Below are 72,089 nucleotides of genomic sequence, written 5' to 3' on the forward strand. Positions count from 1 at the left end.
CTAACAAACACATGAAAAGATGCTCAACATCACTCATTATCAGAGAAATGCAAATCAAAACCACAATGAGGTACCATTACACGCCAGTCAGGATGGCTGCTATCCAAAAGTCTACAAGCAATAAATGCTGGAGAGGGTGTGGAGAAAAGGGAACCCTCTTACACTGTTGGTGGGAATGCAAACTAGTACAGCCACTATGGAGAACAGTGTGGAGATTCCTTAAAAAACTGGAAATAGACCTGCCATATGACCCAGCAATCCCACTTCTGGGCATACACACTGAGGAAACCAGATCTGAAAGAGACACGTGCACCCCAATGTTCATCGCAGCACTGTTTATAATAGCCAGGACATGGAAGCAACCTAGATGCCCATCAGCAGATGAATGGATAAGGAAGCTGTGGTACATATACACCATGGAATATTACTCAGCCATTAAAAAGAATTCATTTGAATCAGTCCTAATGAGATGGATGAAACTGGAGCCCATTATACAGAGTGAAGTAAGCCAGAAAGATAAAGAACATTACAGCATACTAACACATATATATGGAATTTAGAAAGATGGTAACGATAACCCTATATGCAAAACAGAAAAAGAGACACAGAAATACAGAACAGACTTTTGAACTCTGTGGGAGAAGGTGAGGGTGGGATGTTTCAAAAGAACAGCATCTATACTATCTATGGTGAAACAGATCACCAGCCCAGGTGGGATGCATGAGACAAGTGCTCGGGCCTGGTGCACTGGGAAGACTCAGAGGAATCGGGTGGAGAGGGAGGTGGGAGGAGGGATCGGAATGGGGAATACGTGTAAATCTATGGCTGATTCATATCAATGTATCACAAAACCCACTGCAATGTTGTGAAGTAATTAGCCTCCAACTAATAAAAAAATAAAAAAAAAAGCAAAAAAAATAAAAATAAAAAATAAAGGCTTTGAAGAGGAGATGCAATTTAAGTCAAACATTCACAGTATGTATGCACTCAGTGGGCAGGAAAGGTGTAATTCAGATGAAGATTCAGTGTGATAGAAGGAGGTGGGAACTAAACAGAAAGTGTAGGAATCACTCATTAAGTTGCCCTGGTGACTCAGATGGTAAAGAATCTGCCTGCAGTGCGGGAGATTTGGGTTTGATCCCTGGGTTGAGAAGATCCCCTGAAGAAGGACATGGCTACCTACTCCATTATTCTTTCCTGGAGAATCCCCATGGACAGAGGAGCCTGGCGGGCTACAGTCCATGGGGTTGCAAGAGTTGGACACGACTAAGCAACTACACAGCACAGCCCAAGCAATTGTAGCATCTGGTGTGTGGGGGGAACAGAAGGAGTAAGGGAGGCTAGTGGTGGATGGGTCCTAGAGACAGAGAGAGGGAGAAAACCTCCAGAACTCTGTAACTGTGATGTGGGAATCCCCTTGCTATCTCGTTGCAATCTTCATCAGAGCTGCAGCTTTCCAAATGAGTCACTTTTTTACAACTGATACTGTCATCTTTAATCATGTAAAGATAGAGAGAGTAGCAGGGGTGGATCTGGTCATTGTGACATTATCTTCCTAACTGATGTCTTTGTAAAGATAAGTTTTCATAGCAAAGTTAAGTTTTATAATTGGGAAGCTATGACACTCTTCTGAAATTGCTGGCTAGTCATTGTATTGAGAACAGGAATCCCATTTTTCAACGCACAGTATGGACAACACATGAAAGAGAGTACAAAGGTTAAGGGGAGAGATATCTTGAGAAGCCCCCCTCATAGTCATATAAAAATGACAAGTGCATGAAGGTGGGAAAGAAAATTCTTTTTGTAGAAAAGGTTATTCCAAAAGTGGATTTTTCCCTGGGCAAGCTATGCCAATTGCGCCTCACATGGTGCATAGGGAAGGTGCTCTCCTTTTCATCATTCTTTTGTCACTGAAATCTGCCTTCTTGATTGCCCCTTCCTCTAAGTCTGGATTCAGGTAAGGGATGAATTCGAACTCCACCATGTTCTGTTGAGAGAAGAAAGATTAAGTGAAAAGTGTGTGCACTGAGAGGATATGGGAGAAATTTTTATTAGGGACCATAGAATTATAAGCATAATTATACCTCATAGAGTCCCAGCGTGTTGTATTTAAACTGCATTTGACTAGTTCTTCGTATTATTTATATTTGTTATTACAAATTGATCCTGAATAATATCAATTTCTTAATAAAGAATTGCAGAACTGGATCTATTTCAGTACCTAGCTGTGTGGCCTTTGACAAATTCTTGTGTCTTTCTGAGTACAAGTCTCTCCAAGCGCAAAATAACAATGCTTGAGACATGGTCATTGGGGGGTGGAAGAACATTGGATCTGAGGCCGGAGAAACTTGGGCTTCCCGAGGCAGCTCTAACTCAGTTATCTCTAATTTGCTACTCATTTATTCTGTGATCTTGGACAAATGGCCCTTCTAAACAATAGTTTCCTTACCTGTAAACAATGAGAATGATATTGGAATACCAAAATGTTCATTTGGGCTTTTCCATAAAAACCCAAATGAACTTTTTGGCCAACCTGATACATAGACATCTTACGATGCTACTAAAGAGATTAAAAAGTAAAGGAGAATTAAAAACTAGTCAAGAAAGACTTCATCTACCACTGGATCTTTTACAAACTGACCTGCTGCAGTTCATAGGGTCACAGAGACCCAGTTTGTAAAAGATCCAGAAGAATTTAAGAAAGGTAAGATTATGAGTTTTAAAAGATGTTTAATCAATTGTTTTTAATATATATTGAGAGCTTTAATCATAATCCTAACTCCTACCCAAAATCTCCCTCTTGTAAATCTGTCTTAAGAAAAGTAATACTTGGGATTATTTTTTGATAGCAAAAATTAGAAAGATTTTATAGTGAATATTTAACTAATGATTAATAAAATAGGCTGCCACTTTGTGGATTATTATGGGGTTTATTAATATGGGTTTATGATTCTATAGCTCCTGGTGGAGTCTCTTCCAACTTTTCTTTAAAAACACAATGACAACTTATACAACGTATTTAAAAATCACAGCATCAGTATGTGATACAATTTTTCTTCTAGGAAAAAGACATGAAAGTTTATGGTACCTGGAGGAAAAAAGAAATCACAACACTGAACATTCCTACTGATTCACAACCTAGAATCTTTGATAATTTTCTGATCACTGGAATTGGATTGATAAAAATCAATCAGTGGCATACCAACGCATCATCCAATCAAGACTAAGAAATCCTGGACTAATATGGGGCAAGGTGGGATAATATTTCATTCCTTTCCCACTCTCTGCCCTCTGGTTCTGTGACTCAGGATCTTTCTTCTGTTATTCAGTCACTAACTCATGTCCGACTCTGTGACCCTATGAACTGCAGCAGGTCAGGCTTCCCTGACCTTCACTATCTCCCGGAGTTTGCTCAGATTCATGTCCATTGAGTAGGTGTTGCCATCCAACCATCTCATCCTCATTAGAAAACCAGGTAGCCATGTTGAAATCAGATAGGTTCTGTGCTTTGAGGAGGCCATAGTTGTCTTCTTCCTTGTTGGCTCTGGACTGAAGATTTGTCTTTTCCCCAAAATTGAAGTTAAAACCATAATATGATGGAATTTGGAAGTTGGCCTTTGGGCAGTATTTTAGGGTGGAGCTATTACAATGGGATTAGTGCCCTCATAATTGGAAGGTGGGTGGCTGAGATGGTAAAGAATCTGCCTGCAGTACAGGAGACCCATGTTCCATCCCTGGGTGGGAAAGATCCCCTGGAGGAGGAAATGGCAACCTACTCCAATATTCTTGCCTGGAGAATTCCATGGACAGAGGAACCTGGTGGGCTACAGTCACAGAGTCAGACATGACTGAGTGACTTTCATTTCAGTTTCAGTGCCCTTATGAGAAGATACATGAGAGAGTTTCCTCTGTCTTCTCTCTACCATGTGAGGATCTACAGAGGAGATGGCCATGTACAAGTCAGAGCCCTCACCAGACATTGCTGGCACCTTGATCTTGGACTTCTCAGCCTCCAGAATGATTAGCAATGAATGTTGGTTGTTTAAGCTACCCAGTATGCAGTATTTCTTGTAGCAACCCAAGATGTCCTCTGCTCCATCCTTCAGTGTCATTTTGCAAGGTGTCCTTTCCAGAAAGCAGGGTCAGATCTGGTAGGACAGGGATGATGGTGGTGGTCATCTGGTTACTGTTGTGCTTTTGCATTCTGGGAGCAGGATTCCCTCCAGCAAAGTACTCTAGAGGAGATGGCAACAGATGCCCAACAACTGGGATGCCAGCTCGAGCTGTGCAGCTCAGAGTTTCAGAGAACCATGCCGTAAAGGTGGGACATGTTGTCGACCAGGAGAGCTAGCCTAGATGAATTCCCGCTCAGCGCTTGCCAGTAGCTCTGCGAATTAACAGCAGTCCAGTTCTGCTTGAAAGTGAAGATGATAGATATCTATATCTATCTTGCCCACAGTGAACAGTGGGCAGGCTAAAAGTAATTAAAACCCTCTTTCCCTAGAAAAAGTCTTAAGCCCTTGATTCCAAAAAGCCCACTAAACTCCAAGTAAACAAATATAAAAATAAACTCCAAGGGAGTGAACATTTAAAAAAAAATCATATAAATAAAAATCGGACAAGTATTGACGATAAAAACAATTACCCACTGACTAGTCACAAACTTGTTTGACTACCTAAAACAGAAAATCCAAATATTTGAGGATGGCCGAAATAAGATAAGATAAGGTTTAAGATAAGGTTTATTCTTCTCACATATAAAAAGTTCAGTGACAGGCAGTTCAGAGCTGGAGAGGCAGCTCAAGGACCCTCTTTCCTTCTGGCTTTCCCCATTGCATGTGACCCTCAAGATGCTGCCAGGACTCCAGCATTGCGTGGAGGCAGGAAGATGAGGGCAAAGGGACACTTGCCTACTGATTCTTCTCCATTTGGTGGCCTTTCTGAGAAGCCCCCCTGGTGACTTCTGCCTGTGATTAATTCATTGGTCAGAACCGTGTTACACAGGCAAGGTAGGTTGGGAAATGTAGTGTTAGCTGTGACTATTTCTACACCCGACTAAATCAAGACTCAGTAAGAAAGGAGAATGGATCCGCATACATTGGGTCAACAAATAGCAGTATCTACCATGTCTACAAAAAATAAAAATAAAAAATAAATAAAGTCTATTCCAAGAATCAGAGCTGTAGACAGTTCCCAGTAAACCTCACCTGTGCAGCTCTAGGAAATCAGAGAGTAGTTCTTGTAGACAACTAGATCTTATAGAGAATTCCCAAATCAAAGTTAAAACTATACTAGCCACAGAATATAGGAAGTGGGTTGACTGTAAAAGTTATTTACTTAACTTCTATTCTATAATTAGGAATCTAGTTATCATTCCATGGATACTGTCTGAAATTCTAAAAATTATAAAATAAAATAAGAATCATAACATTAATTGCTTGGGTGGCAGTGGCCAAGGGATTAACTGATTAAATAATGGAATTGTTACCTGTTCTTCGCCTTTCTTCAAGTAATGGAGTGGAGTTGAGGTCTACTTCCTCTCTCTTCCTCTTTTTTTACCCAGTCCCTCTGTCTCCAGCCTTGAGTTTATAAAAACTCAGAGCCTCTCAAATATTTCCTTTGTTGGGCCACAAACCCCTGTAGGCAGGGGTTAGGGGCAAGGGAACCAAGCTGGGGGCTGGCCCCTCCCCTGGTGGGTGGGGGAGGGGACAGGGCTTCCTCTTGTTAGAGTTAACTCCGTGTGTGCCAGCATGTTGCGCTGCAATTCTGTGCTTGGTATAGAATAGGTGTTCAATAGGTATGCAGTTGAATGCAGGTTTTCACTGATTTGTGATAGCTTTACTGTTTTCTGACAGATCCTTTGTCTTAGATTTTATAATAGTCCACAAATGAGCTAAGCCACTGCAGATAATACAAAGTTCCATACAAAACAAAATCACTGAAAGAGCAAAATAAATACTATGCACAAGAAAAAATAATAACAAGCAAAGGAAGTAGTTCATTGAAGTGATCACCATGGATGAGATTCACTGGTGGAAATTTTCTGTATTTTCTAAAATGTTTAACCAATACGCACTAATTTCATAATAAAAAACAGCTTCTTAAAAGTATTTTCAGATGTGTTTGCACTTTTGGGTGGATTTAGGATTTTGTTTACGTGATGTCATAAAGCTCAACTGATTTGGTAGTTTCTTAGACAACCAACAGATTTAATAGCAAAACACAAAACAAACAAAAAACCCACTCAGACTTGGAATTTGTCCCTAGTATGACTGAGGTCTTTACTTTATAATTGTTCTATTCTCATATTAAAATGACAGACAATCTGTGCATGACATTATCTCATGCATAAGAACAGGATAAGAGACACACTTAAAAGAATAGTAAACAGTGGTGACCAAACATCACCTGTGTGTCCCTCCATGCTCCTTGTGTTTCTAACTTATGTTGCTGGTACAGAATTTATCCTTACTGTTGTTTGAAGAGCCTCTCTGCCTGTGAGTTAGCCTGCGAATTACCTGAGACTAGGAACCATACCTTGCTTGGAGTAAGTTAAGTGCTCAACTGATGTTCTCCCACGATGCCCTGGGCTTCCCCTTCTGAAGCACTCATCAGAATTGTAAGGGGTAGGCATGTGCTGTGTGTGCTGTGTTTAGTCGCTCAGTCCTGTCTGACTCTTTGCACCTCCAGGCTCCTTTGTCCATGGGGATTTCCAGGCAAGAATGCTGGGGCGGGTTGCCATGCCCTCCTCCAGGGGATCTTCCCAACCAAGGAATCGAATTGGGGTCTCCTGCACTGTGGGCGGATCTTTACCAGCTGAGCCAACAAGGAGTAGGTATAGTCCTCATTGCTGGGACTTTCTGTGGAAGGATCTCCACTAGAGTAATCAACCTGGTCTCTTATACCATCTGGCTTTTTGTTCTTAGCCAACTGGGCTTACCCAGGGAAGGGGCTCTTTCCTTTGGTGGAGAAGCCCAGACAAATGGCAGGGCCATCCTGGGTTAGCTCCTGGTCAGATAGGAGGTGAAGGTGGTCCCAGATTGTTGGCAGGGGGTTTTCCCAGGTATTGCAGTTGGTAAAGAATCCGCCTGCTCGATATAGGAGACCAAGAGACATGAGTTCAATCCATGGGTCCAGAAGATCCCCTGAAGAAGGATTTCCTTCTGGAATGGCAACCCATTCCAGTATGCTTGCTGGGAGAATCCCATGGACACAGGAATCTGGTGGGCTACACCATGGCGTCGTAAAGAGTCAGACACAGCTGAGCATGCATGCTATTGGCAGAGGATCTGAATGATTTTTGGCTCTGTCTTCCTGCAGGGATTCTCAGTTAGATGATTAAACTACTGTACTCTCCTGTGAAGGAGGCCTGCAGTTTCATGAAAATTCAATTCAGGGGCATATTAGAAGGCTTAGGTGATTAAGCAAGCCACATGCTCCAAACAGCTTTACCTGTCTTAAAGCAGTGCATGGACTTCACCTGTCTGACTCCTTGTCTCTCTCAGGTGCTTTAAAACTTGGATCTGGGAGAAGTGGTATAATAATGTGACATCCTAAAATACTAAAGTCATTTTCAATCTAATATCTATGTTGCCTACTAGACTGACAGGTTCATGGAAAGCATGGTTCCTATATTTATTTGTTTCACCATTGTCCTCCCAGTGCCCATCACAATGCCTGGTATACAGTAGGCAATGAATAAATATTTTAGAGTACATAAGTGAATTTGTCTTTTAATTATTCTTCTTAGTACAGCCCTTGTTTTACTCTGCCCGGGATGCTGTGACAAAATCACCATAGACTGGGTGGCTTATGTAACAGACATTTATCATCACAGTTCTGGAAGCCAGTAAGTCCAGGATCAAGGTGCTGGCAGATTTGGTGTCTGGTGAAGGCCCTCTGGGTGGTTTGCAGACAGACACTGTCTTGCTGTATGCTCATGTGGCAGAGAGGGACAGACAGACAGAGACAGAGAGAGCAAACTCTCGTCCTTTCCCCTAGTGCCTTTATAAAAAGGCACTAATCCCATCCTGGGGGCTCTACTCTCATGACCTCTGACCGTCTTTAAATCTAATTAGCTCCCAAAGGCCCCACCTTCAAATCCCATCCCATCGGGAATTAGGGTTTCAGCATGTGGATTTTGAGGAGACACAATCATCAAGTCCATAGAAGTCTCTGACATAGGACTAGTGCTTGTTAGCAAATACTGAGTTGGATCAGAGCTATGATTTGTTTCTGAGTGAGTCCAAACAGCCGCTGAAGACCAACCTGCCTGTGTGCTATCGCTTCCCTCATGTCTGACTGTGCGACCCTATGGACTGTAACTCTCCAGGCTCCACTGTCCATGGGATTCTCCAGGCAAGAATGCTGGAGTGGATTGCCATTTCCTATTCCAGGGGATCTTCCCGACCCAGGGATTGAACCTGCGTATGTTATGTCTCCTGCATTGGCAGGTGAGTTCTTTACCACTCGCGCCACCGGGGAAGCCCTTGAAGCCCACCGGAACTGGTTTGTTTGTTTTTTTGCTTTTGGTAGGGGATCTTAGTTCCCTGATCCTGTGCCAATAGCTCAGTTGTTAAAGAATCCACCTGCAATGCAGGGAACCCCAGTTCGATTCCTGGGTTGGGAAGATCCCCTGGAGAAGGAATGGACTACGCAAACTCCAGTATTCTTGGGCTTCCCTCATGGCTCAGCTGGTAAAGACTCCTCCTGCAATGTGGGAGACCTGGGTTTGATCTCTGGGTTGGGAAGGTCCTCTGGAGAAGGGAAAGGCTACCCACTCCAGGATTCTGGTCTGGAGAATTCCATGGACTGTATAGTCCGTGGGGTTGCAGAGAGTCAGACACAACTGAGTGACTTTCACTTGATTCCCTGACCATGCATGGAACCTGTGCCACCTGCAGTAGAAGCTCGGAGTCATAACCCTGGACTGTCAACAAAGTCCCCCTACCTGAACTTTTCTATGTTGCTTCTCAGCCTGGTGCCTGGGGTGGGGGTGGGGGAATCAGAGAGAGATGGGAACCCACTGATTTCCTGTTTGCATGCCTCACCTCAAGAACTGTGGAAGAGAATTTATATTTTATTGAAAAGTACAAAATTTGAAGTGAAAGAGGAAATGAGGGCACCTAACAGCAATAGTAATAAGATTGAGAATCTGCTCCACATTCCACGTAGACAAAGAGCATCCATTTCATTTCCTTGCATGAGAGATTCTGTCCAGGCACTGGCCCACCTCCCACATCCATGGGCTTTTTTGGGGCCATGCCTCCTGCGGGGTGACTCCACCTAGATTCTCAATTAAGAACGGAACATTTTCTTCACTTTCACCACACAGAGGAATGATACTGTGTGTGGAACATCTGCAAATCTCAAGTGTGGGCCTCATGCAGTACCAGTTTCCCACACATAAATCTTTCTGTGAACTGAGGTCCACTGATACTTGCCTTTATAGGTGAGTGTGAGGCCAAGCACACATTGTCCTTTGGAACAGAAGACCAAGACCCCACTTTCCAAAGGGAAAAAAGTTTATAGTTTTAGGAGATTTGAACAATAGCTTATGATCCTGTTGTGTGTCTGCCTTTTCCTCATGCCCTGCTCCACTTTAGGTGCCTGGGAGCTCACTCAGGCAGCTGTAATCTGAGACTCTCAGAGTTGGAAGGTGTGGCCTCTTCACCCATCCAGAGCTAGTATTTCTGCTCAGCTTGTTCAGTACAGCCTGTTTTTCCCTTCTCTGTGGGCAAGGAGGTGGCAATGTCTTTGAGATCTATCTTTACTTCATCTTCAGACAGCTTGTATTAGTTAGTCATGTTCAATTCTTGGCAACCCCATGGACTATATAGCCTGCCAGGCTCCTCTGTCCATGGAATTTCTCCAGGCAAGAATACTTCAGTGTTTGGCCATGCCCTCCTCCAGGGGATCTCCCCAACTCAGGGATCAAACCCAGGTCTTCTGCATTGCAGGCAGATTCTTTACCATCTGAGATACCAGGAAAGCCCTGCTTAAATCAAATGAATTTGCTGCTTAATGCCCTAGATACCCAACTAGGGAATGGCTAAAAAACTAAGCAAATGAAAAACTGGTACTTCCATGTGATAGAATGTAATGCAGCTATTAAAGATCCCATTTTAGGAAAAAATACTGAATCCCCTGGGAAGAGGTTTATGTTATATTACTAAGTAAAAAGAGCAGGTTATAGGGCAATAGGTATAGCATAGTTCAGATAGATAGACAGATGATAAATAGGTAATAGAGTGAGTGAGCAAGTGGACTTGAAGAATGGTGAGTCCTTTGAAACACTTAACTCCACCCTAAGGAACTGTGTTTCTATAATCTTCCATTTTGCCTTTGTAGTGTTAGCCACTCAGTCATGTCTGACTCTTTGCAACCCCATGGACTATAGCCCACCAGGCTCCTCTGTCCATGGAATTCTCCAGGCAAGAATACCGGAGTGGGTAGCCAATCCTGTCTCCAAGGGATCTTTCTGACCCAAGAATCGAGGGTCTCCAGGATGGTAGACAGATTCTTTACCGTCTAAGCCACCAGGGAAACCCATATTTGGCCTTACACTATCTAGAAAGACTAGTAGAGACTTCTAGAAGGAAAACAATCTTACAATTACTCAAACACAAAAATGCAGAGAATTCAGGGGATGGTGCCACACCATTGTTCCCTTCCAGCCTATCTACCGAGTCAGCAGTGATTACCAGGAGCCAGCCCTTCCTCCACTGGTCTCCCTTCCCCATTGTTTCCTCTCTCTCTCCGTGGTTTTTCCATCCTCGGACATTTCTGCAGCATCTCAACTCCACCCTGGCACAAACAGATCCTTATAGTCCTCCACAGGAGCAGGTATAGGACTTCTAGACGTTTCAGAATGGGGCATTACCAAGATGAACTCTTCTGGCTGATATTCAGTCCATCACATATAATTTAAGGTATGATCTACATTTAAAAAAAAAAAACCCTATCAAGATTATGGAGAACAGAAAAACTTGTTATCATCGACTTTTCCATATAATTAGGCAGATGTAATGATAAAATGTATTCACCTTGAAGAGAAAATTTCCAGTTTTTACGGAAAGCAGATGCATTACCAAATCATAATCATGGTTACACTTGAAGGTGGCATTTTCTATATCTTAAAGTACTCTCCCCTCTCTTAGTGGCCTCCTCACCCATCTCTGTGTCCTTTACCTCCTGAAAAAAAGCTCAGCGCACCCTCTATTTGCATCACTTCTTAGAGAACATTTGACACATGAATGCTTCTTCTGTGCAAGCAGAAGCTATGGGGTTTCTGCTTCAGGTCAGAGTTACTGAAGCCGAAAAGAACAAAAAGACAAGAAACTAGAGGAAATCAAAGGGGCAGTGAGGTGAGCTCTCTAGGTTAGATCAGAGGAGGTCTTTTGGGGAGTAGGGAGTATGCAATGGGTAGCTCATATGACCGTGGAGGGCTGAAGTCTTGACTTGGTTCTGGAGCCCACTGGAAAGGCAACCACAAAGTTGGGACAGTAGGGGTTCCCCTCCTGCCCCTCTGCCATCATCCTGTCCCAGATTCTGTTCCTGGCTCATCTCCCTCTCTTTTTCTTAGGTGGGGTGCTCAGCTGTTCTGGGCAACAGAATGGGAAGTCGCTTAGATGCCCTGGAGCCTTGCTTTTGTGGTTCTGATACAGAGCATTAGACCTAATTTAATTTGAAAATAATACAGAAAGATGAAAGGGAATCCCACTTGAGCTCCTCATTTTAAAAAGAGTTTAAAAAAAAAAAAAGATGATGTGAGCCCAAGACCTGAACCTCAAAGGAGGCCCTCTGGTCAATGGAGGCAGACAGGCCCAGATGTTTTTCCCATCTGCGTCTTGTCCCTCTGGCATGAAGGCTGGATGAGGGAGGGAGGTACACAGCAGAGGATCAGGCCAACTTGCCGATGCTGCCTTCTTATTTAGCTCATGGAAATTTCATAGCATCTAGCATCTAAGGTCTGGCTTTCCCCATGGATTTGAGGGGAAACCTCCTATAGCCCTCTTGAACTAGTTTCATGGAAGGAACTTCGATACTGTGAAAAATTTCACCCAAGATTAATTGAACTTGACATCCTGAATGTCTTTCGCATGATGTAGTAAGGTGGTATTTTTGAAAATGTCAGTATCTGATACTCGGTGTGTGGTTTTTAGATGTCTAAAGTATTCCCACTTCTCAAATTTCCTTTAAAAAGCTGGAATGCAATACATTTCTGGGTTTTCTTTATTTCGGATGAAACTCCACCTTGCTACAACAGAGCTAAATATACTCCAGATCAACTATTCATTACACACACACAAATACAGAGTGAGCGGCTGACCTCAGCTGAGCACAAACCATTCTCTACTTTCTGGGAAATTAGAATCACGGACCAGCTTTACATTAAATGGAAAGTGTACGCTACCATCTTGTGGACAAAATATAAATAACACCGAAATCTGCTGAAGACTACGTAACTGTTCTCAGTATTACAGTGAACAGCTGTCTTGTCCTGGGTTCCCCCGTGCCCTCATGATGACCAACCAGTGTGGAACTTTGTTCTTGAGTGATCTCTGTCAACAAAACCAGGTGTAATGCAACATGAAGAAATGGGAGTTTGCTGAGAAAATTGTGGAACGCAAATGCCGGAGACATGGGTTCTTGACTCTGGCTTCTTCTCGTTTCCATTTTTCCAACTGTAAAATGACTCTTGTCACCTCACACAGGACACCCAGGTTTCTGGGTGTGTCCTATGGAGCTGAATGTTTTAAACCAAGATAAATTAGTTTATTAATCAGTTGTTTTCTAGTGAATGTAAAACTTGGTTATTTTTCTCCTGAATGGTTTTTATGCATACACTAACTCATTTAATTAATCTTAAAGGAAATCAAGCCTGAATATTCTTTGGAAGGACTAATGCTGAAGCTGAAGCTCCAATACTTTGGCCACCTGATGCCAAGAGCCGACTCATTGGAAAAGATGCTGATGCTGGGAAAGATTGAGGGCAAGAGGAGAAGGGGTGACAGAGGATGAGATGGTTGGATGGCATCACCGACTCGATGGACAGGAGTCTGAGCAAACTCTGGGAGATGGTAAAGGACGGGGAAGCCAGGCGTGTTGCAGTTCATGGGATTGCAGAGTCGGACAGGACTTAGTGATTGAACAACAACAACTCCTCACAGCCACACATCTCCACTTCCCATGCACTAAAGGAATGACATTCTAGAATGTGGAAACGTGAATGGTGTCATCACAGCTGAGTAAAGAAGAAGAGGAAGACACAGAATCCCAGTGTCTTAAGGCGGACAAGAACCTCCAAGCTCATCACACTGTATCACTTTTCTAATACTTGCATTACTTTTCAATATTCAGCCACTTTATGAACATAGTCTTCCAGGATATAAGAAAGTATTGGCAATGGTAACCACATAAAAGACAGAAACAAATTCTGGTACAAATTTACATGGATAGAGGGGTGTTCAAGAAGGAGGGGGCATAGGTATAGGTACATATCACTGGTTCATGTTGATGTTTGGCAGAAACCAACACAATACTATAAAGCAATTATCTTTCAATCAAAAATAAATAAAGTTAACTAAAAATTTTACATGGATACATTTTTGGTTAATACACAGAGAGAGATGACTGAAATTAAGCTAGGCACTAGAAAATCTCTGGGCTGCCCAGTTGGCACAGTGGTAAAGAATCTACTTGCCACTGCAGGAGATGCAAGAGACGCATCTTTGATCCCTGGGTCAGGAAGATCTCCTGGGGTAGGAAATGGCACCCCACTCTAGTGTTCTTGCCTGGAAAATTCCATTGACAGAGGAGCCTGCTGGGCTATAATCGATGGGGTGGGGCAGAACAGAGTCAAACATGACTGAGCGCACACACACACACACACACACACACACAGGTGTGTATCTATAGTATGCAAATGGCGCTCATGCCTACCAGAGCTTAAAAGATCTAAAATCAGAACTTTCCAGTGTTAAAAGTTCTTTCATCTAGGGAAGGTCTTTCATTAGGAAAGCAAGACATCTACCATAAGCTGAAGGTGTTTTATCCCATTAATTCTTCCTTTAAGCATCATATCTAAGTTAGGGATATATGTGTGTATGTGTTCTATGTGTTTTTCTTACTCATAGGAAAATCACGGCTTTCAGATTGATCCTAGTGGTAAAGTACTGCTTAGGAAGGCATCATAATACTCATTTTTGTTGTGATCACATACTGTAATTGGTCTTTCATTGTTTTCCTAATTGTATAAAAGAAATAATGCGTGCCTTCTCTGTCTCCCTTAGAGAGTTTGCTAAGAATACAATATCGCTATCCCTGATTAATTTAGCTAATCTCAGTATTTATATTTCTGTTACAACTTTGCAATAGAAAGTAGAGCCTATTTCTAAAGAAATATGTTCACCCTAACGTTATTTACTGTCAGTGTTGAAGCACTGAGCTTCCACAAATAGAAAAGTTCTGAAACCACAAGAAGATGATGATAACAGCGGCAAAGACAGACGAGGCCTAGGCAGGAACCTGTTCCCAGCACTGGCTCTAGGAAGGTCAGGTGAGGATTAAAAATTTTACTCACCCTACTTAAGTTCCAAGCCTTCTCGATCAATTCCACTTGTCTGTGCATTTTTATTTATTTTTTTTGACCTCTCTCCTTGGGGAGTCTAGTTTGTTTGTTTTCACCTTGTCACCAAAAGTATAAATGTAGTCTCTGAGGGGAGGTTGTCACTTTAAAAGGTCTGAGGAAGCTTTAAAAAGAAAGGTGAAATAGAACATGCCTTGACTAGCTATGAAACCACCAGTGCTGAATAAAGTACCCTAACATCAACAAGAAAAGTTCCCAATATGATAAGAAGGAACCTTCTATATTGCATTGTTTTCCACAGTTTAGACGTGGTATTTTCAATTTCTGTATATTTTTATACGAATGACGAATTTTTGAATGTTAATGCTAGCATTTTATCACAAAAATTTCATGGTTCTTTTTGTGCTTCAGAAACTGCTACATTCCTAAATGTATTCTTACATAATATTTATTACATATATTCCTACATATTTGGTATAGCTTCAAAGTTATTCTTGTCTCCAATAGAACATGTCTCCAAATTAATAGTGGGACTCAGTAAGAAAGCAAGGCTCAGTGTCCAGAATGTTACTGGATAGTCAGCTCTTTATGTGCCTTGCTCTGTATTTGAAAACTTTGTGTAACAGACATAAAAGATCATCTGAGAGTTGAAGGTGTAATATAAGTTCCAAAAGAGCTCAAGGATAGGACGAAGGATGTTATTTATTGAGTGTCTGCAATGTAACAGGTAGTCTGCCAAGGGTTTTCCATTTATAGAAGTCTGACCATCTCCATTCCAAGCTTGGTATGTACAAGTGGCTCACGCAAGTCAGAGTTAAAAGTGCTAGATTAACACTCAAAGCCCACACCCTCTTTAGGCCGTGCCTGTGGTTCCTATATAAAGATTGAAGTGTGGCCTGGGTGAGTTTGGATAGAAGAGTAAATCTCATAAAGCAAAGCATCCACCTAGAAAATTTCCAATGAATATTTTGGCTAAATAAGATTGGATCTTGAGAGAGAAGTTGATATGGATTTTGTGGCTCCATGCAAAGATGCCAGACCTAATGCTATGAGAAGGTGTGAGACAGAGCAGGTCACAAATCCTGAATCCAGGAGAATGCCCACCAGTAAGTGGGAAGGGTGAAGAAAAGAGCCTTGGATTCACAACCAATCCAGCAGACAAGGTGAGGGGTGGTCTCATGACCCCTCCCCATTACAAGTCAGGAACATGAAATCCAGTGAGATAAGTGATTTGTTCAAGGTCACACATCAAATCAGCATCCAACCCAAGGTCATAAACCAGAGTCCCTATCACCCAGCCCATTGTTTTTTGCTCTGTAGTTCTAAAAGTACAGGCTTTCTGTCTTTCCTAAGCCCATTATTTCTCCCCAGAGGGTGTGAACAAATAAACAAATTCCAATGAGAGCACCCAACCCAGTCTGGGCTTCCATCTCTGTTGGTCTGACAGCCTTCTGGTCCCTAAATGAAATGATCCCATGTTCAGCCTTGGTGCACGTGGAGGGAGGGAGGCAAAGCAGACAGTGTGGGAGAAGCAGGAGTCAGTTATTAGTTTTCTCATTTAATTAACTGCATTCAGCAGAGCGAATGCTGTAGGCAAATTACTACAGGCCAGTAACACATCCCTTAAGGAATACTTGGGGCCCATTTTTTTCAGCCCATTAGTGACCAGAACAGCCTCATAACTCAGGTCTGCCAAAGCCAAAAGAAAAATGTGTATAATTGGAAAAAGGTTGAAAACAATCCTGGATAATAAATTACACTTACTCAGTTCCTTTGTCCTTCCAACTCTACAGCTAGCATCACATTTCATAAGGGAGCCACGGAGAAGAGGCAAATGCCGAGAGGGAGGCTGTACTTATTAGACACCAGAGTGAGGCCTCCGAGATTAGTGGAATCAGTTGTTTACTTAGAGTCTGCTAAGCCGAAGGGTGCGTCAGGCCAAGGAGGCTTTGGGCTGCCTGCTCCCCTCAAGATCCAGAGCACACACGGCCCCACGGCTTGACCATTATCTATAGGAAAGTTGGCAGGAAGAGCTTAACCAAATCTCTTCCAATTAGGTGTTCTGATAATCTAAATTCCCTTGTGCAAATGCCAGCTACCTACCTCATCTCCTTGGACCGCCTGGAGTTATAATCTTCCCTGACATTTCATGGATCTTCCTCTCCAGGAGATTGCTGTTCAGTAAAAGGAAGATGAAATGGAGGTCTCCTGCTTACCAAGTTCATTTTCTGTAATATGCAGATACGTAAACACGCGTGCGCGCATACACGCTGGTGTCTCGTGTGGATCAAAACCAGCTGGAGTGCATTTGTCAGGGAGTGCCAAGCTTCAGTCGGTCTCAGAATTTGAGATGGATCCTCCCTGTTTTCTGGGATGCCTCTTCTGGATGTTTGCTTATGCTGCTGCCAGTGATGCGTGAATTTGATCATTTCGATCCTTGTCCCTAAAGACATCGGAGGACTCATAATTTGAAGCCCCCCAAACTCCTGGGAGAGGCAGAGGAACCAAGGCAGCTTGATCTCCCTCCCTGCTGAGAAGCTCCCATCACTGTCCCCTGCGTGGACTACCACTTACCTACCCCATTTGGCATGTAGAGTAGCTTTGCCTGCCAATGTCCTCGCAGGAACACATCCAACAAGAGCTGCCATGCCCAGCAGCATGGGTTGTACAGTGAGGGATGCTGGGAAAGGATTTGCTCACAAGAAACATCCTCTAGAAGTGGCCTCTTTTCAACATTGTTAAGATACCACATTCACCTCACATTTACTATAATCTATTGTGATTTGAAGGCAGGAGGAGAAGGAGACGACAGAAGATGAGGTGGTTGGACGGCATCACCGACTCGATGGACATGAGTTTGAGCAAGCTCCAGGGGTTAGTGATGGACAGGGAAGCCCGGGATGCTGCCATCCATGGGGTCGCAAAGAGTCAGACACAACTGAGTGACTAAAGTGATTGTGAAAGCAAGGGCTTTCCAGGTGGCGCTAGTGGTAAAGAACCTGTCTGCCAATGCAAGAGACATAAGAGATGCGGGTTCGATCCCTAGGTGGGGAAGATCCCCTGGAGGAGGACTTGGCAACGCACTTCAGTATTCTTGCCTGGAGAATCCCATGGACAGAGGAGCTGGCAAACTACAGTCCGTGGGGTCACAAAGGGCCGGACACGACTGAACTAACTTAGCACAGCATGCACATTGTGAAAGCAAAGGTCAGTCTGTTGGTTATTCTCCTTTTGAAAGATTCAGTAGTCAGACCATGGAGCAATACAAAGACAATGTCTTTTTATGCAAGGTCAGCCCCAATCTTAGAACCAGGATTTATTTCTGATTGTCAGAAAGTTGTTCTAATGTGACCTGAATGATCTCTGGCTCTTCCAGAATCCCTCCCACCAAAATCCTCCCAACCTCACCCTAGCAATTTTCAAAGCCCTGCTAAGAAAGTAATTTCCTAGAAAGTGAGAATCTTACCTGTTCTGTTCATCACTGTGTTGGCACATCACTTGCCCTAGACATACACTGCAGCAAGTTTGAAGGGAAGAAATGAGTAGAGAGAAAATTTTGAGCCACAGTCAGTGTTCAGAGGAGAGCCTGTTCCTTTGACCATCAAGTCGCTGGGGACTAAGCAGAGAGCAGGTCATGGGTGGGTAAGGTATGGCGTATTGGATCTCTGATTGGTGAGAATAGCACACCCTGCCTTAGTGCATGCATGTGTACACACACACACACACACACACACACACAGGCTTTGGTTTAACCAATGGCTGCATCTTACTGCAAGTGTGGATATTGTGTTTAGGTCTCTATTGGGGTGGCCAGCTCATCCCAAGAATTTCTTGTAGGTTCTGCATCCGGGAATCTCTTCCATTCCCAGCACATCATAATGATTGGTCACTCTATAGCCTTCAGATCTTCCTAAAGGGACAAATGGTAGATGCCTAAAACCTAGTTTCTGAGTATCTGCCTCTCTTTTTCTTATCTGCAAAACAAAGATAGCGACTTCATATGGTAGTTGCAGGATTAAATTAGAAGCTATAAACATTAAGATTATCAAGACAGAGAAAATTTATATTCTAGCTCAGTAGCCCTGAATGGGGCTTCCCCAGGTGGCTCAGTGGTAAAGAATCTGCCTGCCAGTGCAGGAGATGAAGGTTCAGTTCCTGGGTCAGGAGGATCCCCTGGAGAAGGAAACGGCAACCCACTCCAGTATTCTTGCCTGGTAAATTTCATGGACAGAGGAGCCTGGTGGGCTACAGTCCATGGGGGCCACAAAGAGTCAGACACAACTTAGCGACTAAACAACAAGCCCTGGATGAGTGTTTGTGAACACACTTTGTGAACTGAGACGTAATTGTGCATACGAAATGCTGCTGGAATTAGGAGCATGTCTTTTTCTTGAATACCTCTCTGCCCAGTTTTGCTGAGTCTGTACAGCTCTGGATGAATCAGCGTCTCTTCCGTGAAGCCCCTCAACTCACTCCAGCCACAGTGGTTTCCCTTGCTTTCTAAGAATCTTAAGTCATTTGAAGAAAATTGTTCAGCATCACCATTCTTAAGAGTATGTGCTCTGGAGTCAGTGAAGTGGATTTTGGCTCCACCTCTTAATATTAAGGTGACCTTGGGCAAGTTAGCTAACCTTGTGGGGCTCTATTGTTCTCCTTTACTAAATGGGAGGAATTTGAATAGTATCTGTCTCATTTGTAGTTGGGTGTTTCAAATGAGATACTGTTAAATGTGTGCCTTGCATAGGCTAAATGATTAGATATGTTAGTTGCCCTGCCTTGAAATATATTTAATATTTACATGCTTAGAATCCTGATTCTTGTAGGATCTCCAGTTTGGAGAAGGATCCTTTTGTAGTTAGTCCTAAAGGAAATCAACCCTGAATATTCATTGGAAGGATTGATGTTGAATGCTATAGCTCCAATACTTTGGCCACTTGATGCAAAGAGCCAACTCATTGGAAAAGACCTTGTTGCTGGGAAAGATTGAAGGCAAAAGGAGAAGCAGGTGGCAGAGAGTGAGATGGTTAGATAGCATCACCGACTCAATGGACATGAATTTGAGCCAACTCCAAGAGATAGGGAGCATGGCATGTTGCAGTCCATGGGGTGGCAACATGACTGAGGGACTGAACTATAACAACCCTTTGTAGTTATAATCTTTCATCTCCCCTAAACTTTTTATGTGCTTAACTTCTCCTGTGTTTTTTATGTATTTTTTATGTGTTACCTTCTCCTGAATTGTAAGTTCCTTGAGGTTAATAATAATAATGTTATCTGTACCACTTCCACCAAAACCAGCAGTAGTTATAGCATTTCGAGTGCATTTTATTGTACCAGGCACTGTGCAAAGCAACTTGCCATCAATACGGGAGCCCTAACTGTGAAGCAGATACTTTGCTGAGGTCACTTCATTAATCCCCATAACATCTCAGTGTGGTAGGGATTATTAGCTCCTCTTTGCAGATGATTTTAGATAAGGTGGATATTAAGTAACTTCCCTATCAGCTGGGACTCACTGAAAACTGTCTGGTTCCAAAGCTCATGCCTTTCTATATTGCTTAGGCCCTAGGATCACCCAAATTATCTGATGCACTCCCCCCCACCACCCCCCCCCACACACACACACAGAACAAAGCGATGCTTCTCAAACTATTCTGTGGATACAAATTACTTGGGGGTCTTAATAAACATCAGAAGTTTCTGGTTCTGGAAATCTGGGGCGGGCCTGAGGTTCTGCTTTCCTAACAGGTTCCCAGTGATGCTGCTGCTGCTATCCAAGGACAGCAAGGCCACATAGCTTGGTAGATTAATAGGTGAAGTCTCTAGGATCTACATTTTCTGAAATTCTTGGGGCTGGAGATGGGCATGGTGAGGAGGATGGCAGGAGAAGAATATGGAGTGAAGCTGCATAAGTGACCGGTCATATTTAGGTATTATTCCTAACTAGAGTGATCACACCTTGCTGTTTGGCCCCTTAGTCATGTCTGACTCTTTGCGGCCCCATGGACTGCAGCAGGTCAGGCTTCCCTGTCCTTCATCATCTCCCAGAATTTGTTCAAACTCATGTCCATGGAGCTGATGATGCCACCCAATCATCTCATCCTCTGTCACTCCCTTCTCCTCCCGATTGTACCTTGGGGCCACTTTTATCTGTTTCTCTTAAATTCTATGATATTTGCTGTTCCTCAGACTCCCCTGATGATCAGAATCAACTGGGGCACTGATGAACTCTGCAGCTACCCCTGGTGCTTTACCAGGGTGGTCTCCAGAAAATTTTAATTTTAGCATGTTCTTTAGGTGACTCAGTATGAGAGAATTTTGGAAAATGGTGTAAGTGCTAAAGAAATTGCAAAAGCAGGCAACAAATGGGCCATGGTGTAGTGAAAGAAGACTTGATAGGGAGATAGGTAGGAGATGAAGTTTGAAAGGCCAAACCAAAAGGAATTCTTGCACATTGGTTTAAGTTGGTGTAACCATTTTAGACAATTGTTTAATGATATTTTCCCATGTTGAAATACATCTATCCTGTAAGCCAGCAATTTCACTCCTAGATATAGACCAAATAGAAATTCGTGCACAAGGGTAACTAAAGTCTGAACAAAAATTTCATAGCAGCATTATTTGTAATGGTCCCAAACTTGAAATAAATCATATCTTCATCAATAGTAAAATGGAAAGATTGTATTGTAGTCATATGGTGGAATGTTACACGGCAATGAAATGAATCGACCACTGCAATAAGTAGACACAAAATATGGATAATATGGTTTCTGTTATATGAAGTTCAAAAACAGGCATTTTTTAATCTATGGCATTAGAAATTTTAATCTATGGCAGTTTTATCTATGGCATTTTTTAATCTATGGCATTAGAAATCGAGATGTGACTATATTTGGGGAGTTGGAGGGCCCCATGTCTGGAAAGGGGCTCAGTAGGGGAGCTTAAGTACTGATAGTATACTGTCTCTTAGCCTGGGTAGTGGCTATATGGATAAGTTCATTGTGTGAGTATTTATTCAGAGGAACACTTAACAAGTGTGTACTCTTTTCTATACAAATATATGAATACTGTGTTTCAAGAAAACACACACAGCGGGATGGGGAATACGTGTAAATTTATGGCTGATTCATATCAATGTATGACAAAACCCACTGAAATGTTGTGAAGTAATTAGCCTCCAACTAATAAAAAAAAAAAAAAAGAAACTATCAAAAAAAAAAAAAAAAAGAAAACACACACAGTCATACCCACAGGGTTTGAAAAAGAAGAGGGGAGACCACAGCCCAGGTATGCTCTAGGAGAGGTTTGCAGGGGCTATATTTCTCAAGGCTCATCTCTGGGATAGGACATTGAACTTGCCCTCAAGGATTTCATTCTCCCCAATCTTATCATATACCAAACCAGATATTTCTGAAGAAACTAGCCAAGGGCCACATCCGTCTTTCTCTTGGAGAGACACTTACACATCACTTACCCTATGGACTAGTTTTGTTCCTCATTGGAAGAAACAGCCAAGATTCATTGCTGCTGGAAGTTTGCCATAACCATTCGGCATTACAGAGAATTATCAACAAAGTGTGATGAATCCTGTGAATAGTTTAGTCAAGTCGGTAATCACATGTTTCCACTTTCCATCTCTCCACCCCCTCCCGAGGCAGACAGACATGCCCATTGTTCTGACTTCTGTATCCAACCTTGCAAAATCTACCTTCCACAGCTCCCAAGGCATGAGATTTGCTTTTTCTGATTACCCAGCTGGCCCTTAGTCCTGGCTTTATCTTCAAGCCAGAGGCCTGGGTGGTCTTTGAGAAACCTGACGAGAAGGTCATTAACAAGGAATCATGTTCCCAAGTTGACCTTTCATGAAACCTCAAACTAAAATCCCCCTGGAGCCTGGTCTTCTCCTGACTGAAGGTAGTACCATGGGAACTTGGGCAAGAAGTTGGAAGGGTTCTGAAATGATGCAAAGGCAGAGCAATCCAAAGCAAGTGATATTTTAATAAGTCAGTCATTAGACACCGAATGGGAGGGGGGCGGTTAACTATGCAAATAACTAGAGTGAAAGATAATGAATTATAATAAGGGGCCACTTGGTCATAGGTCATTTACCTGACTTTCAGGAGATCTGCCCTGGGACCTGTTTTTCAAGTAGGAGCTGCAAACTGACAGCCGGAGCTAACAGTGGCCCTCAGATCAGTTTGGTTTGGCTTGAACAGATAAGTTTGGCTGAGCTTTAAACTCAGGAACCTCACACTAAAATCCATGCTTATGGCTTCTCTTTAAAAATGGAAAATTCTGGCAACATTTCCACATGTTAACAATTGCTGGAGCCACCATTTCCCATTGCTCTGCCCCAGCCTGCTGTACTCATTTATCCTGCTTGTCTGTAGGAATCAGGCTGGCTACCTTGCTGTGACAGTCTCTGTCTTCAGAAACAAGTCCAGTGTCCAATGAAAGGGGGTTTGTACCTGCCCATGTGCTCTGTTGACAGGATGGGCTTAGGCTACCATATTTTCTCTGACGTCCTCTCTCCCTCCAGCCCACCCACGTCTCAGCCACAGCTGACTTCACCCTGGATGGTACCTGAATCAAAGTTGGCCCGTCTTGAAGCTTGCCAGGGACTTCTGGTCTGGCAAGGAAAAGCAGGCAAGGATAATGGCATCCTTCACTCAGAATGTTGGAATTAGAAAATTGAGCAACCCTTGCCAGCTAGCAGGGGAGAAAACTGAGAGATTACGAAATGCACTCAGCATCATAGCAAGACGAAGCCTGGGTGAGCCGAACTGCCTGATGGAGAAAACCCACTGATGGAGGAGACTAAACTCTGCACCAAGAGAGGCGACGATGAGGCACGAGGCGGCCCTGAGAGGCTGAGAGCACCGACTTGCCTCTTGATGTCACGCACAGTTCTGGTTCTGGTGGCCTGCTGTACTCGCCTTCTCCTCTGTGGGTGTTGATGAGCTAGGAGACAGGCACCCCACTTGTCCTATATCCACCGTGCTTAGGGAAATAGTACCCTGAGCTTCCTCCAGAGAACCACACCACCATGGGAGGAGAACCCGTGTGAGAATGAAGCCGGGCACAGGAGAGAGAAGACCCCCCACCCTAAATGTTTCAGATCTTTCTTATTTCTCCAGAAATGGCTGGAGAAGTGAGGAATGGCTCCCAGAGAGGCTCTCTAAGCCTTCATCAGCATATGTGCCTATATTTAAGGCACAGGGAAGTAATGAAATAATGATAAAAATGTATTTCATAAGTATTTATTGCATATTGTTTTCATAAACATGTATTGAGTACATCATGTACTGAGTACTCTTGGAAGCCACTGAGTAGGAAACAGACATGGCTGAATCCCTGCACTCAAGGAACTTATGATCCACTGGAGAAGACAGAAAGTGTACATGAATTTTTATAACAAAACAGTGAAATAAACACTATAGTCAATACTTGCCCATCCTGTCATCCTTGGGGAAAAGAGGTGAGGAGGTGACTCTCTCACACTGGGGTTGGGGGCGGTTTGGTAATCTGGCTTCCTAGCAAATGAGGAGGAGAGATGACAGATGGAGATGAGTTTACACAGAGGCGCTGACAGTCAGGCAGCATTGATGGGCATGGAAGGAGGAGACTGGAAAGGAAAGCCCGAGAAACAGAAGCATTGCAGGACAGAGCGATCTCCTTCCCAGGGCCTTGAGGCATCACTGAATGACAACCTGTAGCCGCCTTCATAGTGGAACTAAGACTGAATATCATCAAGGGGCAGAGAAGGAAGAGGTCACTGTGGATTCAGATGGTCAGGGAATTCCTCCCAAGGAGACTGGCCTTCAAAGTAGGGCTTTGAAGTATACATAGGGTTTAGAAGAGGGTGAGTTTTAAGGGAAGCAAGGGGCAGTCCGCGTGGAAGGAATCTGGAACCAAAGGCACCGGAAGCTGAAGCAGCCATCCTCTGTCCTCTCGGGACTAGTCATGTGTGTCTCAGGGCAGGAAAGGGGGCGCAGACCAGCTTCACTGGACTTGATAATTCACAGTGGAGAGCGGTGGAAAAACACTGTTGATAAGGCCGTCTGGAGCCAGCCTGTGGAAGGCCTTGGATTTTAGGACAAAGGGTTTGGACTTGATCCTGGAGGCAGTGGGAGCCAGAGAAGACTGGGGAAAGGGGTTGACTTGATGAAAGAGTTCCTCATTCGCTAAAGAAAAGCACCAACACAGCTCATTTTTCTCCTTAGAAAACAATCACAGAATTTAGCTTTAAATGCACCCCCAACTCCATGAAAAGCATATACCAGCCCCTACAGGACTCCCGGGGGGAGTTCATGAGTTCAGACTCAAAGCACAAGACGTGTTTTACTTGGCATTTAAGCCTGTCTATGGGTGATGCATGTCCTCAAATGAGGACAGACTGATATGATTAAACATTTTATATCAGTTACTCTGATTCTCCCAGTGTGCCTTCCCCCTCTGACTCCTCCAATTGTGGATATCCAGAGAAAAATAGCTGTAAGACAGATTGTATAGTTCCTTAGTAGCATCTGTGGTGTAGATGCTCAGGATAAGGGCTTTGGTGACAGTAACTGCTGCTTTCTTGGACTTTCTAAGTCTCACTGGGTCCTTACCAGTGCCTAGGAGCACCTAGTTTGGCACATGGCAGAGACTCAACTTGAACCAACAAGTAACAGTGTTTAAGATACATATGGTTTTTAATGGAAGCTTTTGATGTTTTTCTTTTCTCCTTTCTTTCCCTCATCCTTCCCGCTCAGTGTCTCCCAACTATTTCTTCATTTCCCTCTTCTTTTTTTAAAAAATATTTTCTGTTCAGCTCACTCTTTTTTTCTTCCCCCCTTTCTCCCTTTTCTTTATACTTTCTATCTCCTTGTAACTTTCTTTTTCCTTACAGGAACTGGGAAAGACAAGGGTGTGTGGGCGGCCATGGCTTCCCTCCAAGGAAAGTGTGAGGCTTTGGGCAAAATAGATCTCTCATTTCTTCCAAACATAGGTCTAATCTGAACTGTCTCCAGGCTGTAGTCTCCAATCCAACTTCAGTGGTTTCAGTTGGACTCCACGAGAAGGGACCCTAGGGATGCTGTGTCGTTAGTCTTGTCTTAGAGAAATTCAGCTTTCTATGCGCCTACTTGTCTCGAAGATTGGGGCACCCACATTCCCTTTCCTCAAGTTGCCAGAGCCCAAGAGAGACTTCTGAGTAAAATGCCTGGCTGAAGAGAAGCAGGACTTCATTAAGAGTTTGATTTATCCCCAAATGATCTATTGTTATGCATCAAATATGTTTTCCCTACAAACCAGTTGGCAGGGAGCATGCAGATAAATTACTACAAGATGTAACCAGACAAGCTGTTCAAAAGGGAAATGGCTCTGTGTGTGTGGGACACAGGAGAGCACATCCATAAACATGTGTTGGGAAATCAATTCCATCTAAGTCTGCGGGAAGAAATAAGCTACTGCCCCCAAACTACCAGTTTGCTGTGATAGCTGACTGTTCTTTTGGGGTCATCTTCCATTGTCTCGGTGGCAAGAATCAAGAAGCAAAGTCAGGACCTACTCTGAAGTCTCTTCAGAGGAAAGGGGCTACTGGGTTATCCATAGGCAATTGTGAATTCTTTCCTTTGGTACATATCAAGTTTGCTCATCTTGTTTTGCTGGAGGGAATGGGTTAGAGTATATTTTATCTGCATATAACAATATTTAGTTGTAATGATGGATTTCAAGGGAATAATAGTAAAATATAACATAATGTAACATAACATAAGGGCTTCCCTGGTAGCTCAGTGGTAAAGAATCTGCCTGCCAATGGAGAAGATACAGGTTTGATCCTTGGCCTGGGAAGATATCCCCTAGGAGGAAAATGGAAGCCCACTCTAGTATTCTTGTCTGGAGAACCCCATGGAGTGTGGTGGGCTGCAGTCTATGAGGTCTCAAGGAGTTGGACACGACAGCAACAACAACATAACAGAATATAATGTAATATAACATAGTATAATATAATATAGCACAGTGCTGTATAGTTTGATGTGGAAGAAGGACCCTTGGGCATGACATCAGAGAAACGTGGGGGATATGAATCACATGTCACTTGCCAGCTCTGTGACTCTTAGAAAGTTCCTTAACTTCTCTGAGATTTCACCATTTTTTAAAGGGGGGTGGGCACACATGACTTGCCTTACAAGATTGTTTTGTTTTAACACATGCAACATGCCCTGCACCGTGGCCAGTGAAACTTAAATGATTTAGACTGAAAACAATTAAAACTTTAGTTCTTTACTCACACGGGCTACACTTCAAGTACTCAATAGTTCCATGGAGCTTGTGGCTACTGTGTTGGGCAGCACAGATATAGAACATTTCCATTATTGTGGAAAGTTTTACTGGACAGTACTGTCTGAGAATAGGCCAGAGGCAAAAATAGGTACATTATATATAATTGTTGCTTCCTGCTTAATAGTTCAAAGCATATTTGCACATCGGACCTGATTAAAGAGCTGTCTATCCAGCAAAGTTGCCCTTTCTCTTAGATATCACTGTCTGTCTATATAGTATTCTAACCTGACTCAAGTCGGCAAAGCATGGTGATTGCTGGAAAATCAGAGTGTACACAGAGAGAGGATTTCTGGGTCTTTAGTTGAAAGATACCAAATGCATACTTTGGCCACCTGATGTGAAGAACTGACTCATTGGAAAAGACCCTGATTCTGGGAAAGATTGAAGGCAGAAGGAGAAGGGGATGACAGAGGATGAAATGGTTGAATGGCATCACCAACTCGATGGACATGAGTTTGAGCAGGCTGTGGGAGTTGGTAATGGACAGGAAGCCTGGCGTGCTGCAGTCCATGGGGTCGCAAAGAGTCAGACACAATTGAGCAACTGAACTGAACTGACTAGTCCATAACTCCAACCACAAAACACATCTCAGTAGAGATAACAGATAGGAGTAGAAGTAAAGTGGAATCAACAAAAATAACAACAAAAACAAATCTCTAGGAATATCCACCAAATACTCAACGTAGTCTTAATGCTAATATGCATATGACCCTCTTAATGTTTCATTTAACTGCCTTAGAAACGTCCCAATGTAGATGAAAGCTACCCCAAGATGCATAGCTGAAGCTTAAGAAATGTTCTCAAGGTCAAAGCAGAGGGATCACAAATTCACTTTTCATTTGGTTGAGGGCAATTTTAACTTTCCACAGTACAACCAACACATCGTTCCTGCCCCTGATGGGGTTGCAGCATGAGAAGAAGGTCCCCATATTTCTTAGCAGAGACAAAGTAAAGTAGGCCCAGGGTAAGGTCACCCTTCACATTCAGGACTGAAAAGAACAAAAGCAATAACTATGTTTGTTGGGTGCTTACTGTACACACTGTTATCTATTCATATTATACAGTTTACCTGATAATCTCCACCATAACCTTATGAAGTAAGAACATTAATATCCCCATTTTACAGGTGAAGAAATGAGGCACTGAATTGTTAACAACTCACCCAAGGTCAACCAGCTGCTAAATGGTGAAACCAGAATTGGACTGGGTGGTTTAGCAAAAGTTCACTTTTTTAACCACAGTTCCCTGAGGCCTGTAAAGATAAGTGATCTCTCTGTAGTTTCCTCATTTAAGTTTCAAAAAAATGTTGGATTCTCTTACAATGCTTAGAGTTTTCCTTCTGAAAATTTTCTGGTCACTGTAAAAAACAGCCCTAAGTATTAGAGTTATCATATTAAAGACAAAGATGAAAACACTTTGTTTTCTAGGTATATCAGCTACAGCTTTATGTAAATAAGCATTTCATAAGTAATGAAGATAACAAATGCAAATGAGACAGTGAGACCATTTTATCTTTAAAGATGAGGAAATACTGTTTCCCAGTGTTTGAGTAAGAAATATATGAAGTGAAAAATGGGCACTTAGGCTGAAAGATCAGCAGACCAAGACCTCCAGGTCAACTGCCCACTTTCATCAACAGATTTATTAGAACGCAACCCCACCCAATCTTTTATGGATTGTCTAGGAGTAGAGACAGTGAGAATATGGCCCACAAAGTCGAAGATATTTACCATCTGGCTCTTTCCAGAAAAAGCTTGCCAACCCCTGATTTAGATGGCAGTGAAAAAATAGCATTATGTCTGATGTTGAGTCTTATCTTATAACCATCATTTTCAGTGGACTGAAAACATATGACTTCAGTGGTATAGTATTAATAAAATTTTATATTGTTGAATTTTACATAAGTGAAAACTGCAGATAAGGAGTTTACAGGTCAAATGGTAACTCTTTATGATAAAACACTGTTGCACTCCTGAATTTGAAAGCCAAAGGCAGTCATTAAATAAGGCAAAAGGAGGGGCTGTTCGGCAATCCTCCACCTTCAGTCCATTCCTGTCTGACAACTCTGATCACAAGAGATCATCATGATTCTTGTTGTTTCTTCACCTCCGCTGCCGGAGTTTCTTGAGGGCAGAAGGTGTGTCTTCTGCGGCCTGGTGCTTAGCACGGTTGTTAGTATTAGTAGGTACATAGTCGTAGCTGAATGCAGAGCCATGCGGCAAAGGGTTGAACGATCCAAGCATAGGAGATTCAGGGGAGCAGCCACAGACAGAGGAGTTTGGGCAGAGTGTTCTCAAAGACAGGATGAAGCAGCAGTGAGCTCACAAAAATCACAGTCTCTACCTTACAAAGTGAAAATACAACCAGGGCACACCAGGTAATCATGGCCACCTTTTTATGATCATATAGGATGTGACGAGAAAGAAGGAAAGCGAAGTTGCTCAGTCGTGTCCGACTCTGCGACCCCATGGGCTGTAGCCTACCAGGCTCCTCCACCCTTGGAATTTTCCAGGCAAGAGTACTGGAGTGGGTTGCCATTTCCTTCTCCAGGGGATCTTCCTGACCCAGGGATCGAACCTGGGTCTCCAGCATTGCAGGCAGATGCTTTACCATCTGAGCCAACAGGGAAGCCCAGGATGTGCCAGAGACACATTCTTCTCAGCTCCTTGCAAGCATTTATTATGTTCATTGTCACAACAACTCAAGGAAATAGGTTCTTCTCTTTGTTTCATAAGTGAAGAAACTGAAGCAGAGAGGTTTATTACCTGGGCCTGGAATACACAGCTAGAAAATGGTAGACAGTTTTAAACCCAAGAAGTCTGAATCCAGAGATGAAAACTTACGATTATGTTCTATTGGTCTGTCTGCGGATGCACCTCTGGCCTCTTCCTCCTCAGTGCTTTTCAAGACATTCCATAAGGAGCTGTTTCCTGAAAATGTGCATTTCCACTTTTGTCATGAAAAGCAATAGCTCAAACCTAGTTTGTTGTAGAGCTGTTAATTTTACAGCAAACTTACCGGCCCCCGTAAAACAAAGCTCGGCATTTGAACAGGGCTGGTCACACCATACTCCATTGTCTTTAAGGAGTGTGCTTTTCTGTTGTGCTTTTCTGTGTAATTAAGAAACATTATTTCAAATTGGGAAATCCTGGAATGGTTTTAGATGTAGGTCCTTGCTGCTCAGGCTCCCTTCTGAAATTCAGTGTCATCAACATCTGGAAGCTTTTTAGAAATCCTCTCAGGCCCCAGTCCAGACCTACTGAATCAAAACCTGCATTTTAACACAATGACTAGGTGATTCCTATGCACTAAAGTCTGAGTAGCACGTACTCTTCCACTTCATTGTGATTATCATTGACTTCATGAGAGAGAATGCGGTGGCCCCTTGGTATCTGTTGGACAATTGGTTTTAGAACCCCCCCGTCCCACCTCAACCCCACCCCACAGACACCAAAATCTTTGGATACTCAAGTTCCTTATATAAAATGGCATAGTATTTGCATTTGAGCTATGAGTGTCTGCCATGGACTTTTCCTTCTTTCCTTTCTTTCCTCATTTGGCTGCATCAGGCCTTAGCCGCCGCACACAGGAGATTCCTTGCGTCATGCAGAATATTCTGTTGCAGCACGTGGACTCTCTAGTTGTGGCTCACAGGCTCTCTAGTTGTGTCACATGGGCTCTAAAGTGCAGGAGCTTCAGTAGTTGTGGCATGCGGGCTTACTTGTTCCGTGGCATGTGGGATCTTAGTTCCCCAACTAGGGATCAAACCAATGTCCCCTGCATTGCAAGCTGAATTCTTAACCACTGGATTACCTGGGAAATCCTGTGGACATCCTCCCATAGACTTCAGATAATCTCTTTCTTAAAATAACTAATGCAATTTAAATGCTATGTAAATACTTGCCATTGTGGGGAAATTCAAGTTTTGGTTTTGGGAACTCACTGGAATTTTTCCCCCTGAATATTTTCAATTCGAGATTGGTTGAATCTAAGGCTTTGGAACCCGCGTATATAGAGGGCTAACTGTATTCTGTATCTCTGGAGGTAATGGGTCAATTTGATAAGAGCTTGACATGCTAGGGGCAAAGGCCCCATCCTGGCTTTGAAATGACTTAGAGGCTCACAGTTCTGACTGAACATAGGGGAACTTTTAAAACCCCAGAGCCACTCAGGGTCCTTTGTGGTTCTATGCAAATTTTAGAATTGCATTTTCTATTTCTGTGAAAAATGCCATTGGAGTTTTGATAGGAATTGCAATGATTCTATGGGTAATATGGGTAATTTGAGTAATACAGACATTTTAATAATATTAGCTTATCTGATCCACGAACACAGGATATCATTCCATTTATTTTTATCTTCTCCAGTTACTTTCATCAGTGTCTTATAGTTTTGGTGTTTGAATCTTTCACTTCTTGGTTAAATGTATTTTTGTTTTATTGTTTTCAATACTATTATAAATTGGATTGTTTTCTTTGTCAGATAGCTCATTTTTGGTGTATAGAAACACAGTTGATTTTTACATTTTGATTTGAGCCCTGAAACTTCATTATTTATTTATTTATTTATTTTTTAGTTTTAACAATTTTGATGGGGTCTTTAAAATTTTCTGTAAACAAGATCAGCTCATCTGTGGACAGACACAATGTTACTTCTTTCCTAATTGAATGCCTTTAATTCCTTTTTTCTTTCCTATTTGCTCTGGCTAGAATTTCCACTACTATGTTGAATAAGAGTGGTGCATGTGGGCATCCTTGTCTTGTTCTCGATCTTAGATCGAAAGCTTTTAACTTTTCATCATTAAGCATGTTGTTAGTTGTGGGTTTGTCATATATGGCCTTGTTATGTCAAAGTATGTTTCCTCCATACCCACTGTATTGAGTTTTGATCATGAAAGGATGCTGAATTTTGTCAAATACTTTTCTGCATATTTTCAAGTGATCATATAATTTTTATCTTGCATTCTATTAAAGTGGTGTGTCACATTTATTTATTTGCATGTGGTACCATCGTTACCTCCCAAAGATAAGTCCCGCAAAGCCACTTTGAAAATGTACAGAACTGGAGGCATCACACTCTCTGATTTCAAACTATATTATGATGCTATAATAATCTAAACAGTGTAGTACTGGCGTACAAACACATAGACCAGTGAAATAGAATTGAGTGACCAGAAAAATTTTTGACAAGAAAACCAAGAATACTCAATGGGGAAAATATGGTTTCTTCAATAAATGATGTTTGGAAAACTGAATATTCACATGCAGAAGAATGAAGTTAGATCCCTATCTTACACCACTTAAAAAATGAACTCTAATGGATTAAGGATTTAAACATACAACCTGATATCATGAAACTTCTAGAAGAAAACTTAGGGGGAAAGCTCTTTGGCATTGGTTTTGGCAGTGGTTTTTGAAAAAAATATGACAATAAAATCACAAGCAACAAGGGAAAAATATAAACAAGCGAAGCTATATCAAACTAAAAGGCTTATGCACAGCGAAAGAAACAATCAACAAAATCAAAAGGTAATCCATGGAATGTGAGAAAATATTTGAAAACTCCTATGAGGACCTAAATAGACATTTTCTTCCAGAGAAGACATATAAATGGCCCATAAGTACATGAACAAATGCTCAACATCATTAATCATCAGGGAAATACAAACCGAAAGCACAACAAGCTATCACCTCACACTTGTTAGAATTGCTATTTCTACTGGGCAAGAAAGAACAAATGCTGGCAAGGATGTGCAGAAAGGGGAACCCCAGTACTCTGCGGTGAGGCTGCAAACTGGTATAGCCACAATGGAAGACAGTAAGGAGATTCCTCAGAAGAACAACCATATGATCCAGCAATTTCACTTCTGGGTATTAATCCAAAGAAAATGAAATCACTACCTCATAGAGATATCTACACCCCAAGTTCATTGGAGCATTATTCACAATGTCCAAACATGGAAATAACCTAAATGACCGTTGATGGATGAATGGTTGAAGAAAATATCACGTGTGTATATATGCATATTTTTCCTTCACAGTGGAATATTATTCAGCCATAAAAAGCCATCCTGACATCTGTGACAACATGGGTGAATGTTAACTTCATTATACTAAGTCAAATATGTCAGAGAAAGACAAATACTGTAGTGTTGCTTACGTGTGGAATCTGAAAAAGCCAACCCAGAAACAGCAGATTGGTGGTTGCCAGGAGCTGAGGAGTGGGAGCAATGAGGAGATGCTGGTCCAAGGATACCAATGTCCAATGTCCAGTCATAAGAGCAGTAAGTTCTGGGGATCTAACATGCAGCACGGTAACCGTAGTTAACAATATTGTGTGTTAGTTGCTCAGTCATGTCTCTTTGTGACACCATGGATTGTAGCCCACCAGGCTCCTCTGTCTATGGGATTCTCCAAGCAAGCATACTGGAGTGGGTTGCCATTTTCTTCTCCAAACAATATTGTGTAACAGCAATAACAAAATGGTGATTATATGAGGTGAAGGATGTGTTAAGGAACCTTAGTGCCATGAACATTTCACAGTGTATACATATGTCAAATCATTGCACCTTATACAACATTATATGTCAATTATATCTCAGTAAATCTGGAAAACAAACAAAAACCCAACCCAGAGCTCAGACTGCTTACCATACCAATTAGTTCAGAACCTCTGGGGGTGGGACCTAGGCATCAGTGTTTTTTAAGATCCCTGGGTGATTCCACTGTGCAATAGAGGTTACTCCCTCTCTGGAAATGGGGTGTTCTCTGTGGGAGAAGAGTGAATGTGCTTCTATTTGCCTTTCTAACCAAGCTTTAGTTGGCTTCCTCTGAGCCCTCTACTCAACTAGACTGGGCCCTGGGCTTTGGTCTCTATCCTCATAGAGTCCAGTGTTAGCAGGAATCCTCTGAAGTCGATTTAGCTGTACTCCCTCACCCTTGATATTTGATCACCCTCAGTGTCTGATCACTTCTGCTCATCCCCTACCCACCATTTCCCAGTGATACCTGATCCCCCTGGCCTGCCCTCATCAAGAATCCTGTTTGGTTAGTTTAGCAAGAATTATCCTACCCTCTTCATGATTTTCCATCCTCCACCCACCGTCTTGCTCCTTGGCTATAAATCTCCACTCCCATGGCATTCAGAGTTGAGCCTGAGCTTTCTCCCCTTCTGCCAATAGATCCCCTTGAAGAAAGTCTTCCTTACCATCTTTAACAAGTACCAGAATAATCTTTTCTTTAACACTACTACTCACCCTTAATGTCTCAGTTTAAGCCTTACATGTTTTTTCCAGGAAGTCTGAATTAGGTGTCCCTTCTACATGTTTAAACACTCCCTCTGCTCCTTCTATCAGTTGCTATTGTAATTTCCTGCATACTTTTCTCTGTGTCCCGTTTGACTCAAAATGTCATGATGGCAGCACTGCGTCCACCTTGTTCCACAGGAACAGCAGCGGCAGCCGTGAGCACTCACTGCATCACACACGGACTGTGTGTCACTCCCTGCACATACTATCTTAGTGAATACCCATCTCAGCCCGGTGATCATCTCCATTTTACAGGCAACAATCTGAGAATGCGAAAATTAATTAACTTGCCTCAGGTCACACTGCTAGGAAGTCCTTAGCTAAATTAAGTTCCTGGCACATGGTAGGGTATTCAATAAAGGCTTGTTGAGTGAAAAAATTAAACACATGAGTTGCTTTCCTCTCTAGTTTGTCGGCAACCTCTCTGGTGGGATGACCACCACAGTGAGATTCCCTTCCCTTACTCTCATCCTTACTAGGGTTCAGCTTTGACCTCTTCCAAGTTTTCTGCCCTAAAGTAGATGGGCTGAGAGTTCTGACCTTCTTATGACTGAACAGCAATAACTTCTGACCTAAGGGGTAGTATCCCAGCTCTTTTTGACAGAGCGTACTAAGAGAAAAATTAAAATAGGAGAGATTGTATGGGTACCATTTCCCGAAGTTGTACTTTCAGCTTGAGGACCCAGTGTGGGAGGAATAGGACATGGAATTGTTGCAAAGGACCCTTAAATCCTTAGACATGTCATGGGCATTTTCTGAGAATGGAAATAAGCATGATTTTCCATTTCTAGACATACTATTGGATTTATTGTTGTTGCAACCAATAAAGTGTGAGCTCATCTAAGATTATTATTGAATCCATATTAGCTTCCCATCATCTTATTTAGTAAGTACAAACTGAAGCAATAAAATATTTTGTCGGGTCCAGTGGGATATTTTTCATTAAAAATATGGAATGCTTTACCAGTTTATGTGTCATCCTTGCACAGATACCATGGTAATCTTTTCTGTATCATTCCAATTTTAGTAGGTGGGCTGCCGAAGTGACTACCGATGGGATTTTTGCAGTTAGTAGCAATAGAAATTCTAAGTATTTATTGCCTGAGCAGTGTATTGTGGATGCAGAATATCTCATTTAATTCTCCATCAACTCTGCAATGGCTACTGTTATTCTCGTTTTGTGTATAAAGAGCGCAGGATATCCTAGAACATTGATAATATTTCCTGCTTTAATACTATGATGAAGACAGAACACCTGGGGACTGCCCGGCCACTGCCAGAGTGGCCGCCACAGGAAGGGTCCATGGAGGTTCAGATGCTTGGGTGGTTGGAGGGAGGGTGCTAATACTCATATGCAGACATGGAGGAGGGGCCTCAGATAGACTGACCATGTCTAAAGTTTAGGAGCCCTTGATGATCTAAAAAAGAAGTGGTATATACCCAAAGACTTTGTGTGTGCTGTGCTTAGTCGCTTAGTTGTGTCCGACTCTTTTTGACCTCATGGGCTGTAGCTCGCCAGGCTCCTCTGTCCATGGGGATTCTCCAGGCTAGAATACTGGGGTGGGTTCCCATGCCCTCCTCCGGGGGATCTTCCCAACCCAGGGGTCGAACCCAGGTCTCCCACATTGCAGGTGGATTCTTTACCATCTGAGCCATCAGGGAAGTCCAAGAATACTGGAGTGGCTAGCCTATCCTTTCTTCAGGGGAACGTCCTGACCCAGCAATTGAACCAGGGTCTCCTACATTGCAGGTGGTTTCTTTATCAGCTGAGCCACCTGGGACGCGGGGGCTAAAGTGGTTACCTTGGGAAATGGCAGTGTTCTGGAGTGGGATAGGGAGGATGTGTAAGGATCTGGGACCTCCAATGCTGAGAAGAGTGGTGCATGGGTACTCAGGCATTCATTGATTCCCTCCCATGTTCCAGACACAATGCAAGTGGCTGCAATACAGTTCTAAGCAAAAGAGACGTGGTTTCTCTCTTAATTGGAATTGTTTAGAGAAAAGTATTCAAATATTAGCATAATATATAATTTAAAGCTGTGATAGGCACGATGAATGAAAGGTACAAGGTGCTATATAAGTGTACAGTAGGGGAATGTAGTCTCATTAGGAGGATCAGGAAAGGCTTTCTTGAAGGAGAAACTGGAGAGAAGGAAGGAGAGGAAACATCCCTGGCAGAGGAAACAGCTTGTGCAAAGGCCCTGAGGGGAAAGGAAAGGGATGCATCTGAGAAAATGAAAGAAAGCCAACATGTCTACAGCCCAGGGTGCTGAGGAAAATACCTCTGGGACTCTGGGAAAGCTGGAGAACGGGAGAAGGAGCAAGCCATTTGAAACTCGCCTCCAAGCTAAGACCAGCTGGACTAAGGCTATTGAACTATAAGTCTGAGTTTCCTCAACTGGCCCCATGCTAGAGATCTAGGTAGTCCCAAGGCAGCCTTCATCATGTTGCCTGGCAGTTTCTCAGATGACAAGTGCCCTGGTTAGGGGAGGACAGTTAGGTTTTGGCCATAGATCTGTAATATCTTCTTCAATTTGGAAATTCTGGAACTCTGCTGACCCTGTGGGATTGTGTGTCCAGTGGCTCTTATACTGGTTAAATCTTTAGTAGCACTGATTTAGAGCAGTAGCCTTCAACCTTAGGTGCACATTAGACTCACCTAGTAGTCATGTATGGGTGTGAGAGTTATGCCATAAGGAAGGCTGAGCATTGGGGAATTGATGCTTTCAAACTGTGGTGTTGGAGAAGACTCTTGAGAGTCCCTTGGACAGCGAGGAGATCCAACCAGTCCATCCTAAAGGAGATCAGTCCTGGGTGTTCATTGGAAGGGCTGATGCTGAAGCTGAAACTCCAATACTCTGGCCACCTGATGCAAAGAGCTGATTCATTGGAAAAGACCCTGATGCTGGGAAAGACTGAGGACAGGAGGAGAAGTGTGCAACAGAAGATGAGATGGTTGGATGGCATCACCAACTCAATGCACATGAGTTTGAGCAAACTCCAGGAAAAAGCGAAGAACAGTGAAGCTTGGCGTGCTGCAGTTCATGGGTCACAAAGACATGAGTGAGCAACTGAACAACAGCAAGAGTCACGTGGAGAAATTTAAAAAAAATCAGTGCTGCTATTATTCACAATAGCCAAGACATGGAAATGACCTGAGTCCATCAGTAGATAAATGAATAAAGAAGTGTGGTATATATAGTGGAATAAATCAGGTGGAGGAAGACAAATACTATATGATCTCACTTATATGAAGAATCTAACTCAATAAATAGAAAAAACAAACTTACAGAAAAAGAGATCAAACTTGTGGTTACCAGAGGCAGAGGGTGGTGAAAGGGGGGAGTTGGATGAAGGTGGTCCATAGATACACACTTTCAGTTAGAATACATAAGATACATTACAAGGAATGTAATCTACAGTATGATGGCTATAGGTAACACTGCTGCATGAGATACAAAAAAAAAAAATTTAAGAGAGTAAATTATATGAGTTCTTAATAAAAGGAGAAAAAATTTCCCTTTCTTCTTTTCTTTTTATTGTACCTATATGAGCAGATGGATGTTGCTGAACCTATGGTGATATGTAAATCACAATATCTGTAAATCAGACCCTTCTGCTGCATTCCTTAAACTCCTATGGTGATAGATGTTAATTATTTCTCAATAAAACTGGAAAAAAAAATTACTGCTGCCTCAGCCCCATGCCCTTTGTTTATGATTTCATTATTCAGAGTAAAGTCTGGGCATCAAGACTTTTCAAAGCTCCCCAGGTGATTCTTATATTCAAACAAGTTTGAGAACCATAGGATTACATGCTAGTTCCCAAATGCCAGTCCACAGATCAGCCAAATTGTGAGTACCTGCTATCAAATCTGCTGTGTCAGCATTTAACAGTAGCAGCACCCGGTGATTTTTTAACCTATCCAGTTTTGGGAAAGCCTGATTAGATGATGGCCTGTCGAACTTTAATATGATTCAGTATGGGGTGGGGCCTGAGATACTGCATTTTTTTTTAATTTTTTTATTTTTTTATTATTATTATTTTTTTTTTCCAGTGGGTTTTGTCATACATTGATATGAATCAGCCATGGATTTACATGTATTCCCAATCCCGATCCCCCCTCCCACCTCCCTCTCCACCCGATTCCTCTGGGTCTTCCCAGTGCACCAGGCCGGAGCACTTGTCTCATGCATCCCACCTGGGCTGGTGATCTGTTTCACCATAGATAGTATACATGCTGTTCTTTTGAAATATCCCACCCTCACATTCTCCCACAAAGTTCAAAAGTCTGTTCTGTATTTCTGTGTCTCTTTTTCTGTTTTGCATATAGGGTTATCGTTATCACCTTTCTAAATTCCATATATATGTGTTAGTATGCTGTAATGTTCTTTATCTTTCTGGCTTACTTCACTCTGTATAATGGGAGATACTGCATTTTTAAAAAGCTCCAAGGTGCTGTTGCCTTGGAGGACCACCCTTGAATAACAGTGGTTTAGGGGATGCAAATGAAAGAATGAGTGGCTTTTCTCCAAAACCTGCAGAGGGCTGGACCTGAAAGCTATTAGCATATAAGGGAACTTATTTACATGCCCTTGCCTCCTTCCCAGATGGCTTTCTTCAGAGCAGGGATTGAGTCTTTCTCCTGGCGCCATCTTTAGCGTCTAAGCTCAGTGCTAAGCACAGTTAGAAGCACAATAAATGGGATCTGAATTGAATAAATACCATGATGTCCTCAGGGTCCAAGCTGCAGAGCCAGCTGAAGGTGAGACATTGCTCTAAAGCCCGGGCCTTCTGCCACTTCCAGTCATAAATTCCAATTGGATGGGATCCAATGCGAAGCTGTGTGTTCCTGAAGCCTGCTCTGTAGGGGTAGGGTCAAAGCCGGCCTCTGGAATATTAATAATCCTGAGCAGTGACCACGGCTATGATATTTACAGACCCATGAAGCACAGGGGACAGCCTGAGGCTGCGCACACAGCTATAGACTCCAAGGATTTACTCTGCTCCAAATGGAGCATGTATATTGCCCGACACTGCCAAAAGCCATACGGCTCATTAGCTTTTACTATACCGAGAAATGCGCCAGGCCTGGTGCTAAGAGGACATGACAAGGCGCATTTGACAGCACTGGTCAAAGGAAAAAGCACAGTGGGAGCGGAACTCCTCTGCGGGCTGTGGCTCATGTCTTTGGAACAGGAGACAAATACCTCTGCCTCTCCGTTTGGAGGCCCAGGCTGGTTGGAGTCTGACAAGGACTTATTACTTTAGAAACTTTTTTCAGGCGTTTGGTTTCTTCCCCTGGTTTCTCCCTGCATAGTGATGGATGTTTTGTTCCTGAATATTTTTTGATGCTATCACTATTTGCATTGTTTGTGAGTTACATATTAGGAGGAGTTCCAGAAAGAGAAGGGAACAGAGAGAGAGAGAGCAGAAAGAGACAAAGAGACACAGAGAGACAAAGAGATGGAGAAGGGAAGGAGAAAAAAACACATAAGTAGATGGAAAGGAGTAGAAAACTGTAGAGAAAAGGGTGGGAAGTCAGAGGAGGACCCCAGGCCAGGTCTCCCCCTTCTTTTTGTTTCTTTATAGTCAAGGATGGTCAGAGTGGGCTTCCCAGGGGGCACTAGTGGTAAAGAACTAGCCTGCCAGTGTAGGAGACAGAAGAGACGCAAATTCTACACCTGGGTTGGGAAGATCCCCTGGAGGAGGGCATGCCAATCCACTGCAGTATTCTTGCCTGGAGAATCCCACGGACGGAGGAGCCATGGGATCCCAAAGAGTCGGACACTACTGAAGCAACTTAGCACGCACGCGTGTACACATGGTCAGAGTATCCTTCAAAGGGAACGCACATGCTGCCACTCTTAAGTCCTGCAAGAGGCTCAGAGGGTGACATTTTTTTTTTTGGTCTCATCTTTCAGCCTTGATAACTCACTGCTAACACTTACCATGAACTCTCACCCCTGTTTTTTTTTTTTTTTTTTACCACCATCACTCTTTTATTTTCTATCAAAGGCTAGACTACCTGGTTCCGGGCAGTTACATTTTATGGGTTAAATTTTTTTTAGTGGTTGGAATGATTAAAATTTAGTCTCTTAACAGGTTTGATGAGTATAATACAATACTACTGTCTAGATTCACTATACCATGCATAAGATCTCCAGGACTTTTTTATTACTCAGTATAAATTTGTGCCCTTAAACAGTGTCTGTCCTAGCCCCTCACCCTGCATCCCCTAGTATTATAATTACCATAGTACTTTCTGTTTTAACAAGTTTGGCTAAAAAGAAATGAGAATTAGGTAATGTAAGAGAGGTGCTAATTATGGTGCAGGGACAATCCTGTTACAATATATGAATGTGTGAAATCAACATGAGTTCACCTGGCATTGTGTGTGCCCAGTCAGTCATGTCCAGCTCTCTGCAACCCTGTGGACTGTAGCCCTCCAGGCTCCTCTGTCCATGGGATTCTCCAGGCTAGAATCCTGGAGTGGGCTGCCATTTCCTCCTCCAGGGGATCTTTCTGACCCAGGGCTTGAACCCACATCTCTTGTGTCTCCTGCATTGGCAGGTGGATTCTTTACCACGGTGCCACAGGGGAAGCCCTGAGAACACCTTAAATTTACACAATGTTATATGTCAAATATATTATTTTAAAAAAACAAAACTTTCTCAGGCTATTAGACCTTTATACCACATTAAATCTCTGTACTCAACTTTCCATATGCCTCTGACCCTCTTCTCTGCACACAGACTGTGATGAGATCTCGTTCTGGGCTTCCCACCTCAACCTCCCCATGGGCCATCCCGAAGTATAGATCCCACATGGAATGTTATAACTGAGGGTTCCCAAAGTATGTTCCCTGGACCACCTGCTGTGGAATCACGTGGATGGGGGTAACGGAGGAGGAAGAAAGGAAGATTATGTTACAGATAGATTCCTGAGCTGGGTCCACCCAGCCCTACTAAACCGGACTGGGGAGGAGGTGACTATGGAAAGCTACATTGGAAATCTTTGACCCAGCGGATACTGATATACAGGCCAGTTTACAAACCTCAGCAAGAGCAAGACCACCTTTGGGGGTCTCAAATTATTTCTCTTTCAAGACCTGTTCAAAGGGTCGGAGACCACCCGCCCCAAACACATGTCCTCTCCGGAGCCTGGGTCACACACTTATGCAAATCATGGAAACTCAGCAGCCCATCACTTTCTCATCTAAAACAGGGGGTGTGTCTTAAGTCATGAATGGGAACAGGGACAGGTAACATATATGGAAGTAAGCTGGCTTGATGGAAGTTAGGGGAAGCTGCAGGCCCCATGCTCTGGTTAAAGGGGCAGCTGCTTCTCCATAGTAGCTGGATTGTGGCTGGGAACTTGCCTGGTGGTCCAGTGGTAATGATTCTGCCTGCCAATACAGGGGATATGGGTTTGATCCCTGGTCTGGGAAGATCCCACCTGCCACGGGGCAACTAAGCCCCCAGGCCACAACTACTGAACTCTCACGCCCCACCTACTGAAGCTCCCACGCCCTAGAGCCTGTGCTTCACAACAAGGAGCCGCCCCAAAGAGAAGCTCAAGCTCCACAACTGGAGAGCAGCCCCTGCTTGTCGCAACTAGGGACCCAGCACAGCCAAAAATAAATAAATAAAGAAATTTAAAATGTTTTTTAAAAGTGCTCTGGAGGGGAGATCACCCAGAGGCACCAAATATTCTGAATTTGTGAGGGATGCTGGAAATCTGGACTTTTATGTAAATTTTTCTGTTGCTCGTTGAAGCTTCTCTGCTGTTCCCTCACCTTTCCAGGTCTCAAAAGTTAGCAGACATCAAAATCACCCGGTGGACTTGTTAAAATACACATTGCCAGGTCCCACCCCCCAAACTTCTGATTCAGAAGCTCTGAGAATGTGCACTTCTAACAGGCTCCTGAAGGATGATGGTGCCGCTGGCCCAGGATTAACACCTTAAGAATCACTGCTATAACACACCACTCACTACATATGATGTTTTTCTTCTTAAATCAGTACTCACCCCTTCCTTAGCTTCTCTCTCATTTCTGAGTCACTTCACACAGCAGTCACTTTGGGCCCTTCTAGGGTTGCTCACATGATTGAATACATTTTGACAAACATGACTGTCATTTCTGAATGTTTACTATGTGCCAGCCATTCATCTAAACACATATAGCCAAAGCTATGGTTTTTCTAGTAATCATGTACAGATGTGAGAGTTGAACCATGAAGAAGGCTGAGCGCTGAAGGATTGATGCTTTTGGACTGTGGTTCTAGAGAAGACTCTTGAGAGTCCTTTGGACAGCAAGGAGATCAAACCAGTCCATCCTAAAGGAAATCAACCCTGAATATTCATTGGAAGGACTGATGCTGAAACTCCAGTATTTTGGCTACCTGATGCAAAGAGCCAACTCATTGGAAAAGACCCTGATGTTGGGAAAGATTGAAGGCAGGAGAAGGGGATGACAGAGGATGAGATGGGTGGATGGCATCACCGACCCAAAAGGCATGAATTAGAACAAGCTCTGGAAGATAGTGAAGGACAGGGAAGCCTGGTGTGCTGCAGTCCTTGGGGTTGCAAAGAGTAGAACACAGCTGAGGGACTGAACAACAACAGCATTAATCTTCATCACAACCTATTTGGAAGGCATTTTCACCCCTGACTTCTACATGGAGGGAAGTGAAGCCCAGAGAAGTTAAGTAACTTGCTTGAAGTCACACAGTTAGTGAGTGGGAGAACCAGAATCCACACCCGAAATGTCTGAGTCCTTAGAACTTCTGGACCAAGCTGGGGGTGCCTTTGAGAGTGAAAGGAGGCGTTGTTAATGATTATGCCCTGATGACAGATGCAAACCAGGACTATCATAGGCAAACCTAGAGGTAAGGTCACTCTATGTGTCCTGCTGTTTCAGATGTCCTTCTTAGATGATCTACAACTTTGTGAAAAGGGCACAGATATTATAGCCAGTTGGAATCCAGTTTCATTGAGTCAAAGCATGAAAAAACCTAAGTCAGGGCCTGCTACATGGTAGGAACCCAGAAGATGTCTGTTTCTTTCAGTCAAGCTTCTGAGTCCTTACAGGGATGTAAGCCCCACAATATAGTTGATAGAATAGAAGAACATCAGTGAAAACTCTTAAAAGGTCACACTAGGATGTTAATAATCCAAGGCTAAGCATAAGAGTTCAGGGCTAAGCATAAGAATTCAGATATGGAAACTCCCCCGGTTTTAATTTTTAAGGAGATACAGAGTTGGAAGTGAATCTTGATGACTGAGTAGATGAGAAGGCCATAACTGGGGCTAACTAGGGAGAGACGTAGAATTAATGCAGAAACTAAACAAAGGCTAAGAAGCATCTCTCTGACTAAACTCTGTTGCATGCTTCAAGTCCACTCCAACCTTTGTAAGACTGCAGATAGGCTACAAGAAGGCAATCTCTTTATTTATTTAGTTCATTTTGTATACTCTGTCATGATTTTGCCTTCACTCACAAACCTCTAGAGAACCTGGCTGAAGGCTTGATCCTCCCAGGCACGCAAGCCCAGACAGAGAAACTTCTAAGGAGAATTTTTGGCCTGGGGTTTTCGAGAACTTTTGAATTTAGGGATTTTGAACAAAATCCTGCCCATCACAATGGTTTTCACAGTAAGAGCAACAGCTGCTGGGTGCTTAGTCCCCCTGATTTATGTGAAAAGGAAGGCCAATTTCATCATATTTTTTCTTAGTCCCCAGTGTGGGAAATTCTAAACAGGCTCAACGCTACCCTCTAGTGTGCAAAATGGGCAGACGTGGGGATCAGAGAGCATTTGTGACAAAACCCTTGGAAGAAGAATGGAGAAGGTATGGGGAAAGAAACATTCCTGTATTTGCAGAAGGTCCATGAATTAATAAGTATCCAACGACTGTAAAAATTAGACAAATATTTTCCTAATGAGAAGGTCTAACATGATACTTCTTGTAGCATATAAAGTTATGTAAAGCACCAGTCCTATGTCATATTCCATTCACATACCCATCCTAGGGCCCATGGTTAAAAAATTAGGAATTCTCTGTATGCCATGCTCCCCAAGCCCCCTTCGCAGAAGCAGTGTTAATGAAGGCTTCTGCAGTAAAGGCTCTAGGAAGTTATGCAATGATGAAATTCCAGTTCCCACACATATTTGACTGCTGAAACCTTATCTGTTTTGTTTTCTCACAGATCCGTGACGTCCCCTGGGACAACTGCCCCTGGAGCATACATTAGCCAATGTTAGTGGGCAAGACACAGAGTTCTTACCTTAGGCTCTCATATGATGAAAGAAGATCTGTCTCACAGGGTTTGATTACTCCACTTTGCTTGCAAAGATAGAACTCAGTAGTAAACCAGGAGAGCTGACCAAAGCACAACAGGGCAAAAGAACAGGGTGATAACTGAAGCAGAGTATCTGGTCCATGGCACCAAGGAGTGGAAGATCTCATATGAGGCTAAGAGGTCACCCAGCTCTGCCCCACCCCACATCTCATCCCAGTCTTTAGGCAAGACATGTAGTCTTCTTACAGTTCTCCTAATGCATCATTCGCACTCACTGTTGATCAAAGTTCAATCGAGGCTTTGTTCAAGTGGCCCCTTCTTCAGATTTTCTCATCACTCTAAGCTCCATCGAGCATTTCCATTTCTGACCTTCAATTAGACCATTCTTTCATTTATTCATCAAAAGTGTATTGAACACCTGCTCACAGGTACAATGTGATGCTGGGAATGCAGACCTGAGTAAGACGAAGAGCCGACTTTTGAGCAGCTCATAATTTCTGCCACTGAAAGAAGATGTGAAGAGGGAACAATACTGGCTCCACTGAAACAAGATGAAGATACAATAAGCCACAAAGACATTACCCAAACCATCCAAGAGGGTTGTCACCACGATCGCATGAAGTTCCTAGAACAAAGCCTGGCTCATGGTAAGCGTTCTGTAGACATTAGCTTCTGTTGTTGTTATTACTACCACTGCTATTGCAGATTACATTTATTTTTCATTACTTGGTTCTTATTTTAGTTAGTATCCAAGAAAATGGAAGGGTTAGATGCCATTTCCCCCAGAAGTGGTTTACTTGGCAAAATTACTCCTTTACTCAGTGGCTAGTAAATACCAAAGCCAGTGATGCTTTATTTATTTGCCTGTAAAATGATGCTACTACTCTCTTTTCAGCTTATTTCATTGATTCATCAATTCCTTCCTTTATTTTTTTCAACTAATACTTACCGAGTCTCCATTATGTCCCCAGACTCTGTGCTAGGGATGGGGAATGTGGTAATCAACAAGACAGACATGGTTTCTGCCTTCCCGGAGCTGCTATATCCCAGGATTTGGGAGACAATTTAAATGAGATTATGTTATGGGAATGTATTTGTGACACACAGGCAGGGGCTAGATATAGAGCATCATTACAATTTAACAACTTACCAACGGGACCGCTGTCAAGCTTGATTGTTAGTTTCTGTAATGGAGAATATCGTTGTGCTTACTTGGCACTGTGCCTGGTTTCATGACCTTCAGAAATGTCTGCTGAACAAATTAATGAGTGGCCAAATTAATTAGAAGCATTATTACTAAAATTCCACTTGTTACATAAATAATAATCATGATGAGAAAAAAGGGGTTGGCGAGAATATATATGAATTAATGAACTCCTAGTCTGTGATAAATGACATGATGTATCCTCCTAGCATCCATGGTATTTGGTATTATATTCTCATTTTAAGGGTGAGAAAAAAAATGAAGTTCAGAGATATAAAGTAACTTGCCCAAGGCTTCAAACCTATATGCACAGAAAGTAAAAAAATCAGTGGCCTGAGAACACACATTTTTCTTCTCCTTTAAGGGGAAGTTTCATTCTTTCCCCAGATCCTGTTTTTATTATTGGGGAACACGGTCTTCTTTTCCAGACTAAACTAAGTGGGGATGGATGAGGTGATGACTTCCCCCTAATATGTCACAGCTGGATATGGGTACCATGGCTATTAGCTGAAATTAATGCCCTGAAGGCAGTCATTACCAGCCCGTCTAATAGAAACCCAGAGCATCTCTGATAATGCCGTCTTGATTTCCTCCCAACATTTTCCAAATAACGTGAAACAAACAACAGATTTCCTTAACACCAAAAGGCCAGGAGTCTCTGTGCTGAGTAAACTTGACAGAGAACTCAGTCACACAATAACAGGCCCAGAGGGGGCCTGAAAGTCACCTAGTTCAGCTGCTTACTTGACTGTTTAATCTCCCCTGCTCCATCCCACCAAGTGCTCTCTAGCCTGAGGATTGGAGAGCTGGTTCACGTTTGTGGTAACCGACTGGAATGAACTGAGTGGGAAGTACTATATGTTGAGCTAAAATCTGCTTCAGTCAGCTTCCACCCATTTGTTTTCACTTTTTCCCCAGGGGTCACCAAGAAATCTGATCTGCTCCCACAAGGTTCGAGTTCCCACGTTACTTCTATAATACTCACACCACCCATGCTGCTGTGTTCTCAGTCGCTCAGTCGTGTCCGACTCTTTGCGGCCCCATGGACTGTAGCCTGCCAGGCTCCTCTGTTCATGGAGTTTTCCAGGCAAGAATACTGGAGCATGTTGCCACTTTCTACTCCAGGGGATCTTCCTGACCTAGGGATCGAACGTGCTTCTCTTGACTCTCCTGCTTTGGCAGGCGGATTCTTTACCACTAGCACCACCTGGGAAGCCCCACCACACACTTAACATTATTATAAGGTTAATGTTTTCTCTTTCAACTCATTGTAACTGAAACAACCTATTTTAATCTCAAAACTGAGCAATAATATCCATGAAATCGTAGGTTTGATATGGTTGTTTTCTATTTTTTCTAATTATCTAATTATTAACTGCATTATCAGTATGCTAGCAATGATATGAATTATTTGCATTACTGTGTTACTAAATAACATTATTATTAATGTACTATTAATGTTTTGGTGGTGGTATGACTACCTCATTTTGGGAAACACCTTACATGTTTCCTCTCTATACATGGTATTTGAAAAGAATGACAGCCTTCATTAGAACAAACATTCCCAGTACTTTCAATCATGTAATATTATGCAAAATTAATTTACCATCCTGTTTTTTGCCTCTGATTTGTCTATATGCCCACTTAGGTTTGAGGACACCAGTTTCATATAAAATTCCCTCATTATATCTGTTCTGATTTTCCTAATACAATCTGTGTTTTCATTAGCTTTCTGGGCAGTTGAACTACTGTATGTGTTTCTAGAGAGCTCACTGGTCTTTAAGATCCATAAGCCTTTTTTATCCACACCAGCATTATAACATCCTTTCCCATCTTGTTCATTCTTTTTTTTTTCTTCCCAGTAGAGAATGTTCTTCCTGCTCCCCAGCTCTGTTGAGATAAAACTAATGCATAATATTCTGTAAGTTTAAGATGGACATGTTGATATGACATATGTATTGCAAAATGATTACCAGCATAACATTAGCCAATCCATCACCTCACATAGCTATCATTTTTTAATGTGGTGAAAACGTTTAAGACCACCATTAGCAACTTTCAAGTATATAATTCAGTATTGTTAACGATGCTCATCATGATGTACAGTAGGTCCCCAGAGCTTACTCCTCTTATAACTTTATAAATGAAAGTCTGTACGCTTTGATTGATATCTTCCCATATCCCCTCATGCCCAAGCCCCTGGAAAACCACCATTTTTCTCTCTGTTTCTATGAGTTTGACTTTTTTAGATTCCATGTAAGTGATATCATACGTGATGTCATGCACTGTTTTCCCCTTGCTTACTTATATCACTTAGTATAATGCCAAATGATACTAAGAAGATACAAATCAGTGAAAAGATTTCTTGTATTCATAAATTGGAAGAATTAATGTTGTTAAAATTCCCATACAAACTAGAGCCATCTATAGATTTAATGTAATTCCCATCAAAATTCCAATGGCATTTTTCATAGAAATAAAAAAACAATTCTAAAACCTGTATGGAACCACAAGAGACCATGAACAGCCAAATCAGTTCTGAGAAAGAGCAAAGTTGGAGGAATCACTTCCTGATTTCAAATTGTACTACAAAGCTACAGTAATCAAAATGTTATAGTACTGGCATAAAAATAGGCTTCTAGACCAAGGAAACATAATTGAGAGCCCAGAAATAAATCCTGGCATATACAGTCACCTAATATTTGACAAGGGAGCCAAGAATACTCAATGGGTAAAGCATAATCTCTCAAAAGGAAGGTGTTAGGAAAACTGGATATTCTTATGCAGAAGAATGAAATTGGACCCCTCTTATATGAATGAGTGGAGAAGGAAACGGCACCCGCTCTATTATTCTTGCCTGGAGAATTCTGTGGACAGAGGAGCTTGGTGGGCTACAGTCCAGGGTATCACAAAGAGTCGGACATTCAAAATATGAGGCATTCACAAAAATTACATGGAAAGAAGTTAAGGATTTAACATAAGACCTGAAACTTCAATACTCCTAGAATAAGCTATAGGGAGAAGATTCTTTTTTCGACACCAAAAGGCCAAGCAACAATAGAAAAAAAAAAAGGTGGAACTCATCAACCTAAAAAACTATCATCAGAAAGACAAAAGATGACAAGTGTTGGTGAAGATGTAAAGAAAGTGAACCCTTGTGCACTGCTGGTGGAAAGGCAAATTGATACAGCCACTGAAAAAACACTATGGAGTTTCCTCTAAAAGTTAAAAATAAAATGGCCATTTGATCCAGCAATGCCACTTTTGATTATATATCCAAAGTAAATGAGATTACAATCTTGAAGAGATATCTGCATCCCCATGTCCTTTCTAGCACTATTCACAATAGCCAGGACATGGAAACACCCTAAGTGTCCATGGACAGATAAATGGATAAAGAGTATGTGGTATATGTGTTAACAATGGAATATTATTCAGCCATGAGAAAGAAGGATATCCTGCCATTTGCAACAACATGGATGGACCTTGTTCATTCTTTTGGAACCAAGTACAGACACTTGCATTGATCTTTACTATATTTCCTCTTGGCCTGTCAATTTAATTGTCAACATGCTTGTTGATTCTGATTCTGTTACCTAAAATATTCATTCTCTGTCTTAACCTCTAGCCATCCACAGATATGATAAGCATGCATTCTGTATCTTCCTCCAAAGTATTGACGAATGTGGTCCTTGCTTCTAGGTTATTAATTCAATCATCTTACTTTGGGTACTAGTTTCTAGTATTGAATCCGTGTTTCTTCATTATTAATCTTCTAGAGACTTTTGTCATTTATTGTGGCTATGTAATACTCTGGTAATTACTTCTGACATACTTAAATGCTGTTCCATAGGCACATTTTTACTTTTGTGGCATTATTAACGAATTTCTTGAAGACCATTCACTTCTGGATGCCATAGTAAGGTTTAGTTGTTGCTTGCATGCTCAGTTGTCCAACTCTTTGTGATGCCATGGACGGTAGCCCACCAGTCTCCTCTGTCCATGGGATTTTGCAGGCAAGAATACTGGAGTGGGTTGCCATTTCCATCTCCAGGAATCTTCCTGACCCAGGGGATGAACTGCATTGAGTATTTATCTACTCATTGAAAAAACACTTGACATATTCTGAGTATTTTTAATGTAATCAACTCATAATTATAGGCATAATTGTCTCTGAGATACAGAGGAGGAGTTTCTGAAAGGTCATAAAACCATCAAAGCAACCCATCTGGTAGTTAGAGAAGCTAAGATCCAAATGCAGGTCTGTCTGACATCAAGGCACAGTCTATTTTTTTAAGATATTTATTTATTTATTTGGCTGTGCTGGGTCTTTGTTATGACACTTAGGATCTTTGATCTTAGTTGCAGCTTAGAAACTCCTAGTTGAGGCTATGGAATCTAGTACCCTGACCAGGGACCGAATCCAGACCAGGCCTCCTGCATTGGGAGCATGAAGTCCTAGCCACTGGACTAATAGGAAGTCCCACAATCTATTTTTATTCTAAGATGGTAGACTCAGGATGGGAATTGGGTTTGGACAGATAGATATGTCTGTTCTTGAGTTTGCTCAGTAGGGTAATTGCTTTTGTGAAGCTAATATGTTAACAGCTATCCTGGGAAAATGTCAAATCTTCTGCTAAGGGCTTCGATCTGGAAAGACTGAAAACCTTAGTGGCATAATCTGCACAGAAGAGAGGTTCATGAAGAAGTAAAGATGAGGCATACTTCATGGGAGTCTCAGTATGGAAGTTAGGAGCAGAGAACAACATCAGGAGGGGCGTATGCTTAATTTTGCCTATTACAGTCGTACTTCTGAAGGCTGGTGAATTCCAGAAACTGGAATTTTAAATGAGTTTATTTATGGTCTCTAGTCGTGGCACAATTCCATGAGGAGAAGAAATAAATATCGTCTAGATTGATCCTCCTGGTCCTGCCGCTGCTGTCACCATAGCTACCAATATTTTGCTTCCTCGGGATGAGTAACACAGTAATGCCATCTCTCTGGACTTCTCCGACCACATTCATGGACACAAAAGCAATTCCCGGTCCTTTCCCTTAAGAGTTTCTGTTCTAGAAATGGCACTGCATTCTTCATCCCATCCTACACAGGCCACAGAAGTCCAGGCAACATGGGAACCATTTCAAAGGAGACTGATGTCTCCCCAAGGAAAGACAGACCAGGGCTGTGCCACATGAACTTCTGTTCCTGGACATTCACCCCTCTGGGAGACAGTTGAGATGGCTGCTTTTCAATGGGTACAGGCTCTCTGCAACCTTGGCCCTATTTCTTAGCTTTTAGAGAGTGGGTAGCAAGCAAACTTTTCCAGTAGAAGGCTGTGTTTCCAGGTGCCAAAAAATGCACTTGGCCACAGAACTGTTGCAGAAGGCCTCTAGGGGAACCTCTGTGTTTTTGCGTGGTTGTGGGTTGCTAGGTCTGGGATAACCTGGGGCAGGCTGCATTGCTCACCAAATCCTGAAATGAAGTGCTTTAGCATGGGAACATGGGGCGAGCGTGCCTGGCTTTGCAGTCGGGGCTGGCAAAGCCAACTACGTAGCTGCCATGATGAAGACCTCATGGAAGGTATGTCCAGCTGAAAGCATGGAATGGCTTGGTCAGACCAGATGGCTAGGCAGTGTGGGAGGGAGCCAGTCATCTGCCCATGCTTGTTTAAGGTAATGTGAAACATTTTAAAATAATAATTTAATTAAAAAGACCTTTCCACCTGCCTCTCAATAGCGAAGGAGCCAAGTCTATGTAATGAGAATTTCATTACAGTGGAAACGGTCTTGTGAATGTTGTTTTCTTTTGTGGTCTGGTAGCTATGCTCCCAACTGAGACCAGGCGAGGACTTCTCGGGGTGTTACTACATCAATGATGCCAGTGCCAACCTGATCCCCAGGGAAACTGAAATCTGACTTGATCCGTAATGTGATCTGCTTGATTGCTGAAACAAACAGAAGGCACGCCTACCTCCTCCACAAGAGAAGGGCCTGAGTTGGCATCCCTCGGGGCCTGCAGGGAATCTTCCCTGCTTTGAATGGTGCCACTGGGCTTCCCAGGTGGCCCTAGTGGTAAAGAACCCGCCTGCCAATGCAGGAGACATAAGTGATGTGGGTTCAATCCCTGGTTCGGGAAGAAATTTTGGAGTAGGACATGGCAATCCACTCCAGCATTCTTGCCTGGAGAATCCCATGGATAGAGGAGCCTGGCGAGCTACAGTTCATAGGGTCGCAAAAAGTCAGACATGACTGAAGCGAAGTGTTTATTTCTGGCTGAAGTTCCCAGCATATCTTAACAGTGGCTAGCTGGCTCAGAGAATGTTCTAGAGTTGACTTGTGGTGGTTGGCATTCTGGTGTTCCATGTCTGGCCCCAACCAGACAGCAAGGGAACTCTGTCTCCAGAGTTGCTCAGTATACTTTGATGCACAAGAAAACTAAAGGGTACTTAGAGGACGTCTGCACAGAACATGGTGGGAGAATCATGTTCTTTTTCAGAGTGACTGCACTAAGGCTCTTCCCCGTCTCTGGCTGGGATTTCCACCACAATCTTCAGTGGCCTCCCTGCTTTCTCTCTTGTTCCCTCAGACATTTCCCCGCAGGCAGCCAGAGTCATGCCGTTCAGACCTAGGTCAGATCACATCACTGCTCTACTCAGAGCCTCCCAAAGCCATCACACCTCACTCAATAAATTAAAAGCCAGAGTCCTCATGATAACCTGTAAGACCTGATTGTAACGTCACCTCCTACTCTTTACTTTTATCCACTCTGCTTAGTCACCCTGGCCTCCTCACTCTTCTGTGGGCACATTTCTGCCTCAGGACCACCCCCTCTTACTTTTTCTCTGCTTATCCACATAGCTTGCTCCCTTATACACTCTAGGTTTGCTCCAATGTGATCTTCTCAAAAAGACCTTCTCTGACCCCTCCTAACCTACCAGCACCCTCTCCTTCTCTTCCTTATCTACTGTTTCACCCTAACATTTATCAAAGTCTAATGTAGTATATGGTTTATTTATTTATTTTAGGGCTTCCCTGGTGGCTCAACTGGTAAAGAATCCACCTGCTTTGTTTATTTTTCATTTTTATTTATTTATTTAGCCCATGCTAGGTCTTCATCGCTGCATGTACTTTTCTCTAGTTGCACCAAGTAGGGGCTACTCTCTAGTTGAGGTGTGCAGGCTTCTCGTTGTGGTGGTTACTCTTGTTGTGGATCACAGGCTCTAGGGCAGGTGAGATTTCTGTAGTTGTGACATGTGGGCTCCGCAGTTGTGGCTCCCAGGCTCTAGAGCGAAGACTCAGTAGTTTGGCTCATGGTCTTAGCTGCTTCACTGCATGCAGGATCTTCCAGAATCAGAGATTGAACCTGTGTCTTCTGCACTGGCAGGTGTATTCTTTTCCCACTGAGCCACCAGGGAAACCCTCACTTATTTATTTTATTTATTGTCTGTCTCTGCTGGACAGACAATCTCTGGAAGCAAAGATTTTTGTCTAATTGGTTCCCTACTGAATTCCCAATATCTGCTGCTGCTGCTGTTGCTGCTAAGTCACTTCAGTCGTGTCCCAGTATCTAAGGGTCTATAATAGGCACTCAGAAAATATGTGCCCAGTAAATAAATTATACCATTTAATCCCTTCAACAAACGTGTGAAGCAGATTCTGCTGTATCCCTTTCACAGACGGAGAAAAGCAAGGCTTAGAGATGTTAAGTGACTTGCCCAAAGTCACACTGACAGTTGTCAATGCTCCTTTGACAATCACCAATGATCACTTACTGCAGGGCATCCCTGTACTGCTTCTCCTGCATAATACGAAGTCTCCTCAAATCAGTAGCTCTCAGGTATAGTCCAGCCACTTCTATAATCCTTAGTCTCTTCCACACCAATTCCTACAGACTGAAGTTGTCAGCATTTACTACTGCATAATTTCTATTAGGCTTTCCAAAGTAGAGAGCCATACTTTTCCATATTGTAAATAATTCTCTGTCCACAGTGATACCATGAGATGAGGCGTGCTCCTTTAGCCCTGCCTCATCAGATACTAAAAAGAAATCCTGCAAATGAGAACACTGTAAGTAGATTTTCTGTAGCATTTTGGATATGACATGCAGTTTATAATGCCTTATTATTGTGTGTTCATATTGTTCATGGGGTTCTCAAGGCAAGAGTGCTGAAGTAGACAAACTTTATTTCTTGGACTCCAAAATCACTGCAGCCAGCAACTGCAGCCATGAAATTAAAAGACACTTGCTCCTTGGATGACAAACCTAGAATGCATATTAAAAAGCAGAGACATTACTTTGCCGACAAAGGCCCATATAGTCAAAGCTATGGTTTTTCCAGTAGTCATGTATAGATGTGAGAGTTGGACTGTAAAGAAGGCTGTGTGCTGAAGAATTGATGCTTTCGAGCTGTGGTGTTGGGGAAGACTCTTGAGAGTCCCTTGGACTGCAAGGAGACCAAACCAGTCAATCCTAAAGGAAATCAACCCTGAATATTCACTGGAAGGACTGAAAGATTGAAGGCAGGAGGAGAAGGGGACGAAACAGGATGAGATGGTTGGATGGCATCACCGACTCCATGGATATGAATTTGAGCAAGTTCCAGGAGGTGGTGAAGGACAGAGAAGCCTGGCATTCTGCAGTCCATGGCGTCACAAAGAGTCAAACACAACTGAGCAACTGAACAACAACAAAATTGTATGTTCTTCCAGGCCACTCCAGAAAAGAATGCTGACCCTGAACTCAGAAAGTTCAAATTTCAACTTTGCTGTGTGACCAAAGACAAGTGACTTAAACATCTCTTTAAGACTTCCTGACCATCAAATAGTTCTTACTGTAGAGAGTGATTGTAAGGAGTGTATGAAATTGTGTTCATGAAGCACTGGTAAATACTATGAGAATGCATAGAACTTAGATATAATAAGGAAATGGTAGTATAATTAATAAGGATCTAAAGAGGCCCACATGAGCTGAGTTGCCTGTCACCATTCCATCAACCCAAGTTAGAACTTGTGAATTAATTCATCACTGTGGCTAAAACCAATAATAAATCTTAAAAATCCTCAATCAGTCAAAAAGCTTTAGTTAATAAACTTCTACTATGTTCTCTTCATTACTCAGTCTTGAGTTAAAAACAATTTCCATTGTATCTTGCCAATATATTAGTAGACTTGTGAAGGTAAACATTTCTATGGGAAAGAAGAACTAAGAGTACTCTCCAGTAAGCAGGGAGGGCCAAAGACAAGGCAATGGTCATCAGCAGTAGAGGATTAAGGATCTTTCCCAGAAAACATAGTCAGGGATGACTCAGAATGGAGGTGGTACTTTGGGCTGGTCTTACATTTGAACTGAGTCTGAATAGATGGCAGGAAAGCTTCCCAACTGACTCAGATGTTAAAGAATCTGCCTGTGATGCAAGAGACCCAGGTTCAATTCTTGGGTTGGGAAGATACCCTGGAGAGAGGAATGCCTACCCACTCCAGTACTCTTTCCTGGAGAATTGCATGGACAGAGGAGCCTGGCGAGCTACAGTCCATGGGGTCACAAAGAGACATGACTGCACAACATTAAAAGAAGAGGCTAGCTTAAAAGATCAGGCTGACAAGGCACAGTGGAGCCAGAAACTAGAGGGCCTTGAACAGCAGGTGAAGGACTCTGGCTTTAACCCTATAATAAATGGGGGAGTGGGTCAATGTTTAAGAATATAAGAAATGTTTAAGAGTCAAAGAGGGAAAGAAACTTGGAGTGCTGGAGCTAGGAGTTACTTCATCCAGTTCAGCCTCTACCTGGGATTGAGGAGGAAACCCAAGGTCCTGAGAAATGAAGTGACTTGCCCAAGAGACTATGTCAGTCAATCCATGATAAAGCCAAGACTTCAACTCAGATCTCTGGCTCCTTGTCTGGTATCCTGCCCAACCAAGGCCTCTTCAGAAACGGACAGCACATCTTAGGATCATAGAACCAAAAAAACTCTTATTTGTATGTATTATCCCATCTCCTCACATGGGAATCAACCACAGTGCACACTTACTATTGATAAATTTTAAAACCTGCATTAGGGGGGAGGAGCTAAGATGGCGGAGGACTAGGACGTGGAGACCACTTTCTCCCCTACAAATTCATCAAAGGAACATTTGAACACTGAGCAAACTGCACAAAACAACTTCTGATCGCTAGCAGAGGACATCAGGTGCTCAGAAAAGCAGCCCATTGTCTTCGAAAGGAGGTAGGACAAAATATAAAAGATAAAAAGAGAGACAAAAGAGCTAGGGACAGAGACCCATCTCAGGAAGGGAGTCGTATTAGAGGAAGTTTTCAAACACCAGGAAACCCTCTCACTGGCCAGTCTGGGAGAAGTTTTTGAATCTTGGAGGGCAACCTAACTGGGAGGAAAAATAAATAAAACCCACAGATTACATGCCTAAAAGCAACTCCCAACAGAAAAGTACACCAGATGCTTGCATCCGCCACCAGCAAGTGGGGGCTGAACAGAGAGGAGCAGGCGGCATTGCTTAGGAACAAAAGAAAGACAGCAATTCCAGAGGAGCTAGCCAGCTGTGGACCAGCCCATCCCCCGCTGGAGGCAGGAGGCAGGGGGGAGGGGAAAGGGGCAAACTCGGCCCCAGAGATGGCACCTCCTACCAAACTGCAAACAGGCTCCCAGTTTCTAACCAAAGACTTCCTGAGATTCTGGATGGTTGACATCTGTCAGGAGGGCCGCGGCTAGAGGCCAGCTCCCCAGAACAGACACAAGGAGCACCCAACTGGCACACGCGGAAACTGAGGCTGGGACCGCGGAGGGGAGAAGGCACACCGCACCCGGGGAGAGTGCGCCCGTCAAGCTCCTGGCAGCCTGAGCTGCTCCGGCGGGGAAGGCACAAAACGCAGGCCCAACCAAGTCTGTGCTTTTGTGGAACACCCAAAAACTGGGACCGCACGCAACGCAGGGCCCGCTCCATATAGAGCAGCCGGGAGCCTGAGCAGTGTAGACGGGGAGAGCACACACCCGTGAGCGGGGGCAAACTCAGTGTGGCCGGAACACTGCGAGTGCTCCCCACACACAGCGATATCTGCCTGCAGCGCCCCTCCCTCCCCGCAGCACGACGGAACCAGCGAACCTAAACAAGAGACCACCTCCGCCCACCTGTGTCAGGGCAGAAATTAGACACTGAAGAGACCAGCAAACAGAAGCTAAATAAACAAAGGGAACCGCTTCAGAAGGGACCGGTGCAACTGATTAAAATCCCTGTAGTTAACACCAACTACACCCGAAGGGGCCTATAGATATCAAGAAGTGTAAGCTGGAACGAGGAGCTATCTGAAACTGAACCGAACCCACACTGCCCACAACAGCTCCAGAGAAATTCCTAGATATATTTTTACTATTTTTTTTAATGAAAAATTTTTTTTCTTTTTTTAATTTTTTCTTTTATTTTCTTTTAAAATTCCCTATTACTCCTCTATTACTCCTTAATTTTCATTTTCATGCATTTTTACTATTTTTTAATTAAAAATTTTTTTCCTTTTTTTCCTTTTATTTTCTTTCCAAGTCCTCTATTACTCCTCTATTACTCCTTAATTTTCATTTTTATTTCACTCAGTTCAGTTCAGTTGCTCAGTCGTGTCCGACTCTTTGCGACCCCATGAATTGCAGCACGCCAGGCCTCCCTGTCCATCACCAACTCCCAGAGTTTACTATAACCTTGCAAAAAAAGAAAAAGAAAAAAAAAGACCCGATTTTTAAAGTGAACTTCATATATATTTCTTACATTTTTTGTGTTTTTGTTTTTAATATTGTATTTTTAAGAATCTAACCTCTACTCTAGATTTTTAATCTTTGTTTTTCAGTATTTGATATCAATTTTGGACATTTAAGAATCCAATATTCACTACCCATTTTTACTTAGGAGTGTGATGATTACTCTTTCCCCCTTTTGACTCGCCTTTTTCTCCCCCAGATCACCTCTATTTCCTCCCTCCCCCTTCTCTTCTCAATCCAATTCTGTGAATCTCTGTGGGTGTTCTGGGCTACGGAGAACACTTAGGGAACAGAGTACTGCATAGATCTGTCTCTCTCCTCTTGAGCCCCCCGTTTTCTCCTCCTGCTCATCTCGATCTCCTTCCTCCCTCTCCTCTTCTTCATGTAACTCTGTGAACCTCTCTGTGTGTCCCTCACTGTGGAGAATCTTTTCACCATTAACCTAGAAGTTTTATTATCAATGCTGTATAGTTGGAGAAGCCTTGAGGCCTTGAGGCTACTGGAAGAATAAGACCGAAAGCCAGAGGCAGGAGACTTAAGCCCAAAACCTGAGAACACCAGAGAACTCCTGACTACAGGGAACTTTAAGTAATAAGAGATCATCCAAAAGCCTCCATACCTACATTGAAACCAACCACCACCCAAGAGCCAATAAGTTCCAGAGCAAGACATACCACACAAATTCTCCAGCAATGCAGGAACATAGCCCTGAGCATCAACATACAGGCTGCCCAAAGTCACACCAAACACATAGACCCATCTCAAAACTCACTACTGGACACTCCATTGCACTCCAGAGAGAAGAAATCCAGTTCCACACACCAGAACACCGACGCAAGCTTCCCTAACCAAGAAACTTTGACAAGCCAATCGTCCAACCCCACCTACTGGGAGAAACCTCCACAATAAAAAGGAACCACAGACCTCCAGAATACAGAAAGGCCACTCCAGACACAGCAATCTAAACAAGATGAAAAGGCAGAGAAATACCCAACAGGTAAAGGAACATGAAAAATGCCCACCAAACCAAACAAAAGAGGAGGAGATAGGGAATCTACCTGATAAAGAATTTAGAATAATGATAATAAAAATGATCCAAAATCTTGAAAACAAAATGGAGTTACAGATAAATAGCCTGGAGACAAGGATTGAGAAGATGCAAGAAATGTTTAACAAGGACCTAGAAGAAATAAAAAAGAGTCAATTAAAAAATGAATAATGCAATAAATGAGATCAAAAACACTCTGGAGGGAACCAACAGTAGAATAATGGAGGCAGAAGATAGGATAAGTGAGGTAGAAGATAAAATGGTGGAAATAAATGAAGCAGAGAGGAAAAAAGAAAAAAAAAATAAAAAGAAATGGAGACAAGCTCAGGGACCTCTCGGACAATGTGAAACGCCCCAACATTCGAATCATAGGAGTCCCAGAAGAAGAAGACAAAAAGAAAGGCCATGAGAAGATACTCGAGGAGATAATAGCTGAAAACTTCCCTAAAATGGGGAAGGAAATAGGTCCAAGAAAACCAGAGAGTCCCAAACAGGATAAACCCAAGGCTAAACACCCCAAGACACATATTAATCAAATTAACAAAGATCAAACACAAAGAACAAATATTAAAAGCAACAAGGGAGAAACAACAAATAACACACAAAGGGATACCAATAAGGATGACAGCTGATCTTTCAATAGAAACTCTTCAGGCCAGAAGGGAATGGCAGGACATACGTAAAGTAATGAAAGAGAATAACCTACAACCCAGATTACTGTACCCAGCAAGGATCTCATTCAAATATGAGGAGAATTCAAAAGTTCTACAGACAAGCAAAAGCTGAGAGAATTCAGCACCACCAAACCAGCTCTTCAACAAATGCTAAAGGATCTTCTCTAGACAGGAAACACAGAAAGGCTGTATAAACGCGAACCCAAAACAACAAAGTAAATGGCAACAGGACCATACCTATCAATAATTACCTTAAATGTAAATAGGTTGAATGTCCCAACCAAAAGACAAAGACTGTCTGAATGGATACAAAAACAAGACCCCTATATATGCTGTCTACAAGAGACCCACCTCAAAACAAGGGACACATACAGACTGAAAGTGAAGGGCTGGAAAAAAATATTTCACGCAAATGGAGACCAAAAGAAAGCAGGAGTCACAATACTCATATCAGACAAAATAGACTTGAAAATAAAGGCTGTGAAAAGAGACAAAGAAGGACACTACATAATGATCAAAGGATCAATCCAAGAAGAAGGTATAACAATTATAAATATATATGCACCCAACATAGGAGCACCGCAATATGTAAGGCAAATGCTAACAAGTATGAAAGGGGAAATTAACAATAACACAATAATAGTGGGAGACTTTAATACCCCACTCACAACTATGGATAGATGAACTAAACAGAAAATTAACAAGGAAACACAAACTTTAAATGACACAATGGACCAGCTAGACCTAATTGATATCTATAGGACATTTCACCCCCAAACAATCAATTTCACCTTTTTCTCAAGTGCACACGGAACCTTCTCCAGAATAGATCACATCCTGGGCCATAAATCTAGCCTTGGTAAATTCAAAAAAATTGAAATCATTCCAGTCATCTTTTCTGACCACAATGCAGTAAGACTAGATCTCAATTGCAGGAAAAAAAAAAAACTATTAAAAATTCAAACATATGGAGGCTAAATAACACACTTCTGAATAACCAACAAATCATAGAAGAAATCAAAAAAGAAATCAAAATATGCATAGAAACGAATGAAAATGAAAACACAGCAACCCAAAACCTATGGGACACTGTTAAAAGCAGTGCTAAGGGGAAGGTACATAGCATTACATACCTCAAGAAACAAGAAAAAAGTCAAATAAATAACCTAACTCTACACCTAAAGCAACTAGAGAAGGAAGAAATGAAGAACCCCAGGGTTAGTAGAAGGAAAGAAATCTTAAAAATTAGGGCAAAAATAAATGCAAAAGAAACTAAAGAGACCATAGCAAAAATCAACAAAGCTAAAAGCTGGTTTTTTGAAAAGATAAACAAAATTGACAAACCGTTAGCAAGACTCATTAAGAAACAAAGGGAGAAGAACCAAATCAACAAAATTAGAAATGAAAATGGAGAGATCACAATAGACAACACTGAAATAAAAAGGATCATAAGAGATTACTACCAGCAGCTCTATGCCAATAAAATGGACAACTTGGAAGAAATCGACAAATTCCTAGAAAAGTATAACTTTCCAAAACTGAACCAGGAAAAAATAGAAGATCTTAACAGACCCATCACAAGCACGGAAATCGAAACTGTAATCAGAAATCTTCCAGCAAACAAAAGCCCAGGACCAGATGGCTTCACAGCTGAATTCTACCAAAAATTTAAAGAGCTAACATCTATCCTACTCAAACTCTTCCAGAAAATTGCAGAAGAAGGTAAACTTCCAAACTCATTCTATGAGGCCACCATCACCCTAATTCCAAAACCAGACAAAGATGCTACAAAAAAAGAAAACTACAGGCCAATATTACTGATGAACATAGATGCAAAAATCCTTAACAAAATTCTAGCAAACAGAATCTAATAACATATTAAAAAGATCATACATCATGACCAAGTGGGCTTTATCCCAGGAATTCAAGGTTCTTTAATATCTGCAAATCAATCAATGTAATACACCACATTAACAAATTGAAAGATTAAAAACCATATGATTATCTCAATAGATGCAGAAAAGGCCTTTGAGAAATTCAACATCCATTTATGATTAAAACTCTCCAGAAAGCAGGAATAGAAGGAAGATACCTCAACATAATAAAAGCTATATATGACAAACCCACAGCAAACATTACCCTCAATGGTGAGAAACTGAAAGCATTTGCCCTAAAATCAGGAACAAGACAAGGGTGCCCACTCTCACCACTACTATTCAACATAGTTTTGGAAGTTTTGGCCACAGCAATCAGAGCAGAAAAAGAAGTAAAAGGAATCCAGATAGGAAAAGAAGAAGTAAAACACTCGCTGTTTGCAGATGACATGATCCTCTACATAGAAAACCCTAAAGACTCTACCAGAAAATTACTAGAGCTAATCAATGAATATAGTAAAGTGGCAGGATATAAAATTAACACACAGAAATCCCTTGCATTCCTATACACTAACAGTGAGAAAACAGAAAGAGAAATTAAGGAAACAATACCATTCACCATTGCAACAAAAAGAATAAAATACTTAGGAGTATATCTACCTAAAGAAACAAAAGACCTATAAATAGAAAACTATAAAACACTGATGAAAGACATCAAAGAGGACACAAACAGATGGAGAAACATATCATGTTCATGGATTGGAAGAATCAATATTGTCAAAATGGCTATACTACCCAAAGCAATCTATAGATTCAATACAATCCCTATCAAGCTACCAACGGCATTCTTCACGGAACTAGAATAAATAATTTCACAATTTGTATGGAAATACAAAAACCCTCAAATAGCCAAAGCAATCTTGAAAAAGAAGAATGGAACTGGAGGAATCAACCTGCCTGACTTCAGACTATACTACAAAGCCACAGTCATCAAGACAGTATGGTACTGACACAAAGACAGAAATATAGATCAATGGAACAGAATTGAAAGCCCAGGGATAAATCCATGTACCTACGGACACCTTATCTTTGACAAAGGAGGCAAGAATATACAATGAAAAAAAGACAACCTCTTTAACAAGTGGTGCTGGGAAAACTGGTCAACCACTTGTAAAAGAATGAAACTAGAACACTTTCTAACACCATACACAAAAATAAACTCAAAATGGATTAAAGATCTAAATGTAAGACCAGAAACTATAAAACTCCTAGAGGAGAACATAGGCAAAACACTCTCTGACATAAATCACAGCAGGATCCTCTATGACCCACCTCCCAGAATATTGGAAATAAAAGCAAAAATAAACAAATGAGACCTAATTAAACTTAAAAACTTTTGCACAACAAAGGAAACTATAAGCAAGGTGAAAAGATAGCCTTCAGAATGGGAGAAAATAATAGCAAATGAAGAAACAGACAAAGGATTAATCTAAAATACATACAAGCAACTCCTGCAGCTCAATTCCAGAAAAATAAATGACCCAATCAAAAACCGGGCCAAAGATCTAAACAGACATTTCTCCAAAGAAGACATACAGATGGCTAACAAACACATGAAAAGATGTTCAACATCACTCATTATCAGAGAAATGCAAATCAAAACCTCAGTGAGGTACCATTACACACCAGTCAGAATATCTGCTATCCAAAAGTCTATAAGCAATAAATGCTGGAGAGGGTGTGGAGAAAAGGGAACCCTCTTACACTGTTGGTGGGAATGCAGACTAGTACAGCCACTATGGAGAACAGTGTGGAGATTTCTTTAAAAACTGGAAGTAGAACTGCCATATGACCCAGCAATCCCACTCCTTGGCATACACACCGAGGAAACCAGATCTGAAAGAGACACGTTCACCCCAATGTTCATCACAGCACTGTTTATAATAGCCAGGACATGGAAGCCACCTCGATGTCCATCAGCAGACGAATGGATAAGGAAGCTGTGGTACATATACACTATGGAATATTACTCAGCCATTAAAAAGAATTCATTTGAATCAGTTCTAATGAGATGGATGAAACTGGAGCCCATTATACAGAGTGAAGTAAGCCAGAAATATAAAGACCAATATAGTATACTAATGCATATATATGGAATTTAAAAAGATGGTAATGATAACCCTATATACAAAACAGAAAAAGAGACACAGATGTACAGAACAGACTTTCAGACTCTGTGGGAGAAGGCGAGGGAGGGATGTTCTGAGAGAACAGCATTGAAACAAGTATACTATCAAGGGTGAAACAGATCACCAGCCCAGGTTGGATGCATGAGACAAGTGGTCAGGGCTGGTGCACTGGGAAGACCCAGAGGGATGGGGTGGGGAGGGAGGTGGGAGGGGGGATTGGTATGGGGAACACATGTAAATCCATGGCTGATTCATGTCAATGTATGGCAAAAACCACTACAATATTGTAAAGTAATTAGCCTCCTACTAATAAAAATAAATGGAAAAAAAATAAAATCTACATTAAATGATATAAGAGAATTAAGTCCAGTATTGTGGTGAGCAGACAAGAGGAACAAGAATTAACACAGGCATCTACACTTGCCTTTCCTACAACCTGAAATCAAAAGAAACCTGCTTTTCTTCCACATTTGCTCCACTTTCCCTTCAAATTCCACTTCTTCCTTTCGTGCCTGCTAGTTGCTTTTGTTGTGTCCAACTCTTCGCAATCCCCTGAACTATAGCCCACCAGGCTCCAAGCAAGAATACTGGAATGCATGGCCATGTCCTTCTCCAGGGGATCTTACCAACCCAGGAATTAAACCCACATCTCCTCAGCACCTTGCATTGCAGGCAGCTTCTTTACCACTGAGCCACTGTAGATCACAACAAACTGTGGAAAACTCTAAAAGAGATGGGAATACCAGGCCACCTGACCTGCCTCCTGAGAAATCTGTATGCTGGTCAGGAAACAACAGTTAGAACTGGACATGGAACAACAGACTGGTTCCAAATAGGTAAAGGAGTACGTCAAGGCTGTATATTGTCACCCTGCTTATTTAACTTCTATGCAGAGCACATCATGTGAAATGCCAGGCTGGATGAAGCACAAGCTGGAATCAAGATTGCAGGGAGAAATATCAATAACCTCAGATATGCGGATGACACCACCTTTATGTCAGGAAGTGAAGAGGAACTAAAGAGCCTCTTGATGAAAGTGAAAGGAGAGTGAAAAAGTTGGCTTAAAGCTCAATATTCAGAAAACTAAGATCATGGCATCTGGCTCCATCACTTCATGGCAAATAGATGGGGAAGCAATGGAAACAGTGAGAGACTTTATTTTGGGTGCTCCAAAATCACTGCTGATGGTGACTGCAGCCATGAATTTAAAAGATGTTTGCTCCTTGGAAGAAAAGCTATGACCAACCTAGACAGCATATTCAAAAGCAGAGACATTACTTTGCCAACGAAAATCCGTCTAATCAAAGTTGTGGTTTTTCCAGTAGTCATGTATGGATGTGAGAGTTGGACTATAAAGAAAGTTGAGCATTGAAGAATTGATGCTTTTGAACTGTGGTGTTGGAGAAGACTCTTGAGAGTCCCTTGGACTGCAAGGAGATCCAACCAGTCCATCCTAAAGGAAATCAGTCCTGAATATTCATTAGAAAGACTGATGCTGATGCTGAAACTCCAATACTTAGGCCATCTGATGCAAAGAACTGACCCATTGGAAAAGACCCTGATGCTGGGAAAGATTGAAGGCAGGAGGAGAAGGGGATGACAGACGATGAGATGGTTGGATGGCATCACCAACTTGATGGTCATGAGTTTGAGCAAGCTCCGGGAGTTGGTGATGGACAGGTAAGCCTGGCGTGCTTCAGTCCATTACTGAGTGACTGAGCTGAACTGACTAGGGAAGCCCATTCTTCCTTTCACCCCATTATTTAGTCAGAAGGTCTTCATTCCAGGCCCTGTCCACACCTTATCTGGGCCTTGTGACCAGGTCCTGGCTTGCCAACAGCCAAGTATTTTCTTAAGAAACTAGAATGTATTAGGCCTTGATTGCAATGAAATTTGTTTTTATAGTTCACATCTTGAAACAAAATTTAAACTTCTGCTTGATGTATTGAGAGGAGCCAAACAATATACTGATAGAGAAATTGTTATCTCTCCATACAGATCAGGAATCACTTGCCAGTGTGATTTGTCTGGACCAAGAGGTGATGATGTGCCTGACAGCGTGATGGGCTGAATGCTGGATCATGCTCAGTCTAGGATGTTTCTCCAGAAATTGTTTCCTGGAAATAGAATTACCTCACCGTACTAACCCTTGGATTTGCCTTTGTTTGAATGTCTATAACATTAGGGTGGGTAGGTATGTGGACGGATTAGATGACAGGGTGAACTTTGAGATACATTGAAGCTGTATAATCATTTTATTCAATTTTAATCAAAATGACTCGAAGTCAGCTTTTCAGAATTTTAGTTGTGAGCAGAAAAAAATCTATGCATTCTTGCACTATTCAGTGTCTTATGCCTTGTGCTATATTCCATACTTAGAGATCACAATATGTTAGCTTATTAAAGGCCCCAAGAAGATTTGCAGTAAATAAACTGCTTAAACTTATTTATCATGGAATCTTTTCTTTCCTCCCAAGAAATCCCTAGCTTAGTTTTCCTAAATTTATTAGCAAGACAATAATGACTGAAAAGAATAATTACTGGTGAGAGCCAGGCAAATCTCCTATCTGCTAACATGAGAATGAAGTGAAAGTGAAAGTCACTCAGTCATGTCCAACTCATTGCAACCCCATGGACGATACAGTACATGGAATTCTCCAGGTCAGAATACTGGAGTGGGGAGCCTTTCCATTCTCCAGGGGATCTTCCCAACCCAGAGATCACAGCCTAGTTTTCTGCATTGCAGGCGGATTCTTTACCAGCTGAGCTACCAGGGAAGCCCAAGAATACTGGAGTGGGTAGCCTATCCCTTCTCCAGCAGATTTTCCTGATGCAGGAATTGAACCGGTGTCTCCTGTATTGCAGGCGGGTTCTTTACCAACTGAGCTATCAGGGAAGCTTTTAACATGAGAATATGATCCAGTAATTTGTGACAGCAGTCACTAGAGGAGAAAAACATGAGGTGATAAATATGATTTATAGTCACCTAGAAAAGGCTATATGTAAGGGTGTTTATGGAAAAAAACTAGAGATGATTTATGTTTTGACATTCAGGAACTACTGCAGTGCAGCTCACCTGCTAGCTTGTTAAAACAGTGTTGTCTCCAAAAGTCCAGCTATTAAGATACATTACTATATAATAAAAATACTACAAGTAGGTTCAAATATCATAAAGGATTCATGGCAGAAACACTAAAGTCATGTAAACTCCTTGCAATATCAATAGTCCCCATTTGCATAATCACATTGTCAGTAGATGTGACTTATATAATTCCTTACACATTATCCTATTTGAGTCACTCCATTATTCTGGTTTTTGTCTCCAGTTTATAGATAAGGACACATAAACTCTGAGAGGCTAAGTGTAGTGGATGTTGTAGTGTGCTACCCAGATTCCCCTTAGCACCAAGACTTCCCCTTCCTCCTACCAAAACTATAGGCTCTTGATGGGTCACCTCTGAGTCTGTCCCCAGGGAAGGGAGTTGTCTTGCACAAAGTCAGACTTCCTTCTGGGGATAGTCCACATCAGCTGACTTGTCAAGAAACTGGCACAAAGTTTCAGCCCCTTGCCTCGATTCAGGGTACCTCTGAAAAGCTATCCCAGATTGACAGTTTCTCAATCGACTTTAACACTTTCATCACAGTTCCTGAACTGCTGCTGCCTTTTCCTAGTCCATGTTCCTTCCTTTCTCTTAAGTGTGGATCCCTGGGGCCTCTTGAGTTAACACTCTGAATGCAACTCTCCACTTCAGAGCCTGGTTCCCAGGAAACCAACCTAATGACTCTAACTTGACCAATGTCACCCCACTAGCAAATAACAGAACCAGAACTTGAATGCAAATTTCATACTCTTGTCAGCACACCAATATGCCACTCAGCAGGTGGACCTCTGAATGGTGACCTCTATATCCACATCCCCTGCCACTAGGCACCTCATATACTAGCTTCAATCACAATGGCCTCCTCTGCCTTCCTGAACACACCAAACTCAATCCCATCAGAGCTTTGCCCTATCACTTCCCTCTGTCTGGAAATTTCTTCCTCCAGATCATTACATGACTGGCCCTTTCTTATCTATGAGAGCTCAGCTACAGGGTCATCACCTCAAAGATACCTCCCCTGACCATCAGTGTAAGGTTACCTTCTTGCAGTAGTCTCTCTTCTCTAGCACACCATTCTGCTGTATGGTCATACGTGTGTGCATGCTAAGTCGCTCAGTCGTATCTGACTCTTTGTGACCCTATGGACTCTTTGTGATCCTCTGTCCGTAGGATTTTACAGGCAAGAATACCACAGTGGGTTGCCATGTCCTCCTCCAGGGGATCTTTCCAACCCAGGAATAGAACGTACATCTCTTACCTCTCCTGCATTGGCAGGCAGGTTCTTTTCCACTAGTGCCACCTGGAAAACCAGTATACGTTCATAGTAGCACTTAATTCTCTGACAGTTAGCTTATGAATTTACTTGTGTATTATCTTCTCCCTCAAGGCTTGGCCTCCAGAAAAATATAATCCCCATGATTATGGGGCACTTTATCAATATCCTCAGTGCTTTGAACAGTAGTTCTCAAAGCATGGTCCATGGACCACAGATGAAACTATTTTCATAATAATCAGTTCAGTTCAGTCCCTCAGTCGGGTCCAACTCTTCGTGACCTCGTGAACTGCAGCATGACAGGCTTCCCTGTCCATCACCAACTCCCGGAGCTTGCTCAAACTCATGGCTGGTGATGAGTCAGTGATGCCATCCAACCATCTCATCCTCTGTCGTCCCCTTCTCCTCCCATCTTCAATCTTTCCCAGCATCAGGGTCTTTTCCAATGGGTCAGTTCTTCATATCAGGTGGCCAAAGTATTGGAGCTTCAGCTTCAGCATCAGTCTTTCCAATGAATATTCAAGACTGATTTCCTTTAGGACTGACTGTTTCGATCTCCTTGCAGTCCATGGGACTCTCAAGGGTCTTCTCCAATACCACAGTTTAAAAAACATCAATTCTTCAGCACTCAGCCTTTTTATGGTCCAACTCTCACATCCATACATGAATACTGGAAAAACCATAGCTTTGACTAGACCGACCCTTGTCAGCAAAGATCTGCTTTTTAATATGCTGTCTAGGGTGGTCATAACTTTTCTTCCAAGGGGCAAGCCTCTTAATTTCATGGCTACAGTCACCACCTGCAATGACTTTGAAGCCCCCCAAAATACAGTCTCTCACTGTTTCATGTTTTCCCCATCAGTAGATGGGAAATATGCCATGAAGTGATGGAACTGGATGCCATGATCCTAGTTTTTTGAATATTGAGTTTTAAGCCAGCTTTTTCACTCCGCTCTTTCACTTTCATCAAGAGGTTCTTTAGTTCTTCACTTTCTGCCATAAGGGTGGTGTCATCTGCATATCTGAGGTTATTGATATTTCTCCCTGCAATCTTGATTCTAGCTTGTGCTTCATCCAGCCCAGCACTTCACATGATGTGTTCTGCATATGAGTTAAATAAGCAGGGTGACAATATACAGCCTTGACGTACTCCTTTTCTGATTTGGAACCAGTCCATTGTTCCAAGTCTGGTTCTAACTGTTGCTTCTTGACCTGCATACAGATTTCTCAGGAGGCAGGTCAGGTGGTCTGGTATTCCCATCTCTTGAAGAATTTTCCACAGTTTGTTGTGATCCACACGTTAAAGGCTTTGGCGTAATCAACTAAGCAGGAGTAGATGTTTTTCTGGAACTCCCTTGCTTCTTCTATGAGCCAACGGATGTTGACAGCTTGATCTCTGGTTCCTCTGCCTTTTCTAAATCCAGCTTGAACATCTGGAAGTTCTCAGTTCATGTACTGTTGAAGCCTCACTTGTAGAATTTTGAGCATTGCTTTGCTAGCATGTAAGATGAGTGCATGGAGAAGGCAATGGCACCCCACTCCAGTACTCTTACCTGGAGAATCCCATGGACGGAGGAGCCTAGTGGGCTGCAGTCCATGGGGTCGCGAAGAGTCGGACACAACTGAGTGACTTTACTTTCACTTTTCACTTTCATGCACTGGAGAAGGAAATGGCAACCCACTCCAGTGTTCTTGCTTGGAGAATCCCAGGGACGGCAAAGCCTGGTGGGCTGCCATTTATGGGGTTGCACAGAGTCGGACACGACTGAAGCGACTTAGCAGCAGCAGCAGCAGCAAGATGAGTGCAATTGTGTGGTAGTTTGAGCATTCTTTGGCATTGCCTTTCTTTGGGATTGGAATGAAAACTGACCTTTTCCAGTCCTGTGGCCACTGCTGGGTTTTCCAAATTTGTTGGCATATTGAGTGCAGCACTTTCACAGCATCATCTTTTAGGATTTGAAATAGCTCAACTGGAATTCCATCACCTCCACTAGCTTTGTCGGTAGTGATGCTTCCTAAGGCCCACTTGACTTTGCACTCCAGCATGTCTGGTTCTAGGTGATCACTCACACCATCGTGGTTATCTGGATCATTAAGTTTTTTTGTGTAGTTCTTCTGTGTATTCTTGCCACCTCTTCTTAATATCTTCTGCTTCTGTTAGGTCCATACTGTTTCTGTCCTTACTTAGACACTAAATGTCTTTTTCATTATGTTGATATTTTGCAATGATTGTATGAAGGCACTGGTGGGTAAAGCTGTTGCCTCCACAGCACGAGTTACGCAGTGCCATCAAACTCCATGAATAGTCATGTGCTCCTCACTGTAATGTCCTTGTAGGGATGGGGGCGGGGGGTGTGGGGCGGGGCAGGGAAGCCAGTTTCTTTAAAGAATGTCTGTGATGAAGCAAGAAAAATTATTGTTTTAGAATTGTGACCCTTGAGTACACATCCTTTTAACATTCTATGTGGTGGAAAGAAAGCAACCATAAAGTATTCCCCTTGCATGACAAAGATCGTTTTTGTTGAAGAAAAGCATTTATGTGATTGTTTGGTATGAACTCAGATGGTAAAGAGTCTGCCTGCAATTCAGGAGACCTGGGTTCAATCCCTGGGTTGGGAAGACCCCTGCAGGAGGGAATGGCTACCCACTCCAATATTCTTGCCTGGGGAATCTTATGGATGAAGGAGTCTGGTGGGCTACAGTCCATGGGGTCACAAGAGTCAGATATGACTGAGTGACTTTCGCTTTCACTTAAATTTTTGGCATGAGCTGTACTAGGTACATTTTCCATGAAACACCATTGCTACTTGAAAGAATGACTGATAGTCAAACTATGGTTATTTATATCTGGGGATCTGACAGACATCTTCCCAAAAATGAATTAAAATGCCACTTCAGGGAAAACAGCTGATAGTGTAGTTGCCCTGTGATATAACTGAAAACTTCAAGTGAAAATTAGAATGTTGGAAATTTTGCATCTGCCATCCTCATTTTGATAGTTTCCCAATACTTTGAGACTTTTTCTTATGAAATTGGTGATATTAACAAATGTGTGATTTTAGAAAAAATAGAATATATCATATAATGCAATGTGTGAACTTTTAGTCTACTTGAATAACTCAGGGAACTGTCATTTTCATGGTGAACAATGCATGAAGTTACAAAATTATGTTAAAGGATCCATTCTGAGTGCAAGATAGACCAATGGATTTTAATGAAATAGAGTATGAAAAATCAATTGATATGGTTTCAAAATCTGCTAACTTTAAGAACTTACTACTAATTGAGTTTTAGTTTAGCATCAAAGAAGATTATCCACAGTTACCCAAAAAGGCTATCACATCAGTTTCCCTTTTCCAATTACATAAGTATATGAGAAACTGATTTTTAAAATATACTTTAACCAAAACACATATCCCAACAGACTGAATGCAGAGTGAAGGTAGAACTGTCAGATGAAAACAGATACTAAATAAATTCACAAAAAGGTGAAACAATGTCACTTTTCTTACTAGTTTTTTTAATAGAGCTCTTTTATTAAAATTTATCATTATTTTTGTTAATATATAATGGATTTTTTAATGTCAATCAACTTTTAAATGTCTTCATCTTTATTTAGAAATTAGTAAATGCTTACAAATATAACCCACATAAACAGAAGCTTTTGCAGGGTCCTCAAAATTTTTTGAATATATGTAAGGGGATCCTGAAACCAAAATGTTTGGAAACTTTTGGTCTAGAATTAGTGCTGGCATAGATCTGGCATTCAAAAACTATTTCATGAATGTTCCAATATTTGTAAAAGGAAATAGATAGGCAATAAAAGCACTCCCATTTGGGTTATAGATCATGCCTCTGCATCATGCAAAAATAGAATAGTGTATCCGTTTGAGTGAATGAGTACATTTTCCTAGTGGCTCAAAGTAGGTACCTGTCAGGAAAGAGAGTATCCATCTCAAGTCTGATGGTCTTCTAAGGAAATCTCCATTTCCTACAGACAGCCAAAATCTCAGATATTTTTAGAATGCAGGAAGTCTGTCGGCTTAAAATTAATTTTCATAGGCCTTGCCTTGTCTAGTAGTATTCTTTACCTTTAGCCAAAGAACGTTTATAAAAGGGAAGAAACCAGTCCAGTCCCAGACAGTTCATGAGTTCATCTATGCTCTACCCATCAGGCTGCCCACAGACGTGGTGGCAAATGTCTTTTGAACAGAAGATCTGCCTTGGAAACCTAGACACTTAAGGAGCCCCAAGCTGCCGCTCTTCTTAAGCTCTCCTTTCAAGCCAGGGCATGACAACCAGAGAGAAGCAAAAGAAAAAAAAACACTAAGATTATCAACTGAGTTTGGCATCCTTTGGTAGTGCCAGTATTATGAAAGCTAAAATGAAGAAACACTGAAGTGAGAGTTCTCAATACTGAAACTCAAGGATGACAATGAGGTTC

General features: G+C 42.2%; 1 non-coding gene across 1 annotated transcript; it reads right to left on the reverse strand.

The window, feature by feature from the left end:
- Nucleotides 1-35,167: 35,167 nt before the first annotated feature.
- On the reverse strand, nt 35,168-35,275 carry LOC122424105. The gene has a single exon (XR_006264303.1). It is a non-coding gene; the product is annotated as a U6 spliceosomal RNA (small nuclear RNA).
- Between the last annotated feature and the right edge of the window lie 36,814 nt (nt 35,276-72,089).

The sequence above is a fragment of the Cervus canadensis genome, chromosome 21, assembly GCF_019320065.1.
Source record: "Cervus canadensis isolate Bull #8, Minnesota chromosome 21, ASM1932006v1, whole genome shotgun sequence".
NCBI lineage: Eukaryota > Metazoa > Chordata > Mammalia > Artiodactyla > Cervidae > Cervus > Cervus canadensis.